This window comes from Dicentrarchus labrax, unplaced genomic scaffold (assembly GCF_905237075.1).
Source record: "Dicentrarchus labrax unplaced genomic scaffold, dlabrax2021, whole genome shotgun sequence".
NCBI classification, from domain to species: domain Eukaryota; kingdom Metazoa; phylum Chordata; class Actinopteri; family Moronidae; genus Dicentrarchus; species Dicentrarchus labrax.
Window position 1 is genome coordinate 576,154 of NW_026136719.1, and position 72,089 is coordinate 648,242.

Consider the following 72,089-nt stretch of genomic DNA (forward strand, 5'->3'; position numbering starts at 1 on the left):
GCTACCCCTGTGTGTTCTCCTGCAGTGTTTGTGGAGGTTAGGTGAAGTTAGATGAATTTCCCTTTAATAGAAAATAGTTCTGTTAAAGGATCATTCTAGGTCTTTTTTGAGACTATTGTTCATCATTTCTATCAGTTATAAGTGATGAGCATTTAGCATCAAATAACTTAATGAGTAAAATGTTTATTACTCCAGGTTCACTGTATCTGCTCGACTGTTTGTTTGTGCTCATTTATTTGAATTTGGATGTATGCTTCACTGAAGCACAGGCAGTTCACAGAGATAGACTACACTGTCTACTTCCACAACAACATTCATATTGTATGTGTTCTGCTAATAACAGTTAATCTTTCATTCTGTATTAAATATGATCTATTTTCATTTAACTGTAGCTGCTCAGCTTCAGCAACTCTCAGGCTGAAGGTCTCCTTTCTGCTGAAAACTGGTGTATGCAGATACACTAGATGGCCAAAATGATTTCTTTCATTTCTTTATGGAGCTGCTTTGTGCACAGGGAGCACTGTAAAATATCACTGCATGCTGCCTCATTAGGATTTAAAGAATAAACCTACAGGGGACAAGGCTGTCCATATACTTTTGGCTATGTAGTGTATTGAGGATGGTTCAGCAGCTTTGGGAATTTTTACTTTTCACATATAATGTTATTGTCTAAAGTGAGACTAAAAGGTTAGGTTGGAAGCCAGCAGCAGATCACAGATCAGATTCATTTCTGTGATGGAACAGGAAGTCGTCCGTCACGTATCGTATCTCAGGTGAAACTAATGATTATTATTGGTCTGTGGGTGGCGCCACAGCAGTCAGTACATTACAGCAATCACTCATCTGTTGCACACGAGAAGTTTACAGCTCATTTAAAGTGCATTTACTTTATTAACGACTCTAATAATGAATTCATAAATAAAATAAGAACAGTGGCTGCTGGGGATAATGGAGTAATATTCGATGCTAACCTCTGTTTTGATGAGTAAGTCAAAAATGTTGTTTGGTCATGTTTGTTCCACATAAAGATAATCTCTAACATTAGTTCATTTCTATCATTTGCTGATCTGCAAAACAGAAAGAGAAAAAGAGCTTTTATTTACAATAGTTACGCCGCTGCTTGAGATCTGCAGCCCTGCCGGTAACTCCCGGGTAAAGAGACAGGCCTTCACTATTAGAGCCCCCACAGGGCGGCTGTGGCTCAGAGGCAGAGCGGGTCGTTCCTTAATTGGAAGGTGCCACATGTCGAAGTATCCTTGAGCAAGATACTGAACCCCAAATTGCTCCCGATGCAGTGCATCGGTGTGTGAATGTGTATGAATGAGTTAGTTTCTGATCGATGGACTTTGCCATCACTGAGTGAATGTGTGTGAAAGGGTGAATGTGGCACGTAGTGTAAAAGTACAGGTCCATTTACCATTTACCATTTACTGCCTAATGAGACACACTACATCTTTTTTAAATCTTAAAAGCTTTTTGAAATATGTGTAATGTTTTCATTTCTATTTATTTGTTCTTATTTATTCTGTAGTTTTATGACCTCTGTGCTCATGTTCATATTTGAATTTTATTGGCCTTGTTTGTTTTTTATATTCCTTCTGTACAGCACTTTGTAAGATTGTTAAGGAAAGTGTGATAAATAAGGTTTATCATATCATTATTATTTTAGAAATATTAAAATGAGTGCACTCTGGGACCGTGCCAGTGGAAAACAGGTGGAGTGGAAGTGGGCTGAGATGTATTTGTGGCTCACACACACACACACACACACACACACACACACACACACACACACACACACAGCTGTGAGTTACACTCTGTGGTTTTCATCGTTTCCATTCAGTCTGTCTTTTCAACACATTCAGTGATCAGACTGATATATTTATGATTCATTTTCTCACATCTGATAATTATTGTGTTTAGAAGTTCATCACAGAATAGACATGGACACATTTTCATCAGAACATCCTCCACATCTCACAATGATCAGTGTCATCTTTATGAGTAAAATGTCAGACAGATGATTGAATTCTCTTTCATTTCCTGTTTGTTTTGATTTTGATGATATGGAGTTTCATTATTAATGTGTCCAAACTGTAACGTTTATTGTTCTCACATCGTCCTTACATTGTTTCTTGGACGACTTCAACTTGTTTTTCAGTTTATTGATGACAAAGACAAATTTCCCTGTCGAGAAATAAGCTGAGAAGTTGGTAACATAATGAAACATCAACATTGTGCAGAATACCATATCATGCAAACTAATAGGAAGGAAATTACAGTTCAAAGAATGGGGCATCCCAAACTTTTTCATGTCAACAACCCCCAGTTTAGGAGGATTTTGTCTTAAAGAACCCCCTCTGAGTCATTTTTATTTTTTATTTCTAGATTTGAAAGTAATAAAAGTCTTCATGATCAATCAGTGGTTAAACTAAGATCACTATTTATAACAATCAATCAAAACGGCCAACGCTATATCTTTCCTTGTTGTTCCAACTTCCAAAAAATGTGATAAAACTTAAACTATTGTGTTGCGGTGGACCCCCTACAACCTACTCAAGGACCTTGGGTTCTAGCATATCTGTACATGGAAGCTCTGGTTTGTAAAATATTGTGCTGGTTATAGAAAGAAGTAAACATTAACTATAACTCTGAAAGGGGACAGCTGCACCTGAGGCTGGGCTGCCTGTCCACATAATGGATCTGTTTTTGGGAAATATTAATGCTTCAGCATACAATGATATTTCTTCCAACTTTGTGTCAACATGAAGATGCCCCAGTGCAGTTCCCAGTTTGGTTTGGAACCCCATCCAACATCTGAAACACCGACTGTAAGCCAGACTTGAGTACCAACATTAATGGCCAGTAACAACACATACTTTAAAACTCAAATTGGTCCTCACACAGAGAGAAGAGTAAGAGTGCACACACACTTATCTGTGCACTGCTGGTGTGTTTCGTGCAGCAGAACAAACAGGAAACCACAGAGAGAATCGCAGCTCGATCCAGTTTGAGCTGCTCTGCTGATCACAAACACTGATTAATGTTCTGTGTGTTTTATTAACATTCACATTGAACATCTACAGCGTGTGGCAGAGTTAGGGCTCTGCTCAGGATTCAGCATGAAAACACAACATGTCAAGAACAACAAACTAAATTCATTAAAATACAGCCATCAAGCCAGAGATACACCGCCCTGAGTGGAAAGAGTTTCTATAAAGAGCTGAACTTAGACTCAATGTGAAGTTTCAGTTATAGATCTGTAAACCAGAGCAGAGACACTGACAGAAGTTACTGATAACCTGCCTACACATTGCAGGAACTTGAAACTGAACTGAAATATGGAAAGTGTTTTTTTCTTCAAATGACTAAATGAATTCCTTTAAATTAAAAGTGTTCATTACTCAACATGAGATGCTGAGAACAGTCTGGACTGTCAGATTTATAGGAAGAAGTTTTTAACGGCACACATTTGAATCAATGTTAATTATGAGTGCATTTGGATTTTACTTTATTTGACATTATGAGACGGAAGCTGGCACACAACTACAAAATGTTAACGATGACATAATAAGACTTTTTTCCCATTCAAGTCTTTTTGAAAAGAATAAAGATGCAGGAGACAAGGTTACATCATGCTACCTACAAACTGATGCCCCACCGTTAGGCCCTACGGGATGAAAAACACTGCACCACTGACCCAAAAGACCCAACTACCTTTAAAACAACCAAATCCATGGGATTTATTAAGATAAAGAAAAACAAACAACCAAAACACTAAATCAATAATAATTAAAGACAATCAAAAGACACAAAGCACATCTAAATCCCCCACTGAGAGGCCTATCCCACCAACAGGGAGCTGACTGTTCCGACTCAAGCACCTAGTTTTCCACTGTTTTCAGAGCATTTCAACAAAAAATAAATGATTAAAAAATAGCAAGTTTTCATTGAGAACCAAAATGTCATATTTTTCCGGTCATTGTGCATTGTGGTGGAAAGGGGGCCTGAGAGGCAGGAACACCAGCAGTCCCCACTCCAAAAGCCTCTCCCTTCTGATGCTGGCACAGGGCCGCAGTTAGCAATCAGCACACCTGGGCAGAGCTTGAGGGAACATAGAACAGAACAGGTAAACACATAGCCATGACACTGATCAAATAAATAAATATTATTCTATTTTGAACTGCCATGTATATTTATCTGCAGATGATACAATATTGGAGAACCTAACCTTCAAACTGCACTTATTAAATGTTTCCTCAGAGAAGGATCGCTGAAGCTATTTTTCTCACTGTTATTGATATGGTGATATGGAACAGGAAAAGCTGTCACCACAAAGTCACAAGCTATGTAAATGTAAGTGGAATATGGTGAAAACTACCATAAAGAAGAGGAAATGCAGCTACAACAAAGACTACTTATAACAACTGTCGGAAAAGACCATAATAAGAACTGTGAAACGTAGACTTTCTTTTATGCTTGCGGGAAAGTTGCATTCAAATAAGATATATTTGACCTTTACATGCTAAATGAACCTGTAAGCTGCATCGTGTATTGTGTGCTACTGAATCAACCACAAAGCTGAGAGACGCTATGAGCTAGGATAAGCAACATGTTCCACATTAAACAAACATATTCTTTGTCCCACATTCAATTTGTTGGCATCTGGTTACTGACCTGTGTTTCCCACCAACTATTGTCTCACTCCAAAGAAATCAGGACAAGAACTGGCACATGTTTAAAGTTGCAGATTCATTTTCAAGTTTGCTAATTAATGTTAATGGTGTATGTAAATGAATGAAAACAATGGCTGCTTTGTAACTAAAGAGGTAAAATGAATATATTCCTATAAACAGTTCGAGGTGTAAAAATAAACCACCTTATTGTGTTTCTGCTGCGTCTCTGTTGTTTCCTGTTCACCTCCATCAGTCGAGCTCTGCAGGCTTCAGTTTCATACAGTCAGTGTGTTTAATGACACACATTCACCTGACTCACTGTTTCAAACAGAAAGCACATCCACACCTCCACAGAAAAACACAATGACTGACAGTGTCTGGACAGTCAAACATGCTCAGTGTGTAATCCCTGTTTCTAATTTCTCTGTCAGCAGAATCTCAGTGTGTAAAGTTTCATATTTCACAGATTTAGCTTAATTAATATTTGACATATGAGCACACATACACAGGAGCACAGACCTGCTACTTCTTGCTTTGGGCTCATTAGTTCCAATAAAAAACATCTTAGGTCCAAAAAACACATTTCCTCCATCAGTTTCTTACTGTGATTGATGAGAATCTACAGTGACACGTTATTTTACTGTTCTTTTGTGCACCAATCAAGATTTAGGAACATTTGAATCTGATGCTAGTTGATAGATTGTTCAGTTACTGTCAATCCAATCTAACCCAATAACTCTAACCAACTGACTTGGATTTTGTTGGTTTAGTCCTACATATTAAATGTCATACAGTTAATAACTATGATTTGAAGCCACATTTTAGTGTTATAGCATGTAATAATATTTTAGGCAACAGTGTTGTTATCCCTTTCAATTCAGTTTAATTTATTTTTGTATAGTGCCAAATTAGAACAGAGGTTATCTCAGAGCACCTTTCATAGAGAGTGGGTCTTGGCTGCATATTTCCTGTTTCAGCGGGGCCTTCATGCACAACCCCAATGGAGGCTGTTACAGGAGATTCAGAGTCATGTGTTTCTCCCACCTCGTTTCATTGATTGTTTGTGTAGGTTGAGACTGTTAACCAGTTAAAACTCCTTGTAGTATATTTAAAAAAGGAAATGTTAGATTCAAACTTTACCCACGTCTTTATTGAGACTTTGGGCCCCTGGGACTGTTCTGTAATCCATCCATAGATTATAAAACTGCTTCTTCTGTCAGCTTTACCCAGTTTTTAATATCATGAAAAAATTCCTTATTGGTGAAATAATGTTTTTTTTATAATGTCTTATTTATGGTCATATCAGAATAATGTCCAGTTTGTGTGAACGTGAAGGTTTACAATCAAACACGCTTCTATGTGTTGTCTTTGAATAAGGTCAGAAGAAATTATATAAAAAGGGAAAATCATTGGTTGACTTTGACTTTTATCATTACAGCAAGGTAGTCTGTGTGAGGGAGCCAATGTCAACAGGAACTATGAATAAAAAAACAACAGTCGTTCAATCTGTTTCTACAGTTTTTATTATAACAGCTTCACACAGGAAATAGCAGACAATCAGATTGTTAAATGTAACTGTGATATTTACATCAGCAGGACAGAAAGAGTTGAAATTCATTCATCAAAAGCAACAAAAAAACTTCTTCAACATAGTAAAGATTTCATGTATTATGTTGTGTTGTGTATTACAGGATACCTTCATGTCTGTCAACAGTATGATAATAACAGATTAACAGGAGATATGATATTTATACATGTTACTATACATGATGCAGATGTATGAGATGCAGATGAAGGAAGAAATGAAGCTTCTGTTTCATCAAATAGATCAGAGAGTCGTTCTGTGAAGTTGGATCACAGTCTCCACAGTCTTGGAGTTGTTGTCTGGTGATGGTCAGCAGTTTCTATAAGATAAAACATGATAATAACAACAATATTAAATTAATGTGACCCAAAACAGCTTTAGTATACATGATAATTCCAGAGACACAGGGAAAGACGCAAAACACTTGATCTGTAAAATCCTGTCAATAGAGCATGAACTCCTGTCTGTAGGTTTCTAAAATAAGATGAAAACTGTACGTGAAATCACAGATAATGTGAATGAGTGAGTATTTCTATCTGTTTTATCAAGATGTACGGAGTCAAAGCAGAGCCAAAAATGTAAAATAACTTTGGTACCCTTTTGCATATTATTTTGTATGCATCTTGTGTCTTTACATTCTTAGGCTTCAGGATTCAAATGAATATTTATGTTATGTTCTAAAGAACTATGACAAGCACAAAAGGGAAATAAAAAGACACATCTCTAATGAACTTTACAACACAAAGTTTCAGGTAGTAACTTTGATGTTCACCTTGGTTTTTCCTCCACATCAGTGGTTTAGATGATCAGGATAAACTGGACTTGTTTTATGTCTCGTGGACGAAAATTCAGTCTTTATGTGTCCTTCCTCTGTACTGTAAATCACGTCCATAATGGCAACCCTATTTGTTTGTATACTCGCAGGTATGTTTTGCATGAAATCTTTTTTTGGGGGGCTTTTTTCAATATTCACATCTGTAAAGTGAAGCATGATGAACGTTTTTATGGTTCTATTGAAGCTTTTGGTTAGGAAGGATGGTAGCTTTGATTAAATGTGGAAAAAGTGACTTGAAAGAGATGGGAAAAATGTCTTTATTCAAATATTTAATCAAACCCACTATCTAATCGAGGCAAAAATTACATTTCCATCACAAGATATTTGGCAAAGGAAATCAGTAAGATTTTGTAATCAACACAGGATGATTTTGTAGAGTACAGAAGCTGTGGAGGTCGGAGTGATGGTTGGATGTATAAGTGTTTGTCTGTCTCATCTTTCCCTAAACTTCACCAGAAATCAACCACTGAACAGTAAGGCCCTGACCAGTCGGAGGTTTGAGCAATCATCCAAAAGCAACACTTTGATGAGCAGATCATCATAACGGATGGAAATGATGGACAAAGCAAAACTAAATATTCTACTTTGCTTTTTTATTGCTGTGAAGCTACTGTCAGTGAAGTTTTTAAATGTGAAACACTTGGGATATGTTTCACATTAAAAGCCTAAAAATGAATGTCTCGTTTTGTGTGACAGGTCTCGTGGTGAAACCGAAGAAAAATTTTCAGATTGCGTTCAATAAAGTTTTCATATAAGAAGAGAACAGGTTTATTTGTAGTTGGTTTGCGAATAACAAAGATGATATAAAGTGATAATATAGAAATATATAGAAACTGCTATTGTATGATGTTAGTAATGGAAATATTTTCAGATATCAAGCTTTCTTTCTTATAGTACTTGCAGTTTGAGTACAATATTGACCACTGTTTTTTTTTTTTGGTGAGTTAAATATGTCATATTGATGAACCTGAATTTATCAATGTAAATGGGGAGGAGGTGTTGAGTTTGTATCAACAGCAAAGTAAAGCAGGAGCTGATCAGACAACAGAGAACAACACAATCCTGTCTGTTTTATAAAAGGTTGTCTGAGAAATGACGGTATTTGTGAGAGGCATGTAGTTTGGTACTCACATTGACTGATCCACAGTCGAAAAGTCATTAGGACGTTGAAGACGATGGTCTTGAGAAAGAGCAGTCTGAGGCCCAAGATAATAAGAGCCATGAGGTTCACCATTGGATCTGAAGACAAGAACATCACGAAGATTAAACTAAAACACTAACAAAGTGGTTGAAACCAAAAACCAACTGTTAGTCAGATTTAATACAAACCTGGTTCCAGCGTATCTTCACAGTTCTCAGCTTGAGTACCCTCTGAAAGGGAGTTAAAAGATAGAAGTTTGTTAGTTTTGACAGTGATAATTAATAATACTTCAGCAGCCAAACACTTTCCTTCCCTGCTGAATTTATCTATGATAATATCATTTACCACTTGAATATCCTATCCTATATGTCATTTTACTATTTAATTCACACTTACCTGGTTCACATTTTCCTTCGTCTGATAACAAAACCACCTGGTTGTACAGCGAGTCTCCTGATATCAGAGTAGCATTCATCGTCTTATCAGAAAAGAGATTGTCTGGATGGCTTTTTGTTGCATTGTATCTGCTGAAACCAGTGGCCAGGCAAGCGGTTTTGTTTCCCACTTCGTAGTAGGACGGCGCATACTCATTCTCTGAAATACACAAAAGGACAACTCATAAACACAAAGGAATAATGTTCAAACATCGCCAACATAATCGTGTATCTAGGTCCGATGAAGTTTTGGGGCCGCTCTGTTTGATTACTGAACAGATGAAGAAAACATTTCATCCCAAAGTACATCAAAGAAAACTCCAACAATTGAGATGTCACTTACAGACACACAGTGATTGAAACTCAGTCTGAAACATCCATTTCAGCTGAAAGTTTCTTCAAAAAGGAAGATTAATAATTACAAACCCAAAGCAGACTACTTCTGGAAAGTCCTTTTAATTGGTTTTATTATAGTTTTGGAAGATCAACTGAAGTGCACATTATTATCTATTAGAACATTTTACTGTCTTAACTTACACTGTCTGTGTTTTCCAAGTTTGTATGTTCTTTACAATTGTTTTTAAATACATTTTTTTCCATTTTGTGCAAATACATGAAGTTCGATATTTTTCTCTGTTTGGGTGTAATACATTAACAAAAAATATTCTTACCTGTCTGTATTGTATTGTGTAGTATTTAGTATTTTTATATCAAAAAGCCAATGTGGGTACAGACATACTGTCTAACCATATGTAATCTATTTGTGTTCGCTCACATTGTATTTGTAGTACAATAAACTTTTACCAGTTGTATAGTAGTAGTATATAGTTGACTAAATGTAAGTATTGATAAAAATAGAAGTATATCTGGTTATTTACTTGAAGGAAAATATTTGGTTTTAACTTTAAACATTTGAGATACAACTTTAATAAATGGTGAGAGAAAAACATTTGATGCTCTTATAGAAACATTTAAAGCATTACAGATGCTAACACTAATACAAATGTCAACATTTACGTGCATATTTTATTGATAACTTACTCAACTCAATGACCAACTTTGACCCTGATCCAAACAGGAATTTGTTGTTGTTGTAATTCACACAGTAGATTGTCTGACTACAAAAACGACTCAGCGTTTTCTGAATGAAGCTACATGACTTATATTTTTGAAAAAGTAAAGTAGATAAAGAATTTTTAGTCCATGTCATAGTTAGTTTGACATTATTACGCAAAATAAGAGACAATCATGTTATCTCAACACGAATGTCACTGTGGTATTAAAATATGTTAAAACTTTTTTCAACAGTAAGTTTGGTTCCAGCACCAAATATGAATTTGACTCCAAGTTGTGTCACACGTTGTTGTGTTGAATGATTCAGTTCTTAGTCTCTTAGGGAGACGTTTTCAAACTAAGCTTTGGTTTAAAAACAAGAAATGTTGAAACTGTTAAATTGTTTTTGATCGGATAAAACTGCAATAAGTTGAAAATATAGACTTTAGGTCTTTTGTGCTGTAATCTAACAAAGGGATTTAGATTTGTGGCATCATGTTGTTATTATTAGTTTTCAGTAGATGACTAATAAGCTCACTTACTTGTCAGAATAACAAGTTTAATTCCAGATCCAAATATAGTCCTGATGTTGTCATTCACACAAAGATTTGTCTGGCAGCAAAAACATGTCAACAGCATTGATGTGACTGCACAGATATTTAAAAAGAAACTTTCAACAAACTGAATGGGATTTTCATTTATAGAAAATGTTTTGGATTTCTTTTTGATGTACAAAGTGAAATATTGTCATTTCTGTATGTATTGCTTTTCATTGGTGCAGGTGAAGTCCTTGTCCATTACTCTTAATTATTAATATGTTTCCAGGTTATGTTTAAGTTTATTGTGAGTTGTATATTCTAATACAAATAACTCATATGTGTTAAATATACAGAAATCATGGAGAAAGATAATTATAAAAGCTATTAAAGTTTGTGTTTGTATTTTAGTAATACAAAAATGTTGTTATTAGATTGAAACAACAGAGTTCTCTAATGCAGGGGGTCTCTTTTCATTAATGTACCGTCTTATAAGCAAAGTACCCTCTGATCAGTGCAAAACATTTTTGGTCAATAAAGCAATTCCTGTATAAAGAGGGATAATATAGCACAACCTTGTAACTAAAATAATCTGAAATGCTACATTTCAAATGTTTAGAATCCATCACTAAGGTCATGCCAAACAATTGTTTTGTCATCATGCAATAACACTAATATGGCATTAAAGTTGAGCTACATCTTTTTTGTATAATTTGCACTTTTGCACATCTGTTGCACAATTGAATTTCATGTGGGATGTGAATACACTTACGTGACAATACTAACACTCTGATTCCAGATCCAAATATGATTTTGAAGTTGTTGTTATTCACACAGGAACTCAACCAGTTACAAAAACCAGTGCAGTACTTTAATATAAAGTATCCATTAAACTGATTGTCTAATGATTTCATCGATATGAAACTGGTTTGTTTGTTTTAACCAGTTTGTATTATTTTACAAATAATGAATTTTTTATTAGTTTTCTAAATGTTTGCTGTCTTGCTATGATCTTGTGTGTTAGTACTGTATAGTACAACCGTATATATTGAAGAGAATATCACCGACCTGACTGGCATTTCAGTTAATTTGATGCTAAATTATATTTTATATATGCTGGATAGAGTTACTGACTTTATTTCACAAATTTGATGGTTTCAAAGTTGCTGTGAAAATGAGACATGATGGAAAACTCTACAATTATCTACATATCTTAATGTGAGATGTGTACTGAATTTTGTTAACTCACTTTTTCTACCCAAAGTTTTGTTCCAGCACCGAATATGAGTTTTACCGGCTGCAAGTTGTGTCACGTGAATGAAATAATTCTATTCTAATAATGTTTTCTTTAGTTGCACTTACTTGTCACAATAAAAAGTTTAATTCCGTCTCCAAAAACAATCCTGATGTCATTCACACACAGATTGTTCTGGCAGCAAAAACACCTCAGAGAGTGAGAGATGTTTGACACAGCTGGTTTTCATTTTATAAAGTTTTTATGAATTTAAATGTTTTATTTGATCTCCGTTAATTCTAAAAAAGTTTAATATCAGGGTCTGAAGTTAAACTGTAAAGCAAATTTGAATGACTTATTCAGACATAATTAGAAGTGGCAATAAGTCATTTGATGTAAAACTTTACCATCGACCAAATCTAAACTCTGTTGTATTACACGTGTAATATAAACACTAACTATGTTCTGCTTCTGTTTAACATATATTAGAAAGATGTTATGAATAAAATGTGTGATAAAAAACAATAATGTAACTTGAGAACGGTAAAAGTCTAAAATGTTTAATTACTAAAGGAACGTGTACACAAAAACCCTTAATGATTTTTAGTAGTAATTATTAAGTTATTAGGTTTTTATCATAAATGTTATAAAATGCACTTACGTGACAATACAGTAAGTTTGATTCCAGATCCAAAAATGAGTTTTTGTTGTTTCTATTCACACAGTCAGTTAGCAGTATCCAAAAACTATACTTAATTATGCTGATGACACATCTGTTCATGTTTCACAATAAACTTAAAATGTTTTACCTTTTCTGATTTATACTAAGATTCATATCTATTATTACGATTTACAACACATTTAGTGTATATTATCAACAGTGTACTTTCAGTGTATTTTAAATAAATGTTGCGTATCTGTGATCACATTAACAGTCTTATGGCTTTATAGTTTAGTAAAAGCAACAAATTGATAGAATAAACACAACTCACTCAGCCACACGGTTAATTTCATCCCATGGCCGAACATTATTTTCCATCCACTTGTCACACAGACTCCCCAACAAAAACACACGTCACACTCAACACTTGGATTGTTGCTGGTTTGGAAGAATTACTACAGATTATTATCTGATAATAGATAATTATTGCAAAGCAGTAACTGGTTTGGGTTCATCAAAAAAGATTAAAACTTGCAGACACTCAAAGTGATTGGATCTAGAATTGTATTAGCAGTATGTATATTGTCAGTCACTCTGGTTGTTAATTGTTGGTAGGAAATAATGATTTCTTTGTCAGACTATGTAGCCAAGTACATTTAGTAAAAGCTGCTTAATGAATTAAAAGCGGACTCACTTGTTTCCACTGAGATGTGAATCCCTGATCCAAACAAGATCTTTTGGGCTCCAGTCTGAGTCACACATCAGAGAGAGCTTTAACAAGAACTGATCAACACATGCTGCTGATGCTGCTGTGTTACTTGCTGTTAATATGTGTATTGTTTATCTAATATTATAGCCATGAGTGTGATCATTTAACATTATGATTTAAACTCTATACATATATTGATGTCATAATCATATTCAGAGCTGGAGATACAGCATAATTGATCATTGGTAACTTACCAATAATCAAAATTGTCAATATGTCAATAATGAAGCTCTGAAGCAATATTCAACACAGATATATACAGTAAAATATGTATGGTAGCTGTTGTAAGCTGTAACTCCACTGTCTTAAAAGTCATCTACCATATTAATAATGTATTTTTTGACCTTTTTATACTGTTCATTAGCGAGTTTTTACTGATTCAATTATTTTCTGTTTAACTAACATAAAACCTTACGGATTTGTATTTTCAGCTCAGTGCCTTGTCCAAAGATCAGCCTTCGCGTCCCGTCATTCACACACTGAGACACTTGATAACATGAACTCACTGTGTGACTTAGTGGAAATGTTCAATTCAGGAACAACTTATAACTTTTAATAGTGACTATAGATTTTTATGGAGATATTTAGTGTTGAATGTTGCTGGAGATTGTAAAAAAGTACGACAAAAAAAATGCCATTCTTACTGGATTGTACGAAGAGTTTAGTTCCTTTTACAAAGATGAGCTTGCGTGTAGCGTCATTCCCACTGTACACGCTATCAGCTCAAAAACCCCCAAGCTTCTAAGCTCTTAATATGTTCTCTCTATAGAATATAATGACCAATAATTTCATAGAGACTAAACTAAATGAAACAACTTCAACATATACATCGCAGAGTCTGACATTCATGGGATATGTTCTGCGTCAATTTACTTTTCAAATTCCTACTGGATTAATAGAAACTGGGGTCTTATACATTTGTGAGCATTTCAATCTGTAAAACTGGAATATTTGTGTTGATTAACCTATTAACCTCAAATTAATATGGTGACCACTTGGGAAATTAAAAAAGAAAAAAACTTATGTAATAAGTAATTGTTAGTGTAATTATTATCATATCAAGTACTGTTATTGGGGTTTGTTTTCACTATACTTAACTGAATATATTCTATTATACTCATATTTGTCTTTGTTCTCTTTTCAGATGGCATTTGTTTTTATTTGCTACAAGTTTCTTTATCTTCACGATCTGTTTTCATGAACATTTTTTACTCACTGTCATGGATGACGACTTTAATTCCTGATCCAAACAGGAGTTTTTGGTAACTAGCTCCAGTCACACAGTTCAGGAGGGCTGAGCAATAACTCAAAAACTCCTTATTGTTATTTGAATGGACATTTCTTTTTTCAATTAATCACCTTATTGTTGTTTTTTTTTATTGAAGTTCTGTCAAATTTTGTAACAAACAACCTACCAAGTTCTTAGAGACTGAAGGAATAACTTTATTTGGTGTGATCAACAATCCCAAAAGCCAAAGGTGTTCAGTTGATGGTGATATATTCCAGTAAATAATTTGCATTTGTACAAGATTAATAAAATAAATCATTGATCACAATTTTTAGAAATTAATTTCTTGTCAATCAAGTACATTCATATATTTATAATGTTTGTAATGCAGCTGTGACTATTGACTAAAATACCAAACAATAATGATTACCCACTGATTCAGTTATTTTTTGATTAATGAACATAAGTCTTACTGTTTTCTATTTCCAGCAGAGTTCCTCTTCCAAACTTCAGCCTTCCAGTCCCATCATTCACACACTGAGATACTTCACAACATAAACTCACTGAGCCACTGAATATGATTGAGATTTGATTTTTAGCATTTTCAAAGAAAATAAATATATTTCTTTAGTGAATCTCCCAAATTAAATTATTAAGATTACAAATTTGAAATGTTTGTGTTGAATCAGTTCTGTATGAGCAAATTTAAAAGTTTTGTGTATATTTGTTAATATACACACATTTGCTAATATTTTAATGTTCACATGAGCTCTGATGAACACATTTTATATTCATAATATTTGTATGGTATCACTGTCATAAAAAACTCCATAAACGGTTTGTCTCACAATAAAACATATTTCTCATTTAAAACACTAAAAAGCTGAAATGTGTGTATTTTTGTCTTCATGAATCAGTTGAATTAGAGTTTTTACTCACTGTCATGAACGATGAGTTTAATTCCAGATCCAAACAAGAGTTTTTCATAACCACTTGTAGTCACACAGTTCGGGAAGGCTGATCAATAACTCAGACCCTCTTTCACAAACTCCAATGCTTTCAGATACTAACAACATGTTTTTTTTGTTTGTTTGTTTTAAGTATTATTTGATAAAATTGGAGTCACAATAGTTCCATGTATGGTATTTCCAACAATATAACCTTTTGTTCTCTTAGGATTTGAAAGGTTTTGGTGGTCAGTTTAAAGGTGAAATATGTGGATTTTTACATTTACTTTAGAAGTAATAAAAACATTATAATATTTAGTGTTCCGGTCTGATTAAAAACTTTTAGTTGAGTTTATTCACAGTTTTAGTTAAACTTTACAGGGGTTTAGCATATTACCTCAACAATATGTTTTGGAGGAACTAAAATAATGATTAAGATTGAGATTACCATGAGATTAGTTTATTTGTCAGTATGTACTTGTTTTATGGTTATTTAATGAAGAAAAATTGTACAAAAACAAAGCTTATGAACTGCAAAATCAAGCACTGGTAAATTGGAGTTGAAATAATAATGATAGAAGTTTAGTACTGACTAAATTAAAATATTCAAATCTATTATAGCACAGAAATTGTGAAACTGTAGTGAGGATGTCATTTTGTTGAATGTGTCCAAGGTGAAACAGTTTACAAGAAACATTTTTTGGAACAGATAAAAGAGATTTGACTCACTGCTTTCAATTACTTAGTTAATTGTTTGGTTCTGCTTCCAAAGGCAGTTTTCTGAGTCCAGAGTCAGTCACAAAGCACTCGGCGACAAACCAAAAACTGGAGCTCGAGCTTCATATTTTGTTTATAGTTTTGTTTGAAAAGCTTTTTCTTCCTACGAGTTACCAATGATAAGATATGAAAAGTGCATTTTCTTCGATAGTATATTAATTATAATTACATATAGTCATTTAAATCTGAAAATGTAATTTTTTTCTCTTTTGTGCTATGATCGTATTTTCTATGGATTATTTTAAAGAAGTTAATTTTCTTACTGCTTTGGACAAAGAGAGTCGTTCCACTGCCAAAGTGAAGTTTTGTTCCCCCGAGATTCACACAACGACAACAGGATGAACAAAAACCAGTTGGTTTTAAGGCTTATATCTGATCAAACTTTTAATTTACTTCTGATAAAAATGCCTTTATTAACCAGTTTACAACTGGTATACAGTTGATAATGTATAATAATACAGGGTATTTTATGTCTGTGGCAATTTTGCTTTCTCTCTGTTTTACATCGATAAAGAACAAATTAATATTATTATTTTCTTTTGCCCTACACCAACCCAACTAACAATGCTGGTGGGTAAAAATATTAATTTGACATGTTTCAAGATTAACAATCTGTTAAGTAGTGACTGCTTACTTTCTGAACGAATGAAATATCGGCTATTAAAACTATTAAGTTAGAATAAAGTAAGTGCAGAATTAGATATTAGATAAACCGCCAGGTGGTTAGGTGATAACATGAATAAAACAAACTTACTGGATTCTACTGTGAGTTTAGTGCCAGAACCAAAGAAGATCTTATAAACTCCAGAACCAGTCACACCATGACAGCAACAACTACAGAAACACTGATCTCGGCTCAGTACTGACACTGACAGCTACTGGACTGAAATTAGTTTGAAATTAGTTATAAAGCAAGGCTTTCATTATAACAAAGAATAGTATGAGATAGTATCTAATGAGAGATACGAATGCAACAAAATTTTATGTTTTTGAAAAAATACTAAAAGTTGGAGGAAAATGTTGAAAAACCTTTCCTTCTTTCCAATCTTTCCTTCTAATCAAACAGAAAACTTGAAAGCTACATAAAATTCAACATTTACAATTTATTTGTTTCCTTTCCCACAATGTAATTTCCTTAAATCCCTAAAAAACAAAAATGTAATTCTTCTGAGCGTTTAAACTCATGAATCAAACCAAACTAATGAACTACTTAATATATCTTATGCATAACTGTTGCCGTCATTAGTCACGCACTGCAAACTTTAGTTTGGAAAAATCAAAGTTATATTTAAGTTGTTGTGTTCTTCCTACATACACTTCCAACCTGCCTTAAGACTTTTTCAATAACTATAATTTTAAAGATGTGTTTTTCCTTACTTGTTTCAACACGAAGAGTTGTTCCAGTGCTGAAGAGGAGCTTCACTCCAGTATTCACACACTGAAAACAGACTCAACAAAAACAACTGGAACTTCCCTAGGACTTTCTTAAAGCACAAATAAAAAACTACCACAAATAAATAAATTGTTAGGTTGGAACTGAAACTAATTTAAAGCTTGACAGGTTGTAGCTTATAAAACAGTACATGTATTGTGAAATTGTAAAAGGCTAGAGTAAGATAAAGCATTACAAAGTTATTAGTCATTAATGTGAGAATGAACTCAGTAAAACAAGAAAGAATCAAGTCTCTTTACTGTAATATACCACAGATTATTAAATGACGCCTTTGGTTAAGCATGAAAATGGTCTTACTTGAGACAACTATCAGTTTTGTGCTGCCACCAAAGATGATTTTGGAGAGCCCAGAGTCAGTCACACACTCAGAAACTGACATACAAAAAATACTGACAAATCTGCTGAAATGATGTGAATATGAAGTGAAGTGAATTTAGACATTTTAAAACACAAACAATAAGTTACATGTGCAGTAAGAAATGCAAATATAGTGTATAAAATCTATACTTGCTGTGTTTCTTTAACTACGTGTTCACAGACAGAAGAGTTTAAAAACATGTTTCAAACTAATCAATTTACTATAGTTTGGCTTCAGTAGAGCTACTGGATTTATTTTTTTTTCATTACTAGATTATCAAATTCTCATCTATAATTATTTTACTTTTCTCAGTAACATGAACACTGCACAACCCATTGTACCAGATATAATTTGAGATAAAAGTATTTGATATATTGATACATGAAACTCAGAGTTTCTGAGGCTTTTCTAATGAGCTCAAAGACTAATGAATGTGTATTTATTTTATTTTTCTTCGCTTTTAAGGAGCCAGCACTGCTGGTTTTGTATGTTGCATTTAATATTTGTGGGGCATGAATTACAATTTAAGAATGGCAGTGCATTACAGGTTGAAAGTGTAAAATGTGTTTGTATTTGGGTAACATGTATAGAGGCAACTCTGAATGGATTGTACTGAAATTCTTAAATATCTAAAATTATAATTATGTATCAGCAACAAACAACAACTGTAATTTACTCATTTATTAGTTGAATTCTACTCACTGCTCTCTATGATCAGTTTGGTTCCTTTTCCAAAAACAAGTCTCCAGTTTGATCCTGAAGCAGTCACACAGTGGATCTGATCTGAACAATAACTACAAACTGTCCTTGTGTAGCTTCAAAACTCAAACAACCATAAACACTTAAAATGAACATTGATAGTTTCTGACCCTCAACAATCAGTTTGATTCCTTCCCCAGGAGGTACTGTCTATCAGCAAACAAGCTACAAATCTAAAGTATAACAGTGACAAGCTAAATTACATCATCGACAAACAACTGTACGTGAAAACTGGAAGTAGCATTCCTATTGGAAAAATCATATGGTGATTTCCACTAAGACTTACCATTTTCTCATAAATTAACCAAAGACTGTATAAAAGAAGAGAAAAAAACAGCCTTGTTTTAAGTTGAAGAAAGATTCTTTTTTTAAAAAATACAAGTTTTAAAATGTTTTTCAGAGCTGTAGATAGCACACAACCTCATGATTCACAATTTTATCTTCATCAAAATATGTCATTAGACTAGTTATGAATGTAAATGTCATTAGTCATTTTCCTCTCAATTTTTTTAATTGTTGATACACACTGCTCTCTACAATAAGGAACTATTTCCTGATGAAGATCTCTATTTACTTGATTAAAAAAAATATATAGATAATAGATTCGTATTAAGATTCCTTGATAAAATATTTGATATCTACTGTGAAGAGAAAATGCAGAAGCTGCTAGTAGACATTTCAGAAACTTCAGAATTCTGTGTGTAACATTCGATCAACCATAATTTCTTACAAACTAATAAAATAACTTACTTGATTCAATTTTAAGTTTTGTGCCAGAACCAAAGGTGACCTTGTTACTTGAATAGCCAGACACACTATAAGAAACCCAATTACATAAACCCTGAAGTCAAAGACCATTTCTCCTGAAGCTTCTCTACTGATATTAAAACAAGTAACAAAATATATTCATAGTCATTCTTATGTGTCTTAAAAGTAACTAGGTTTAAGCACAAGGATCAACGCGTAAAATGTTTGAGTTCTACCAGAAAGGTCTGTGAAAATAATTTAATGATTACAGGAGTGTTATGGGTGTTTTGAAAGCTATGTCTCTGTCTGGACTTTTTTTATTTATATGTGAGCCGCTGTTGGACATTTCAGCCCCTCTAGAACTAGTAGGGTTTTTTATTTGCAGAAGCTGCTAGTGGACCTTTCAGCATTAAATGTGTTAAGTGGACCTGATTCAACATTATCAGGTAAAAAATGCGGGGTTCAGTTCTATCATATCAACCATCATTCCTTAACTATTAAGAAAACATCTTACCTGATCCAACTATAAGTTTGGTGCCAGAACCAAAGATGAGTTTTGTATATGAATTGTCAGTCACACTATAGGAAATGCAACTACATAAACACTGAGATCAATTATATGACAGTTTTAAAATTTACTTAGACCATATGTAACAATAGATTGTGTATTTAAACATATATACGCATAGTCTTTGTCTTAAGTGGAATTTGATTTAAGCAGTAGAATCACTACTCTATTCTCAATGAACGTGTGAACAGTAACGTAGCTTTTAAGAACTTCATTGGTGGTTGAAAAGCTTCTGTATCCAGGTGAAAATGTTATCCGGCAAGTTGCATTAGGTCAACCATCATTTCATCATTGCAAATTAATGAAGTAACTTACTTGATTCAACTGTCAGCTGTGTGCCAGAACCAAAGACAAGCTTTGAGTTTCCATAATCAGTCACACAATGAGACACCCAACTGCATAAAGTCAGAGATCAATGGACTGGACTATTTCCTCACAAAGCTAATCTATTTATATTTTAAAGTTAATAGATAAATTATATATTCCCAATTATTCTTATTTGGCTTAAAGGGAATTGAATTTTGTTGTACTTGTGTTGCTTAATGATGATGAATCATCAATCATTTCTTTGATCATTAATAAGTAGCTGTTCTAGAAATGGCTGGCTGAATTCTGATAGTATTAGAGATCAGATCTTAATGAATAAACAAATGGATTAAGTAACTTACTCAATTCAACTGTCAGTTTTGTGCCAGAACCAAAGATGATCTTGTTCCCGTAACCATTCACACAATAGGAAATCCAATGACATAAATCCTGAGATCAACTGTAAGGGGAGTTTCTGAACTAAACAAGTCATGAATTTGGAAGCATAAATACTGAATACATAATAATATTATTTTGCAACTACTTTTTTTGATGTATTTTATAAAATAATTTGCTCAGAGTGGGTCGGGGAAAAGTGATAGAGGGATACTGTGAAACCAACTTCTCTTTTCACAAATAACTAACAAAAGATCCACTGTTTAACATTTTACTTTGCTAATTTTCTGGTTGACTCTAGTTAAAATTTGGAAACCAGTGTGTTCTGCTGACACGCACGGTAATTTTCTTCTGTTCTTTACTAAAGAGTAAATAAATATGTCATCACAAATAATGTTGAATTTGCTGCACAATTCAAATGAATGAATAGTACTTTTCTACATGGGCTGATTGGGAATGGACAAGTCAAACCAGATATATGTCTCATCATTAGTTTTTATTTTATTTATCTATCGGCTATGGATCTATTCCATAAACTGGAGATAATGTACAACAAAAATAACTGGACTTACTGTTCTCCACAATCAGTTTGATGCCCTCCCCAAAAATGAACTTCCAGTTTCCCGTCCCAGTCACACAATGTTTGTTCTCTCAACAAAAACTTCAGCATAAAGAATCTGACAGGAACAAAATGAATCCCATCTTCTGCATAGAGCTGCACTTTTAATGAGTGACTATTGATAACTGTCTAGTTACAGGATTATATTAGATTAAACATATGAATTAATCATGAAAAATGTTGTTGAATTTCAACGAACTGCAGACTTAGTTTTATAAATGTATGAATAAATAAATAATGAATAAATGTTTGCTATTATATTTGTAGTTATAAAGAAAAGGTAAGAAATGGTAACAGTTAAGGTTACGTTAAAGGTAAGAATGGTAAAAAGGAAATGGCATGAACATCCTCAAAGTAAGATCAGTCACTTAAAAATTCTAGTTATTAATACTTACTGCTTTCTACTGTTACTTTTGTCCCTTTTCCAAAAATCTGCCTTCTGTTTCCTCCAGTAGTCACACAGTGTATATAATCTGAACAATAACTACATGGACTATTTCATTACCAAACTACACTAATTACAAGTATTACAAATGGTAAAAAATTTAAATAAAAAACTGTTGCTTTTTAACTGCAAATTATCATATAAGATTAAATAATCATACATTCAATAATATTGTTCGCTGTGTTCTTGCAGGATTTTTTATAAAAATGATTTATGGATAAATAAATGTCCAGATGCAACTACAGATATATGGTGTTGACTGAAATCAATTGATATGTTTTAAATAAATATATCGTTTATATATACATTATATGTTTTCTGACTGTCTTCATGCATTTTTTATCTAGTTTCCAGTGGAAACTATAAAATTAAATTATAATTTATCATAATATTTTTAATTATACTTACTGGAGCCAACTGTCGGTTTAATGCCAGATCCAAAGATTTCACACTCTGAGAAATCCAATTATTTAAACCCAGATATGGACAACTAAATCTAAAAGGGGACTTAATGTATTAAGAATGTTAATACTTAATATTTCTATTAATTCTGAGTATTAAGGAGGTTTAATGCAGTGAATTCTGAAAAGCAGTTATGGGAAGTTGTGGTTTTTAGGCTTCTTGGATAATATGAAATTGAACTTTTAGCTGTCATGATGGTTTAAACCATACATTGTTTTACTTTAATTGTGTCAGTATCAGATAATACAAACAGTTTATCCTTTGAAATATAATTTTTTTATACTCACTGGTTTCTACAGTTAGTTTGGTTCCTTCTCCAAAAATGAGTTTAAAGTTTCCTCCTCCCACTGTCACACAGTGAATCTGATCTGAACTATTACTGCACCAACTATTGGTCATGGACTATACAAATAAATTCTTTTTAACTACAATAATTTATAATATGTTACATGGCTCTTGTCAGGTGAAGGCCTCGTATCTGCAAACATTCTTGTTTGAGCTGGATGTCAGTACATGTTTGATATTATTATCCAAAGGCTTTTACAGTCTCAATTCACAGGTTATCACATTACAATTCAATGTATTTCAATGTATGAATAGCACCAAATATTATATACTGCCTTATGTAATTTTTAAATTTTTTTAATATTTGTATATTCACTTCCAGGGGACATTTTAGTGACAGAAAATGCAAGAATAAAAAAGATAATCTGTACAAAATGTACTTACTGGAGCTAACTGTCAGTTTTGTGCCGGAGCCAAAGATGAGTTTGGCAACTCCAGAGCCAGTCACACTCTGAGGAAACCAACCACATAAACCCAGAGATGGACCAGTGAAGGGGGAAAGAGACTGAATCTATTCAGTAGCTTTATTTCTATGAACTCAAAGAACTTCAGGGAGTCTGAATAAGTTGATTGGGGCAAAAACCTTTAAGAATAAAACTAAACGATTTAGTTTTGGCTCGACTTAGGACTGCCATTGTTTTCTGTTTCTCCAACAAAGTACCTCTGAGCAGGTAGCAGAAGTATGTTTAGTGACTTTGCATTTGTTGAGTTGCTGAACACAATTTATATTTATAGGTTTGTCGGAAGAATATGTCCTCAAAAATATTTCCTGTCACTGATATTAATAAAACTATTCTATTAGTATGTACTGAGATCTGTACGCTCAGTTTTTTTTTTTTTTTTTCAAAGAATCTGAATTTTATCACATAGGTGATGATTAAAGCTGGTATACAATAATAATTAAATCTTAAATTTTTACAATACTCACTGGCCTCGACATTTAGTTGGACTCCTTCCCCAAAAAATATTTTCCAGCTTGCTGCCCCAGAACCAGTCACACATTGGTTCCACTCAGAACAAATACTGATGTGTTATGAAATAGCAACAGACATAAGCACATCAACTGCAAACAGTTGTATTATATTTGTGTTTTAGACATAATTGGCTATTTCATAGGCGTATATATGGGCCAATGTGAAAGAAGACCAATGCAAAAATGCCTTTGTACAGCAACAGTAGATAAAACTGAAAATTAACAGTTTTCTAAAAAATGACTAATAAACACTGTAATCACACCTCAAAAATGATTAACACATTTACATTTGTGTTCTAGGGAGCCATATCAGATCAAGGACTACTCGATCCGAACTGTTTTAGTTTGTCAATGTGTCATTACATTTGGCTGTTATTTGGTATACTTCTATCCAGAACTGGTTTTATTGAACTTGTGTCAATACCAAATAATACCTAAACATTAACAGCCAACAAACATATAAGTTGTTTTTTTCTAAAGAGTATGTGAATTTTTGATACTCACTGGTTTCTATAGTTAGTTTGGTTCCTTCTCCAAAAATTAGTTTCAAGTTTCCTCCTCCAGTAGTCACACAGTGGATCGGATTTGAACAATAACTACATACACTACTTCAGCTACAATCAACACCAATTACAGCAGTTAATAACAACCTATGGAGTTAATTAACAGTTACGATATAACAGTAGTAAAACTATTTTTCAATTGAAAATTTTTAGAGCTCAGGATTGAATTGGTGTTTGAGTATGATGAAGGCCTAAAATGTCAAAATGTCTATCTTAAATAAAACTTACATTCTAACATACTTTTACAATGATACAGTAATATTTGTAAAATCTGTTGTCTGATTTAGCCGTCATGAGATTTAAAGCCATACATTTGTTTTGTTTTGAGTTGTGGACTAACTCTAAATCCTATCCTCCATTTTATGTCTTGAATACATAAATTATTGATACTTACTGGTTTCTACAGCTAGTTTGATTCCTTCTCCAAATGTAAGTTTAAAGTTTCCAGATCCAAAAGTCACACAGTGGATCTGAGTGCAACAATAACCATATGAACTGCCACTGCTGAAACCTGGTTGAATGACAACCTAAACTACACTAAAAAATAATAAATTATTAAATAATTATTAAAAAATCAGATGACAGATAAAAAGGGTTTCTGGCACTAAACATTTCATTTATCTCCATACAGATCTCTAAATTATTCAAAAATAAAAGAAACTATTTCATCTTTGTTTTTGCGTACATTATGCTGCATAGTTTGCCTGCTTTGAGTGTTTGTGTTGTATTGTAAGTTCTTATTAACATTACAGCAATTACAAGAATTAAGTTTAGTTTGCACAGGACACATTTAGATGCTCTAACAAGAGCCAACAGTCAGTTTTGTGCCCGAACCAAACTTGAGTTAAGCCACTCACACCAAGACCAACACTTAACAACCAGCAGTTTGAATTAAATTGGATGTAAGTAGCTGTTGTACGTACATAACAGTATTTAACTGATTTGACATTTTTGTTTAATTGGGTGAGTGCATTTGCTGGTCTTTGGTCTTTATTTAGTTACAGATGTACTGGAGACCTAAACTTTGTGATGGCTTTCAGAAAGGTCCAAATATTCAATGAAAAAGCTTAACAATATAATTAATAAAGGCGACTGTTAGTGGTGCCATTTTAACTCCTGACAAACAGTAGGATGCCACATAATGATTGTTATGAATATTTGTGTTTTGATAATACTCACTGCTCTCTACAATTAGTTTGATTCCTTTTCCAAAAATGATTTTCCAGCTTCCAGAAGTAGTCACACAGTCACTCTGATCCAAACAATAACTACATCAACTATTTCCTCCTGCAGATATGGGAATTACATTTATTTATTTATTTTTATTTTATTAAAATACTATACTAGACTTTGTTTATGAGCTACCATTTTAAGAATGAACACATTTCTAAATAACAAAATAATAATTAGAGCAACTAGAAAAGCTAATTGTTAGTGGATAGACTGCCCCAAGAAGCAGGTGGTCATGCAGTAAGAATCCCATCAAAAATAAACTCAAAGCTAAGGTACATTAATCATCATGGAGACTCTTTAACATTCAATACATATAGACATAGAAATCAAATATTACCAATGTATTCTACTGTGTTCCCGCGTCTCTTTACACCGTTTAATATCTAAATACAGCAGAGATACTTTAAAAGTTTCAGGTATACTCACTGGATTCAACAGTCAACTGTATTCCTTCACCAAAAAGTAATTTTCTGTCTCCTGTCGCAGTCTCACAGTGTCTCTGCCCTTAGCAATAACTACAAAGCTTACACTAATGAATATAATCACATTGTCTGTAACCAGCTGGATTTTTTTAAATTAAATTTGCTATTTGCTCATTCCTTGGGATTATTTTCTAATAATGACAAAATATTATTCTTAAATCTTTCAAATTGAAATATTTCAGATGTCCCCACATCGGACATATTCGGCTTATTAAGAAATGTCAAAATCTTCACTAAAATTTTAAATTAAGTAATGTAAAACTAATAAAGGCTGGACTAGCTAGCGGTAAATGTCCTGAAATTCGAACCATTGTAACATATCATTGCTGTCTGGTAAAACCTTTGGCTTGATTTTAAACTTTTGTTAAATAATTTAAATGTTTCTGAAAGTAAGCTCAATAGATGAAGGATAGAGGACATTTCTATGGCCACTAAAAATAATACCTATCAATGATAACTAACTAATTAACTGTCATTTTAATTTTTAGGAAGCAAATCATGTTCAGTTACATAATGGAAACAACTAATTGGGCAGAAGGCAGGAAGATTAATTAAAAGTGTTAATACTTACTGCTCTGTACAGTTAGTTTGGTTCCTTCTCCAAAAATGATTTTGTAATTTCCACTAACAGTCACACAGTGAATTTGATCTGAACAGTAACTTATTTCCTCCTGAACATAGACAAATTAGGCTACACTACAATTATGAAATGTTGACATGTTTTATCATTTTTCATTACCACATATGCATTCAAATATAACCACACTATTTCTAGTTTTGCATAATTTACCAATGGCATTTAAATGGAATGAATTTAAGTTTTGCTACCAAACTGGCAGCTGATGTGTTTAAATTCAAAATCAGGTTTCCACCATTTTAAAGATTTGAAATGAATAAATATCAACAAGCAACAGATTTAGCTCTTTTGTGACAAAAACAGATTAAATTCTGAACTCTGAAGGAGATGTCATTACACCCTCAGTTTAGAGTGATATTTTAAAATAAAACAGATCTTACTGGACTTACTGTTTTCAACATTCAGTCTGATCCCTGACCCAAAGATCAGCTTGTAGTTTCCAGTATTCACACAACACAACACACCATTACATAAACTGTGCAGGGCTCCAACAGCTTCACATTAACACAGAAAGCAGCTCAGTGTGTCCTAATCCAGTGAACAGAATAACTCATTCCAAAAAGTCAAATCTGAATTAATTACCTGTATATGTTAAGAGTCTGTACATGAATTAAACTGCAATTTTAGTTCAGACTCATTGACATCATTACCTCATTGACATACAGTTATTCAAAAGGAGTCAAAAGGATCTCTGTGTTTTTTTCAATATAATAGTAACTTCACGTTTTTTAATATCTTTTTTCATATGTCAACATATAAGTCATATGTTACATGTGCAAGATTGGTATCTGATTTCGGTAACTGTTAAATGTTTGATGGTTTGTATTTGATATATTTAATGGCCATGAAGACTGCAGTATTTAAACATATAATGTATTTTATTTTTATTACAATAAATAATTTTTAACACAATAAAATAAACATTTTCAGCATTTTGATTTTACTGATTTGATTTATGAAGTCTCCTTTTAATGTAATTGCCGCTTCGGTCTGAAGGAACTGTAATTGGCAAACCACAATAACTGATGTGCAAAGAAGCATTGTTGGATTTAAGTTGATACATTTACATAAAAGAAAGCGTCTTTTGGACAAGAGAAGTGTGCATGTAATTTGTTGTTTCGGAATGAATTCCCAGTAGTTTTTACTTGGAGATTTGGAAGCAAATGTTTTAGTTTGTAACTGAAACCTCAGTTAAAATTGCTAAAAAAAACTAATGGAATAGAAGAAATCTGTAGTCATCTGTGCATGACTGATTTCATACAGTATAGACGAGTGGACTCACGTGTTTCCACAGTCAGCTTTATTCCAACTCCAAGCGTCATTTTGGCGGTGTTTGTCCCACAGTACGAACTGACAGGACAAAAACTGCCAGAGGTCTCAAACTTCTCACCAAATGCAGAAAAATAGAACAAGGTGGAAAAATGACAAAAACCTCTTTTGTTTAATAGACATTTAACATTTAACTATGAAATATCTCCTAAAATAAATATGTAAAATATTATATGCATATAGAAATGATGGCTATTTCTTAACAATGTTTTAGAGAATTCCAGAGAATTTTGTGATTTACAGTTTTGGAAAAATCCTTTAATTGATAGTTTTGGTTATATAATTAGATTAGCTTGTGATTTTGAAGGTTTGATTTCCAAACATTAGTTTGTATTTTTCTTGCCTTTTTTGGGGGCGTTGTTGTTTACTAGTAGAAACATTCAACCTATATGTTGCATCAGTATCTTGAATCTGTATCCTCTTTCTGTATCTTGTTGGAGAATCTGCGTTCAGTATTCTGAAACCAAGCCTGTTAAGTTTAACTTGGAGCTTTAACAGAATGAAAAGAATTCAACTTACTGGCATAGATGTTAAGTTTAGTGCCGCGCCCAAAGATAATCTTGTTAGCAGTCACACAGTCTGAAGCCTCAGGACACAAACCTTACTGACTCAACTCTTCAACAAACTGCTTCGACAAAATCTCACAAAGTTATTGACACGAGTAAAAACTCTGGAAACAGATGATGAGCTGATGGGTAGCTTCATGTTGTGGTTCAGCTAATGAGAAATAAGAATTTTGGGTCCATCATTTCAAATTTTGCACACATTTGTGAACAGCATTTTCAACACCTTGACGAAAGAGTCAAACCAAAGATCAAAAGTTTACTGTCAAGAGTATCAGTGTATTCTATTTAAAACAACTTCAACTTTTAAGATGCTCAATAATATTTGCAATATCAGTACTTACTGGGCTCAATGGTTAATCTGGTTCCGCTTCCAAAGATGATCCTTAACTGATTCCCAGCATTCACACAACATGAAGCCCCATTACACAATCTCAAAGTGACAAACTGAACCAAACTCCATTTCGAAAAATGACTCCTGAAAAATATTTTAAACTTAATTCTACAGATTTAAATTTAAAACATCTAATGACCTAATTCTGACTTTTATACTATTTAAGATTAAAATTAAGCTAATTTTTACAGCTGGTTGGAAAAGCATCTTTAAATGTCTTTTTATGAGCCTCATATTAATAATATTTATCATCAGTATCAGTACTTACTGGTTTCAATGGTTAATCTAGTTCCATTTCCAAATAGGATTTTATATCCACCTCCAGCATTCACACAACATGAAGCACCATCACACAAACTCAACTGCACCAAACTTCACTCAGAAAACATCTCTTTTACATTTTAAGCCTTTATGTCTTCTGTCCAGTCATAAAATAGGTTTCCAGCACTTAATACATGTATATCATGAATAATACGTAGCTTCTAAAATTCACTGTACAGTAAAATTACTGAACAAACAGTGATTAGACTCAGAAAAGCATCTTCAAATATTTGGAAATCAACAAAACTGCAGCATCATCCAGATAACAGAATTCCTATTTTTGGTTTGTTTCTGAAATACTGACATTTAGAGATTAAAGTATTTGTAGGTAAAATTCAACTTTATCTTTTTTATCTTCTATTCTAGTTTTCTATGAATAATTCAAAGTTTGTTTTTAACGATATATACCATATACATGCTATTTAATATTTCAGTACTTACTGGGTTCAATGGTTAATCTGGTTCCAGTGCCAAAGAAAATCTTATATCCAGTATTCACACTACATGAAGCACCATAACACAAACTCAGAGTGACTGGCTGAACCAGACTTCACTTAAAAAAACATCACATTTACATTATAAATAAAACATGTATTTTAATATTAACTGAACAGTAGAGATATTGAGGTCTTTTACTATTTATGCTTGGAATTAACACATTGTCGAGTTGATTATCATGATCAATTTATCAAAGTAAAACACTGAAGTTGGCTTTTTTATAGATCAATATCAGCACTTACTGGGTGCAATGGTTAATCTGGTTCCACTTCCAAAGATCATCTTTCCATATCCAGCATCCACACAGTATGAAGCACCATAACACAAACTCAACAGCGTGCCCAACTGAACTAAATTCCATTTAGAAAAACATAATTTTCACATTAAGACTCCTGTCCAGTTAAAACTCAACTTAATTTAAAGTTTTTACATTTGAGATTTTTTTCTGAATGATTATAGTCCTGTCACAACAATAAGCTACTATTACTATTACTGTTACATTAATGTTGTGTTTTATTGTTAGTTCTATATTATAAATGGATATTTTTTGTATTAACATACAGTAGAGATACTGAATGAACTGTTTTAACAATGATACTCTTAATCAGCAAATGTATGTTTGATTAATACATGCTCAGTTGATGTATTGATCTTTGGATAGCTCTTAATCAATATCAGCACTTACTGGGTTCAATGGTTAATCTGGTTCCACTTCCAAAGATGATCTTTTGATATCCAGCATTCACACAACAAGAAGCACCAGTACACAAACTCAACAAAGTGACGAACTGAACCAAACTCCATTTTAAAAAATATTTTTTTTTACATTATAGACTTCCATCCAGTTAAAAAGTAAATATTTTCATGAATTAATTGATTATTAATATATATTACAAATAAATTGTTATATTTACTGCACAATAATATTACTGAATACAAACGACACCAAACCTCATTTAAGAAATTCTTGTTTTTACATTTGAGAATTTTATCTGAATGATTACATTAGATGTATATTTTATGTGAAATTAATAGTTATATATTATTATTTTTTTGTAGATACTGTTTTAATGACAATGCTCTTAATCAGTAAACTTATGTTTTGATTAATACATTCTTAGACTGATGTATTGATCTTTGGATAAATCAATATCAGAACTTACTGGGTTGAATGGTTAATCTGGTTCCACTGCCAAAGATCATCTTATACTGACTTCCACCTCCAGTCACACAACATGAAGCACCATACCACAAACTGAACTAAACCAAAAAACTTCAATTTTACATTGGAGACTTGTGTGTGAATAAAATGTAAATTTTAACGTTTACTGTACAGTAGAGATACAGAGTGTTTAAGTGTCGATATTTTTTTGATTAAGTCTCAGCTGATTTATTTGATTATTATGATCAAGCTGTCCACTCATTAATATCAGTATTTTATATTCTAGTTTTGTGTGTATGACACAAGTTTGCTTTTAAAGATACTTCATATAAATAATAATGTATGACTACTTACTGGGTTCAATGGTTAATCTGGTTCCACTGCCAAAGAACAGCTTATTTTGATTTCCAGTAGTCACACAACATGAAGCACCATAACACAAACTGAACCAAACTCCATTTAGAAAACAACTGTTTTACGTTTGAGACTTGGAGCCCCGTTACAACAATGACCTGCTATTTGCATCTTAAATATATATTATAAGGTTATTTATCTATAGTAAATAAATGTATGTATGGTACAGTAGATACTTTTTTCAGTTTTCCCAGCACTGTTATCCTAGATTCTGAAAAAATGACATTTTGGGGATACAAGGTTTTCATCTCAACAGAGTCATATTGAATTATGCTGTGTATTTGTTACTCATCGATCAGTGCATGTGCATGCATGACATGAGTAAGTTTGTGTGTATGTGTTTTATTTGCTGATCTGGTTTTGTGTATATTAAAACACTGTAAAGTTTGTTTTAAAGATGCTTCATATAAATATTGTTTATGATCAATATCAGTACTCACTGGGTTCAATGGTTAATCTGGTTCCACTGCCAAAGATCAGCTTTTGAATTCCAGCATTCACACAACATAAGGCACCATAACACAAACTGAACTGAACCAAACTTCATTAATAAAACTTAATTTTTAAACTGTACAGTACTTCCGAGTGTTTAAGTGTTGATAGTTTTCATTAATACACTGATGATTGTGATGAAGTCTCAGCTGATTTATTTGGTTATTATGATCCCCTCATTAGTATTGTTATTAGTATCTTATTCTAGTTTTGCTGTTTTTGCTTTTAATGATGCTCCATATAAATTATAATATAATATATAATAATATAAATAATAATATATTACTACTTACTGGGTTCAATGGTTAATCTGGTTCCACTGCCAAAGATCATCTTATTTACATTCACACAACAGGAAGCTCCATAACGCAAACTACAGCTGAACCAAACTCCATTTGGAAGATTATTATATATATATTGATTACATTCCAGCTTTTTAAACAGGATGCCATTTCAATTAAAAACAGATACACATAATAACTTACAAATAAAATGTAACGCTTGATACTAGATTGATAATGATTGATTGATATTGAACTTTTATCTCTTCCTTTATGATCATTTCTGCTCATAAAAACACTTTGTTTTATCTGGATGCGGCTGTATTTGCGATTATATCCCAAAACACTACGTTTATTATCATGGTTTTGTTTGTATTCCTGTACATTTTGCTGGTATAAATATTGATTATGATCAATATCAGTACTTACTGGGTTCAATAGTTAATCTGGTTCCTCTGCCAAAGATGATCTTTTGAGCATTCACACAACATGAAGCACCATAACACAAACTGAGCCGTCACAAACTGAACCAAACCTCATTCATACAACTTTTATATTTTTGAATGAAATGTACATTTTGAAGTTTATGGTTCAGTAGAGATACTGTTTTTAAGTGTTGATACTTTTGATTAATGATTGTGATTGAGTCTCAGCTGATGTATTTGATTTTCATGATTAACCTGTTCACTCATCAATCAGTTCAGATTAATATATGTATTTTGTATCTATTATGGTTTTGTTTGTATTCTGGTATGTATTATGTTTGCTATAAATATTAATTTTTATAATAAAAAAATTTAAAAAATATTTGGAGTTCCAATATTCACACAACATGAAGCACCATAACACAAACTCAGCAGTCAGGAACTGAACCAAACTCCATTTAAACAAATAGAAAATATTAATTTGAAAAGATTTGATTTTAAAAAAGCTACTTTTCCATTTAAGAAAACACAAGTTAAAAGATAATTTCCTCTCATTTAATATTATTTTTACGTTTTGTTGAATGATTGTCCAGTTATAAATTATGATATTGACGATACGGTAGAAATATTAAAGTTTAGCTAATCTGTAACACGACTGCTGATGTATTTATGACTTCATGATTAATATTTGCACAGTTGTGTATCAGCACTTACTGCGTTCAATGGTTAAACTGGTTCCACTGCCAAATATGATCTTTCTTCCCCCAAATCAGTCACACAACATGAGACAACATAACACAAACTGAACCCAACTGAACCAAACTCCATTTAGAAAAACATATATTTTTTAATTTTTTACTACTGAACCAATCCAACAATAACCTGCTATCTGAACATTAAATATAGATTCTAAGGTTGTTCATATATTATGAATAAATGTATTTATGGTACAGTAGATATTAAGTGAACTGTTCTAGTATTGATACTTTTATTAATACATGTCTGTTTGATATATTATGTTACATATTGACTGTGATTAATATGGCAGAGACAATATTTTAAGTATTTAGCTTTACAACCATTTTTGAAATCTAAAATGAAAACCTTTGGTTAAATTATTCTGGTTTGATGTTTAACACTGGTAAAGTTTGTTTTGTTTTTAAAGATATTTCATATTAATACAGTTTATGATAATACAATATCACTACTTACTGGGTTCAATGGTCAATCTGGTTCCATTACCAAAGATGATCTTATTTGCAGCACCAGTAGTCACACAACATGAAGCACCATAACACAAACTGAACCAAACTCCATTTAGAAAATAACAGTTTTTATATTTGAGAGTTTGAGTCCAACAATAACCTGCTATTTTCACATCAAATATATATTATAAGGTTATTCATATATTATAAATAAAATATAATTTCTATATGTACTACAGTAGATCTAGTGAACTATTTTACACACTTACATTGACACAATACATTGATGTTTTGATTGATAAATGCTTATAGATATATATGTGTACATATATTAAATTTGATTAAAATGACAGAGACAATATTACTACTAATATTACAAATATAATTTTTTTAATTAAAGATGAAAACTGGGTTAAATTAATCTGGTTTTGTTTATATAACACAATAATAGTGTTTATGATCAATATCAGTACTTACTGGGTTCAATGGTTAAACTGGTTCCACTGCCAAAGATGAGCTTGTCTAAGCCAGTATTCACACAACATGAAGCACCATAACACAAACTGAACTGAACTCCATTTAGAAAATAACAGTTTTTACATTTGAGACTTTATATTGTATGTTACAGTAGATTCTGAATGAACTGTCTTAGCATTGATACTTTCATTAATAAATGCTTACTCACAATATATTGACTGTGATTAATAGGATGGAGACAATATTTACCGTATACTTTTTTAAATCTAAAATGAAAACCCTGGGTTCAATTATTCTGGTTTTATGTGTAACACGGGTGGAATTTATTTTTAAATATATTCCAGATTATTCATATTTATTTACTATTTTACTACTTACTGGGTTCAATGGTTAATCTGGTTCCACTGCCAAAGATCATCTTTGTGATACCTCCAGTATTCACACAACATGAAGCACCATAACACAAACTGAACCAAACTCCATTCAGAAAAGCGCTGTTTCTACATTTGAGTGATTACATTTAAGTTCCAAAAACAGGACAGTATTTTAATTCAAACCAAATTCACATAATAAATTACAAATCTTAAATCTTAAATTTGTTCTAATGTTGATGACTCAGATAAGGATTTATTTTTGGTATTATCCCAAAACCTTTTTCCTGCATTCTGAAAAGTTTACATTTTGGAGATAGAAGGTTTTCATCAGTGTTGATATTGACCTCATCAATCAGTGCAGATATAACAACTTTATTTTAATCTTTTTATGACTTATTCTGGTTTTGATGTGGGACAATGGTAAAGATTTTATGTTTTTGTATCTGCTGATCTGCATTTGTGTATATTCCTGTGAAACACTGTCAAGTTTGTTTTTAAGAAGCCTCATATATATTTATTTATGATCAATATCAGCACTTACTGGGTTCAATGGTTAATCTGGTTCCACTGCCAAAGATCATCTTAGTTCCAGCTCCAGCATTCACACAACATGAAGCACCATAACACAAACTGAGCAGTGACCAACCGAACCCATCTCCATTTAGAAAAACATAATGTTTACATTAGACACTTCTGTCCAGTTAAGAAATATCACTATATTTTAGTTACATAATTGATCATTAATATCTGTTATAAACTTATAACTTTTTATATTTTTCATCTTCTTTTATGGTTTTGTTTGTAAAACGAAGACATTTATGATCAATATCAGTACTTACTGGGTTCAATGGTTAAACTGGTTCCACTGCCAAATACGAGCCTATATCCAGCTCCAGTCCCACAACGGGAAACACAATCACACAAACTCCAACTGAACCAAACTTCATTTAGAAAATCATAGTTTTTACATTTACAATTTTTGTCCAGTCAAATTTTAGTTGCTATTTTCACAAAAAAATATGACGACATTATGATTGTATATCTATATATATATATATATATATATATATTTAGAGATACTGAACAAGTGACTAGTTTAGTATTAGTGAATTGATAATTTAATTGTAAATAGTGTTTTATGATTACAATCAACTCAACTCCAGAGTTACAAACTGAACCAAACTTATATTGAGGTGTTTTACTCAATATCTGAAGTATTAACTATGTCCTGATTTCATGAGTCTAACTGATTATGATCAATATCAGTACTTACCGGGTTCAATGATTAATCTGGTTCCACTGCCAAATATCAGCTTAAACTGACTGGCTCCAGTATTCACACAACATGAAGCATCATAACACAAACTCCAACAAACTAAACCAAACTTCCTTTAGAAAATCATCATTTTTACTTTTAAAACTTTTGTGCACTCACAAAAAGGGGTCGCTATTTTTACTAAATAACCTGACCTTAGAATTTAAATAAATAAATTAGCTTTTAGTGACTGTGCTTTTAAAAATACATATTTTTGAGTGTAATTTTAAGTCATTAAAATCATGTTATACTATTAATTCTTAAATTTTAGTGACTTAATTTAGTGTCAAATTGAATTTAGAAAAACACTGTTTTTATATTTTAGACTTCTGTCCATAAAACACATTTTTGTTTTTGAGGAAGTCATCAAATAATATTAATAAGATATTACAGAACTTACTGGGTTCAATGGTTAATCTGGTTCCACTGCCAAAGATCAGTTTATTCCCAGTATTCACACAACATGAAGCACCATAACAAAAAGCACAGTGACCAACTGAACCAAACTCCATTTAGAAAAATATTGTTTTTATATTTGAGACTTCTGCTGGAATGATTACATTCCAGTTACATAAATAAGACACTAGTTGTAATAAAAAAACAAATGTACATGATATATAATATTATATAATATATGATATAATGTGTCTCTTTTAGATTTAGTCTACAGTGGAGATAAACTAAATGTTGAGTGATCCTAGTTTAGTTATTGGCGATTCTGATTTATACATTCTTTATTTATTTGAGTATTATGATAGAGAGTTTGGATTTATTTTTTACTAGTCAGCAGCTTTTCATTCTGGTTCTGTCTGTAAAAGACTGTAAAGTTTGTTTTTAAAGACACCACATATATTTTATAATATTTATGATCAATTTCAGTACTTACTGGGTTCAATGGTTAATCTGGTTCCACCACCAAAGATCAGCTTATCTCCAGTAGTCACACAACATGAAGCACCATAACACAAACTCAGCAGTCAGGAACTGAACCAAACTCCATTTAAACAAATAGAAAATATTAATTTTAAAAGATTTGATTAAAAAAAAAGCTACTTTTCCATTTAAGAAAACATAAGTTAAAAGATAATTTCCTCTCATTTAATATTATTTTTACATTTTGTTGAATGATTGTCCAGTTATTAATTATTATTATATGATGTATTTATGACTTCATGATTAATATTTGCACAGTTGTGTATCAGCACTTACTGGGTTCAATGGTTAAACTGGTTCCACTGCCAAATATGATCTTTCTTTCCCCCAAATCAGTCACACAACATGAGACAACATAACACAAACTGAACCCAACTGAACCAAACTCCGTTTGGAAAAACATCATTTTTACTGTCTAGTCACAGAAAGTCCCTCTTTTCCTTTATGATAAATAACTATGCATTTATATTATTAATAAAAAATTAAATTTAGACTTCTACTGAACACACTTTGATTTGATATTGGTTCACTTTTGGTGTTTTTATAATGTCTGTTAATGGCATTTTGGAGATACGGTGTTATGTAAAGTCTGTCTTTTCATATAAATAATTATTAAAGTATCTGTTACTACTTACTGGGTTCAATGGTTAAACTGGTTCCACTGCCAAAGATCATCTTATTCCCAGCATTCACACAACATGAAGCACCATAACATAAACTGAGCAGTGTCGAACTCCATTTAGGAAAACGGTAAATAATCTTTTTATATTCATGTTTGATTTTAAAAGAGCAGCTTCCACATTTCAAACACACATTTAATATCTGATTAATATATGATTAATAAAGAATTAAAAGATCAGGTGCTCTCATATAATCATTCATTTACGTTAGATTTTCAGAGAATGTGATATTGATGAAATATTAACTGTTTTAGCAATGAAGCAATGAAGATGTATTTATGACTTTAACAGTTGTATATCAGTACTTACTGGGTTCAATGGTTAAACTGGTTCCACTGCCAAATATCAGCTTATTTACAGCTCCAGTATTCACACAACATGAAGCACAATAACACAAACTGAGCTGTGTCCAAATGAACCAAACTCCATTTATAAAAACATGATTTTTACTGTCCAGTCACAGAAAGTCCTTTATGATGAATAACTATAAATATATATTATTAATAAAATGTAAAGTTGGACTTTGTGACTTGATGTTGGTTCATTTTTGGTGTTTTCTAAAGACTGCTCCTGACAGTTTGGAGACACAAGTTTTCCACCTGGCAATAATGTCATATTGAATTATATTTTATATTTTATGAGTCTGAAGAGTCGAAGGAATCATTTCCATCAGCAGACGTTCACTCGTCAGTCAGTCAGACAACTACAGGTTTTTATTTTACTTCAACTCATATGGTGAAATGTAAAGTTTGTTTTTCAAAGATGCCTCGTATAAATTATTATTATCAAGATATCTGTCAGTACTCACTGGGTTCAATGGTTAATCTGGTTCCACTGCCAAAGATTGTCTTAGTTCCCCCTCCAACATTCACACAACATGAAGCACCATAACACAAACTGAAGCAACTAAACCAAACTCCACTAGAAAAATGGGAAATAATAGTTTTAAATGTAAATATCCCAATTTTAAAATAGCTACTTTTCCATTTCAGAACACGTAATTTATTAAATAAAAGATTGCGTCTGTTCATATAATCTAGGAATCGGTGATCAGTAATCAATAGGCTCTTGTTATTAACATGCCTACATGAGGTTTATGATTAATATGATTTTATTTTTGTTTTGAAAGACACTCCATGTGTAACATTAATTATTAATATTAGAACTTACTGGGTTCAATGGTTAATCTGGTTCCACTGCCAAAGATCATCTTATATTGATTTCCAGTCACACAACATGAAGCACCATAACACAAACTGAACCAACTGAACCAAACTCCATTTAAAAAAACATAATTTTCTCTCTTTCTTTACGATAAATAACTATAAATATAAATATGTATTATCAATGAAATGCAAACGTTGAAGTTAACTGCACACACTGTGACTTATTGTTGGTTAATTTTTGGTGTTTTAGAAATACAAGTTGTCCACCTAACAGTGTCATATTGAATTATATTACATATTATACAAGAGTGGACTCTATTAGCAGCTGTTAACTACAGGTTTTCATCTTTTTGATCTATTAAGCTGGTTTTGTAAATGTTTAATAAAATATTCATGTTTTTAAAGACGCGTCATATAAATAATTATTATTATATCTGTTACTTACTGGGTTCAATGGTTAATCTGGTTCCACTGCCAAAGAAGATCTTATTTACACCTACACCAGTAGTCACACAGCATAAAGCACCATAACACAAACTGAGACCAACTGAACCAAACTCCATTTAGAAAACTTACAAATTAATTTCACCCAACTTTCTAGTTTCAAAAAGTCCATTTGAGAGTTTTGCCTGAAATATTTTGTTCTGATCAATAAAAAGCTTCTTCTTTCATTAAAAATAAATGTACATTATGATGTTAATTACAAATCAAATGTAAATGTTTACAGTGCGCAGCAGAGACACTAAAGGCATTTTGATCAATTTTATATATTCTTATTAAACATGTGAATTTTTGTTAAGATTCTCCATATAAATATTGATTATGATCGATATCAGTACTTACTGGGTTCAATGTTTAATCTGGTTCCACTGCCAAAGAACAGCTTATTTTGATTCGTTGTAGTCACACAACATGAAGCACCATAACACAAACTGAGCACTGACTGGACTCTCCTTAAATGAAGTTTGGTTCAGTTCATTCCTATTTTCCCTAATGATAAATAACTATAAATGTATATTATTAATAAAATATGAAACACCTAAACAGAAACACTGAACCAAACTCCATTTAGAAAAACATCATTATTGCATTTGAGACTTTTATACGCTTAAAAATGCCACAGTTCTCTCTAAAAATAATCATTTTAAACATTGGAAATAAAATGTAAATGCTGATATTTACTGTATGATAAATTTACTGAACAGACAGTTTTATGCTCAATGCTCTTCAAAAATACATCGATTAGTTGATTTATTACGATGAAGGAAATCTTTTAACAATTTCTTTTTATAAAAACGTTATTTAAATCTTTGTTATTTTTATGATTCTGAACATTCAAGTTAATAATTTTAACTCATCAGTCGATTAATACAACAACTGGGCTTTCTCTTTTTAAGAATTTCTGGTGTTTATGCGCGACACTAAACATGGTCTTCTTTAATAATATTTCTGATCAATATCAGTACTTACTGGGTTCAATGGTTAATCTGGTTCCACTGCCAAAGATGATCTTATATACACCTCCAGTATTCACACAACAGGAAGCACCATAACACAAACTGAGACCAACTGAACCAAACTCCATTTAGAAAACTGATGATTTGATTTAAACTTAAATATGATTTAAATGATTAGCTCCTGTTATATAATTGTTTTTTGGTTGAATTATTAGTTTTCAGCTACAAAAATAGGTCACAATATAAATGTAAAGGTCATACATTTTGCAGTCTTGATATTGACTGTACAGTAGAGATATCGATCAAACTGTTTAAGCAGTGCTCTTCTTTGTAATTGTTTGTATTTATTCTGAGTTGATTCATCAAAGTTCTTTAAATCTTTGAATTAACCAAAATCATCCAGATTAAATCAATATGTCTGAAGAGTAAATTATTTTGTACTTTGTGCTGATTTTATGAGTATGAAGGGTCAAATGAATCATTTTTAAAAACTGTCTCTTCTTGTATTTGTTGTACTTTACTGGTTTCCTATATTCCTTTAAAACAATGTAAAATTAGTATTTAAAGACGTCTCATATTAATAATATTAATGATCAATATCAGTACTTACTGGGTTCAATGGTTAATCTGGTTCCACTGCCAAAGGTGATCTTTTGAGTTCCAGTATTCACACAACAAGAAGCACCATAACACAAACTGAGCAGTGACCAACTGAACCAAACTCCATTTAGAAAACTGATAAATTTATTTCACACTTCAATATTTAGATTTGATTGTAAAGTTGAATCAAATGTGGTCAGTTTGTTTCTCTCATATAATCATCCTTTTTACATTCCAGGCTTTTACCTGAAAGATTACGTTCTGATCAACAACAATAAGCTGCTTCTTTCCCTAAAAATACATTTACATTAAAATATTTATATAAAATGTCAGTACTTACTGGCTTCAATGGTTAATCTGGTTCCACTGCTAAAGATCAGCTTATATTGACTCGTTGTAGTCACACAACATGAAGCACCATAACACAAACTGAGCACTGACTGGACAGAACTCTCCATAGTAAAAAATCATGTTTTCTTAAATGAAGTTTGGTTCAGTTCATTCCTATTTTCCCTAATGATAAATACCTATAAATGTATATTATAAATAAATATGAAACACCAATACACAAACACTGACAAACTGAACCAAACTCCATTTAGTAAAACATCATTATTGCATTTGAGACTTTTATATGTTTAAAATTGGAAATAAAATGTTAATGCTGATATTTACTGTATGATAAAGATACTGAGCAGACAGATTCATGGTCAATGCTTTGGATTTATACATGATGATGGAAATCCTTTAACAGTTTCTGCTCATAAAACGTAAATCTTTGTTTTAGCTGAATGTTCATTTTTGTTATTTTTATGATCCTGAACATTCAAGTTAATAATTTCCATCGCTTCGCTCATCAATCAATTAATACAACAACTCGGCTTCATCTTCATATTAACTTCTGCTTTTTATGTGTGACACCAAAGATGGTGTTTATTAATAATATTTATGATCAATATCAGTACTTACTGGGTTCAATGGTTAATCTGGTTCCACTGCCAAAGATCAGCTTATCAGTTCCACCAGTCACACAACACGAATCAGCCCAACACAAACTGAACCAACTGAACCAAACTCCATTAGGAAAAACAGCTATTTAAAAATTCACTTTGCACATAATAATCCAGATTCAATTAAACAGTTTGAGATTTATTTTTGATTATCACATTGATTATTTTGATTAACACGTTATCAATCAGCAATTATTTGAGTGTTTTTAAAGACTGTTTTCTTAGTTCCTTACATTTTGGAGGTACAAGTATTTCTCCTGACAACATCATACATTATTTTCACTAATTGGGATTTTATGAGTCTGAAAAGTCAAATGAATTATTACCATCAGCAGCTGTTCACTCGTGAATCAGTCCGATAACTACAGGTCCTCATCTTTTTATCTATGAATCTGGTTTTGTAAATATTAAACAAAATATTCATGTTTTTAAAGAAGTGTCATATAAATTATTATTATTATTATTATTATTATTATTATTATTATTATTATTATTATTATTATTATATGAGTACTTACTGGGTTCAATGGTTAATCTGGTTCCACTGCCAAAGAAGATCTTATTTTGATTTGCACCAGTAGACACACAACATGAAGCACCATAACACAAACTGAACCAACTGAACCAAACTCCATTTAAAAATGTAATTCATTTCCGTCTAAAATATTCAGATTAGATTCTTTTTTACTTTCAAAAAGTTAATTTGAGACTTTTATATAATATTATGTTCAATCAATAATAAAGATAAATAGGATTCTCCATATAAATATTGATTCTGATCAATATCAGTACTTACTGGGTTCAATGGTTAATCTGGTTCCACTGCCAAAGATCATCTTATTATTCCCAATATTCACACAACATGAAGCCCCATAACACAAACTGAGCAGAACTGAACCAAACTCCGTTAAGGAAAATACGATTTCTACATGAGAGACTTCTGTCCAGTTAAACATGACTATTAATATCTGTTATAAATAAAATGTAAATGCTGATATTTACTGTGCCATAGAGATACTGAACAAACGATCAGTGCTTTTGATTGATACATTGATGAGTTGATTATTATGATCAGGACGATCTTTCAGCAATTTTTTTTTTTTATATAAACTTAATTTCAATCTTTGTTTTAGTTGATTTTTAGTTCAGTTTTCTTTGTTTCTGACAAGTTTTCCACCTGACAACAGGGTCATACTGAATTATTTTATACGTCTTCCGTTTTTATTTCATGTTATCTACTGATCTGCTTTTGTTAATGTTAATGTCAAACACAGTAAACTGTGCGTTTATTTAGTTAAAGTTTATGATCAATATCAGTACTTACTGGGTTCAATGGTTAATCTGGTTCCACTGCCAAAGGTGATCTTTTGAGTTCCAGTATACACACAACATGAAGCACCATAACACAAACTGAGCAGTGACCAACTGAACCAAACTCCATTAGGAAACTGATACATTTATTTCACACTTCAATATTTAGATTTGATTGTAAAGTTGAATCAAATGTGGTCAGTTTGTTTCTCTCATATAATCATCCTTTTTACATTCCAGACTTCACCTGAAAGATTACGTTCTGATCAACAACAATAAGCTGCTTCTTTCCCTAAAAATACATTTACGTTATAATATTTCTATAAAATGTCAGTACTTACTGGCTTCAATGGTTAACCTGGTTCCACTGCCAAAGATCAGCTTATATTGATTTGCACCAGTAGTCACACAACATGAAGCACCATAACACAAACTGAGCACTGACCAACTGAACCAAACTCCATTTAAAAAAACATTTGGTTTTACATTAGAGATTTATGTCAGTTAAAAAATGTCACTATTTTTATTTAAATATTTTTTCAGCTGATGATTCTTTAGTTGGATTTTTTCTTTTTTCTTTTCAACCTGACAACAGGGTCATACTACTTGATTTATACATTTTGGGTCTTTTATTTTATGTTATCTACTGATCTGCTTTTGTAAATGTTAATGTCAAACACTGTAAACTGTGTGTTTAAAGATGTTTCATTTAGTTAAAGTTTATGATCAATATCAGTACTTACTGGCTTCAATGGTTAATCTGGTTCCACTGCCAAAGATCATCTTTTGATTTGCACCAGTCACACAGCATGAAGCACCATAACACAAACTCACTGACAAACTGAACCAAACTCCATTTAGAAAAACATTATTTTTACATTTGGGACTTAAAATATAAGTTTTGATGTTTTTACAGAAAAGATATTGAATGAACTTTTAGAGATGAAACTTGTGATTAATCCTCTCAGTCGATGTTTATCATGATTATGATCTCGTATTCAAGTTGATGTTGAATAAAGGTGACATAATTCATATTTTCACCACAGCATGAGAAGAATTCAACTTACTGTCATTAACGAGCAGTTTAGTCCCGCTTCCAAAGATAATCTTGTTAGCACCAGAGCCGTATGTCACACAGTCTGAAGCTGCAGCACACAAACCTCACGGACTCAACTAAACCTCATTTACTGTCTTAGAAGTTTGTTTTCTTCCTGACGACAGTAATACAGCAGATTATTTTCTACCTTATGAGCCCGAAGAGTCAGAGTCAGACTCTGGATTAGTTTAGTTTGATTAAATAAACCTGCTTTAAATCTGAGGGATCAAATGTTTCCATCACACTAACAAGTTTCCTTCAAAATAAAAGCAAAAAAACATCTTAACACAAAATGCATTTAGTCGCCAAAACTCAACATTTTCACATAAACGCAGCTAATTTTATGATTTTAAAGACGTCTCATATTAATAATATTTATGCTCAATATCAGTACTCACTGGGTTCAATGGTTAATCTGGTTCCACTGCCAAAGATCAGCTTTTGATTCCCAGTATACACACAGCATGAAGCACCATAACACAAACTGAGCACTGACTGGACAGAACTGTCCATAGTAAAAATCATGTTTTCTTAAATGAAGTTTGGTTCAGTTCGTTCCTATTTTCCCTAATGATGAATAACTATAAATGTATACTATTAATAAATATGAAACACCAAAACACAAACACTGACAAACTGAACCAAACTCCATTTAGAAAAACATAATTTTTATATTTGGGACTTTTGTCTGATTAAAAACATTACAAGTTTCTTTAAAATTATAATTTAGGAAATTGTAAATAAAGTGTAAATACTGATATCGGAACAAAAAGTTTAACGATCAATGCTTTTGATTGATACATTGATGAGTTGATTGTTACGATTAGGACGATCTTTGAGCAATTTTTACTCATAAAAACTTTATTTAAATCTGATCGCTTTGATGTTTTCTTTGGTCCTGACAAGTTTTCCACCTGACAAGTGTTATATCGAATTATTTTAAACGTCTTAGGTCTTTATTTTATGTTATCTACTGATCTGCTTTTGTTAATGTTAATGTCAAACACTGTGTGTTTAAAGATGCTTCATTCAGTAAAGTTTATGATCAATATCAGTACTTACTGGCTTCAATGGTTAATCTGGTTCCACTGCCAAAGATCATCTTAGTTCCCCCAAAATCAGTCACACAACATGAAGCATCATAACACAAACTGAGCAGTGACAAACTGAACCAAACTCCATTTAGAAAAACATTATTTTTAAATTTTTACAAAAATAAATGTTTTTACATAAAAGATATTGAATAAACTTTTAGAGATGAAACTTGTGATTAATCCTCTCAGTCGATGTTTATTATGATTATTACCTCATATTTTTGGCTGTTTAACTTTATTAACTGCACACTTTAAAAAGAGCCTCTTGTTTCTCTCTGTGCTATTGTTGAATAAAGGTGAGATCTGCACTTTGTTTGGGTTTGATGTCTGTTTAAAAACTGAGAAGAATTCAACTTACTGTCATTAACGAGCAGTTTAGTGCCGCTTCCAAAGATAATCTTGTTAGCACTGTATGTCACACAGTCTGAAGCTGCAGCACACAAACCTCACTGACTCAACTAAACCTCATTTACTGTCTTAGAAGTTTGTTTTCTCCCTGACGACAGTAATACAGCAGATTATCTTCTACTTTATGAGCCCTAAGAGACAAATGAATCATTTCAACCAGTGTGAGCAGCAGTGAGCGCTCACTGAACACTTTCATGTCCGAAAGATAAAGCAGAAGACGAGACTTACTGGACAGAACCACCAACAGAGAACCAGAACCAAAGAGGAGTTTCTCCCATGCACCAGCAGTCACACAACAGGAGAGCGCCAAACAAAAACCCACAGATTCACTGAGTCTGAAGCACACCAAACTCCACTTTAAAAATGACCAAAATAACAGACAACTGAGACAATCTGACAGACTGGCGGAGTTTAAACTCTGGATTAGTTTAGTTTGATTAAATAAACCTGCTTTAAATCTGAGGGATCAAATGTTTCCATCACACTAACAAGTTTCCTTCAAAATAAAAGCAAAAACATTTAGTGGCCAAAACTCAACATTTTCAATTTTCACACACAAACGCAGCTAATTTTATGATTTTAAAGACGTCTCATATTAATAATATTTATGCTCAATATCAGTACTCACTGGGTTCAATGGTTAAACTGGTTCCACTGCCAAAGATCAGCTTTCTTCCACCAGAATCAGTCACACAACATGAAGCCCCATAACACAAACTGAGCAGTGGTGGATTTAACCAAACTCAATTTAGAAAAACATCAGTTTTGCATCTGAAACTTTTCAGTTATAAAAAAATAATTTTTCTTTAAAAATAATAATTTTCTTAATTTTTTCTAAAGACATTTTATTTTGTTCTGATCAGTTTTCCACCTGACAACATTGTTACACACTATTTTCTACTTTGTGCTGATTTACTGAGTCTGAAGAGACCAGTAACTCTTTTATCTTTTATTAACTACTGATCTGCTTTTGAAAATATTAATGTCAAACAATGTAAAATGTGCATTTAAAGATGTTTCACATAGATAACATTTATGATCAATATCAGTACTTACTGGGTTCAATGGTTAAACTGGTTCCACTGCCAAATATAATCTTATTTCCAACATTCACACAACATGAAGCACCATAACATTAACTGAGCAGTGACCAAATGAACCAAACTCCATTTATAAAAACATGATTTTTACTGTCCAGTCACAGAAAGTCCATATTTTCCTTTATGATGAATAACTATAAATATATATTATTAATAAAATGTAAAGTTGGACTTTGTGACTTGATGTTGGTTCATTTTTGGTGTTTTCTAAAGACTGCTCCTGACAGTTTGGAGACACAAGTTTTCCACCTGGCAATTATGTCATATGGAATTATATTTTCATATTTTATGAGTCTGAAGAGTCGAAGGAATCATTTCCATCAGCAGACGTTCACTCGTCAGTCAGTCAGACAACTACAGGTTTTTATTTTACTTCAACTCATATGGTGAAATGTAAAGTTTGTTTTTCAAAGATGCCTCGTATAAATTATTATTATCAAGATATCTGTCAGTACTCACTGGGTTCAATGGTTAATCTGGTTCCACTGCCAAAGATTGTCTTAGTTCCCCCTCCAGCATTCACACAACATGAAGCACCATAACACAAACTGAGCAGTGACTCGATAGAATTCTCAATAATAAAAATCACGTTTTTTTAAGTGAAGTTTGGTCCAGTTCATCAAAGAAAGTTTCTATTTTCCTTTATAATAACTATAAATATATATTATTTATAAAATATGAAGAATCTCAATACAAACTAAACCAAACTCCATTTAGAAAAACACAGACTTTTGTCTGATTAAGTCAGTTTTCTTTAAAAATAATAATCTTCTTCATTGTTGATATTTTCTACAGAATTTTCTTTTTGTTCCTGAAGAGTTTTCCACCTGACAACAGTGTTATACTGAATTATTTTATACTTTGTGCTGATTTAATGATTCTGAAGAGTCCAGTAATTGTTTATCTATTGATCTGCTTTTGTAAACGTTAATGTCAAACACTCAAATGTGGGTTTAAAGATGCTTCACATAAATAATATATATGATCAATATCAGTACTTACTAGGTTCAATGGTTAATCTGGTTCCACTTCCAAATATGATCTTTCTTCCCCCATCATTCACACAACATGAAGCACCATAACACAAACTGAGCAGTGACGAACTAAACCAAACTCCATTTAGAAAAACAACTACAAAATGAAACTATTTTTATTTAAATCTTCGTTTAAGCTGATGATTCTTCACTTTGATGTTTTCTTTGCTCCTGACAAGTCTTTCACCTGACAGCAGTGTTAAACTGAATTATTTTATACTTTTGTAAATGTTTATGTCAAACACTGCAAGATCTGCATTTAAAGAAGCTTCATGTAAGTAACGTTTATGATCAGTATCAGAACTTACTGGGTTCAATGGTTAAACTGGTTCCACTGCCAAAGATGATCTTTTCAAAACCGGTATTCACACAACATGAAGCACCATAACACAAACTGAACCAAACCTCATTTAGAAAAACAGCATTTTTAGACTGAAGGGTTTCTCTTTGTATTTTACAACTTTATATCACTAGTTCCCAACCTTTCTTTAAGTATAGATTAATATTAAGGGCCCTGAACACAGTGTATATTATTATTATTATATTATTATTGATCACAGCATACAGTGACAGAGTTTCAGTCTCTGATCAACAGCCTCATCCTGCATCAGAAAGCAATCAGCTGATCAATGAGAATAAACAGTGAATCTGTCAGAAAGAAGAATATTAAGTCTGATTGTTAAAATGATAAAAATACAGAATACAGACAGAGAATTCATTGTTCAGTTTATCGGCTGTTCTCTGCTGTTATTGATCAATAGAATATGAAATATCTATTAAATACAAACAACAGGTTGGGAACCAGAGCAATATTTTGATATTTTGTGTTGATGCTGTTGATGTCTTTATGAGGATTTATTCTTCTGTTTTTAGCGGTTTAGTTTTTATAGCTGCTCACTAAAAGTTTGTTTCTGAGTGAAACAACTTTTTATACAATCGAAAAATCAAATATTATATTTGAATTTTGTACATTTTGCATGTGAAAACAGTTTGAAAATACAGTTAACGTCTTTTTAAAACGTATATTTGTTATTAAATTACATTACGAACGTTATTCAGCTGTAAAATAATCAGTTACTCACTGCTGTCAATAATCACTTTGGTTCCTTCTCCAAATAAAATCTTCCATCCTGCAGATGAAGACGTCACACAGTGTTTCTGTTCTCACACAAAATCTGACTGCAGATCAGCTCCACAGAACCCAGTGCGAAGGATTATTTTAAATTATTCGTGAACCTTTTTACGTTTAAAACAACTATAATCAATAATCAATAATCAATCTTTTACATTTAGAGCACCTTTACTTTTTGTGGATATTTATTCTGTTATATCATTTTTATTGATATTACTTTTGCTTTCTAAAGTCTTATTGTTATTTTATTTTGTCTTTCGACCCCGTTGGGAAGAACTTTAACGATTTTACCTTAAAGTGCAAAAACAGATCAAACTCACTCGACCCGACGCTCACTTTAGTTCCGGCTCCAAACAGGATTTTATCGACACCAGAGCTCCTCACACAGTAACACGACACGTTACAAAAACACAGAGTGACTCAGTGCTCCAAAGACTAAGTGAAATAATTCAGATTTCAGAATAACACTGGACATATATCTAGTTTTTATCTCTTAAACCTTCGATTATCCAAACAGAATTCTGTTATTGAAACATTGACACGCAAAACAACTCAACGTAAGATCAAATGTCAAGATGAGTTTTTGATTAATCAATAAATCTGTTAAACTTCATATTTTTAAGTTTTCATAATCTAAAGTGAGTCTTTAACCCACTGATTCAATCTGAAGAGTTTAAAAAACACAAAACAAACTGCAACCAGATCAGTTGAAATCCGATAAATGATCTCTGCCTCTTTAAACTGTAACAATATATTCATCTTAAATACCTTACATTTAGTTTTATTCTGTGTTTTCTGGATCAATCAGACACAATTTTTCTTACTTGATTCGACAGTCAGTTGAGTTCCTCGACCAAATATAATTTTCTGTCCTCCTCCAGTTTTCACACAACAGGAAATGCTTCAACAAAAACCCCTCAAAGTCCAAACACAGACTTAACTATTTAAAAAGTCCTGCTTTATAGAAGTCACTGTATACTTATACTTTCACAGTAAACAACAAAAGCTGAATATTCTGATAGTTATCACATTATCTGAATATTTAATAGTTATGATATTTATTAAACGATCCAGACACATCTTTTAGTCTTTTCACGAAACAAAATCCTATGAAAAGGAAAAACCTACTGAAATGATGAAAATAAAAATACTGATAAAATACCGAATCATAATTTGACTTCATATTTCATCATTTAGTAGATTACGTAAGTTGAGATATTGTCGTATGTTTTAATTTTGTTTTTGTAAATGTATATATATATATATGTAGTTTTCCATGAAAAAGTTGTTGAATATCTCAGATCTTTACCAGGTTTTGGTCAAATTGAACAAACAGATTTACTGCTTTTAAGATGCAGATTTTTGTACATTAAAAATGTCAGACACAAATATTTCATTAAGGGTTTTCCTTAAGGAGTTTCAATAGTAAATACATTTTTTCTCTCACCAGAGCCGACAATCAGCTGAGTTCCTTCTCCAAAAATAATCTTGTCTGTTCCTCTCGTCACACAGTGACTGACAGCTGACTGAAAACCTCACAGAGCTGACACAGCGAACATTATTATTATTATTATTATTATTATTATTATTATTTCTACAAAAGTATCTGAAGGACCTGATTATTGAAAAAAATTCTCACTGCACCGGAGGATTATTTCAGAAAACAAGACTTTTAGGACCCAATCGCAGTCAGAAATTACATCACAAGATGTCCCTTTTTTTGCAGCACTGCTTTTTAAATATTCTCAAACATTTTCTTCCTGAAAACAACAGAAGTTTATCGTCTCACCTGAGTCGACATTGAGCCGAGTTCCTCTCCCAAAAATAATCTTTTGTGTACCAAATGTCACACAGTGACTGACAGCTGACTGAAAACCTCACAGAACCTCCGATTTAACACAAAGTTACACTTTAATGAACTCGTCATAAACATTACACCTTTTTTAAATCTAAGTTTAGTTACTCAAAGTGGTTGAATATTTTATGTGTATATGGTTATTTGGAGTTTATTAAACTGTTAATGTAACAAACATCTGCATCAAATCATCAAAAATCCGGAAATTAAGATTTCTCACGCTTTCTGTTAATTTGATAATTTTTCAGATAAAGATATTAAAATCATTCAGGCAAAATAACTAGTTTTACAAGATATTAGTGTGTCCTTTCAGTGTAAAAGCCTCTGCTGTCACTTAAATCAATTTCAAATCTTCTTCAACAGGTACAGTCGGGGAGGTTTCAGAAGTCTTGTTGAAAGTTTTGGATTGAACAGAATTTTGTGATTCGTTTTTCTTTTCAAAGTAAAAGTAAAACAGACGGTTAAAAAAGACTTACGGCTCTGAACAGTCAGTCTGCTGCCGGATCCAAACACCAGTTTACCGTAACTGGACCCAGTATTCACACCATGAGACACGACGTGACAAAAACTGAACCAAGGTCAGAGGTTTCCACCAGCTGCTGTAAAACTGCCTTTTCTCACTAATCTGTTCGACGTTTGCACGAAGCTCTTGAATTTTATACATTTATTGAACTTTTCTCTCATTTTCACACAATTTGGTAAAGTATCAGAAGGTTTGCACTCCATTATAGTCTCTACGTCACATTTTTAACATTTCAGTGTTACACTTACGGCTGTGGACGTTCAGTCTGCTGCCGGATCCAAACACCAGTTTACCGTAACTCCCAGTATTCACACCGTCAGACACAACGTGACAAAAACTGAACTGAGCTCAGCTCCACATTCACTCACGTCGCCATCATTTACAACCTCTAATTTTCCGCTTTTTAACTGATCTCACTGGATTTTTATCTTGAAAAGAGTTTCAGGGTTTTTCTGTGATGATATTCTCTAAAAAGGCAAAAATTTGCCTCAATATTCTCCTTAACTGAATATAATCACCTAATTAATTTATAATTAGACTTTTTTTAGTTTTTTGTGGATACATTGTATTTCAATGTTTATCTTCACTAATAAAGCTGGAATATTCTCACTATAATGACAGATTTAACATTTGAACATTTAGGACTCAATTACAGACAAACATCACTCAACAAGATGGAGATTTTTTTGCAGTGTTGGTTTAGAACTTCTTTAAATAATATCTAAAAACATATTTGTAACTTTATCGTCTTACCGGAGTCGACTGTCAGCTGAGTTCCTCTCCCGAAAATCAGTTTCTGTGCATTTGTTTTCACACAGTGACTGACAGCTGACTGAAAACTCACTGAACAATATTCACCTCAACAATAACACTTACCCAAATTAAACTGTACTTTACTGTAGATTTACTTAAAAAGACAAAAATGTGACTTTGTGTCTCATAATGTGGACTTAAAACTATGACACTAAATCAAAATTATGACATTAATTGAATCAAAAATAACTAATAACTCTAAAAATTACTTTTTTGATTGATCCAGAGAATATTTGTTTGTTATAATTCTTAACTTTTCCCTTTTTGGTGGAAATGGGCTTCCATACATATTTTTAATCATCCTCTGGTTTCTATTTTGCTACGTTTCATTAGGTTTTTGTCATTTTTATTTGATTCCCTTCTTTAAAAAAACATTTTTTTAAATATTTGTAACTTCATTGTCTTACCGGGTTCGACTGTCAGTCGAGTTCCTTTCCCAAAAATCAGTTTCTCTGCATTTGTTCTCACACAGTGACTGACAGCTGACTCAAAACCTCAACTCACTAAACAATTAATTTTCCTAAAAACTTATTTAAATACAGTTTGTTTTGAAATAAGAACTTTTCATTTGTATTTGATTTTGTTTCTTTGTTCTGTCTGCATTGATGAAAAAATACAATCATTATAGTTTGACTCTTACAGCAGTTTAACATTTAAACCTGGATTAAATAATCTGGGTTGACGTAGTTCTCCAGTGTGTTTGTGCTTTTATTTTATATTTTAATGATGTAATAACGACACTTTTTAATAATTTAAGTTTAAAGTAGTTTATCCTCTTTTATGTTTTTTTAAATTTTTAAATGTGTCATCCACTCTTTAAGAACTGAATAATGCAAATAAAAAAATATTAAAGAGAAAAACCATAAAATAATAATAAATCTCACCGGTTTCAACCGTCAGTTTGGTTCCACTGCTGAAATACAGTTTGGTTCCCTGATTCTTCACACTGTAACTCGCTCTGGGACAAATACTGCTGCACTCAGTGATCTCCATTGATTTTAATATCGGTGTTTGTTGGAATAATTTCACTATGAAGACTCCATTAACCCTTTATGTATCAGCCAGTCTCAAACTAAAGGTTGTGCAAATAAAAACTTTCTAACTGGTTTACTTACTGGTCTGAACAGTCAGTTTTGTTCCTCTTCCAAACACAGTCCTGTATCCTCCCTGACCAGTCACACTGCAATTCACAGCTCAACAAAAACCAGTACGACCCACAGACCAGACTGGGACCAGTTTAACTTCTGATTAACACTTAAATATCTTCAATTAAAACTTTATTTTACTTTAATCACCAACCTGTCGATACGACTAGCTTTGTGCCATCACTGAAGATCAGTTTGCCTCCAGTTCCATACACACCACCACACACACTCATACACATACCTCATACAAACATACAACCTCTACAACAACAATTGTATCTATTGTACGTGATATTCAGTACTGAAATTGTTAACTTTTACTCAAACTTAAAATATACTTCAATATATTGTCATTACATTAAAAGGTTGAGCTTTTCTTTTATATAATTTTGACTCTCATAGGTTTGACTGACCCAGAGTATATTTATTTTTTATCATTCTTAACTTTATTTTATACGTTTTTGGTTGTTTTTCTTTGATTTAACTTTTAATTCTGTTACTTATTCATTTGTTTAATCTTTAGTGTAATCTTTTTTGTGTGTTTAATCAGTTTAAATATTTTTTTATGAATTCTTGAATTTTCTTTTCTTTTGCATTAGAGTCAAACATTTCTCTTCTCTTCATGAATAATAATTCATCTTACCGGTTTCAACAGTCAGTTTGGTTCCACTGCCGAAATAAAGTTTGTTTCCTGCCTGATTCTTCACACTGTAACTCACACCGTGACAAATACTGCTCCATCACATTTTCATCTACTTTCATGACATTTAAACTCAAATCTGCATTTTAATAATAAATTATTTGTTGTTATGTGTCATGTTGTGCTGTGTATTTGTGCAGCTTCAACGAGTTTGATCCTGTTTCATGTTTGTTTTTAACATTTAATTTCATTATAACTCATCAGTCTACATGTGTCCAGGTCAGTTTATAGCAAACCAACTAAAAAAATGTAATAAAAGACAATTAAAATGACAAATAAATAACTTCTATCATCACATTTTAAAGTGTGAAACCATAAAAATATGAATCTTACCAGATTCAATGGTCAGTTTGGTTCCACTGCCGAAATAAAGTTTAAATCCCTGATCCTTCACACTGTAACTTACACTGTGACAAATACTGCTGCACTCACAGGGACAGGACGTTTTATTTATATTTATTTTATTTATTGTCATTGTCTAATTTTGTGTCTACTTTCATGTTTGTTCTTGAAACTGTGTTTTAATATCAACTGGTTTATTGTAATACCGACGTTTATTTTTTTTTTACTTTTTCAGTTATTATTACTCATCAGGATCAGGACAGAATAGCTGCTGTACAGTCTGCAGGTCAGTTTGTACTGTAATAAAATTCTAGCGACACATTTTAAAGTTAAGTTTAAATGTTCATCTTACCGGATTCAACAGTCAGTTTGGTTCCACTGCCGAAGTAAATTTTGTTTCTCTGATCATTCACACTGCAATAAACTCTGGAACAAATACTGCTGCACTCACACTGCTGCTGATTATTATTTATTTGTTCTCTCATTGTTGACTTTTTTAATGTTTTTTTTTCTCGGTTTATATTTTCATCCACTTTTATGAGCATTTTGTCAGTTTTCTCTGCTTCTGTTGGCTTTTAGAGTTTGATCCTGTTGTTTGTTTGTTTTTTTGATCTGTTCTGTTCACTGTCAATATACATGACTTTGTCAGATTCGTCTTTATGCAGACAATATTGTCTTATATCCTGATAATCAAACTAATCATTTCATTTATCTTTACAAAATAATCTGTATTTAATGTGTTTCTTTCTTGTACAGTCTGCCAGGTAGGTTTGTATCAGTTAAACTCTTTATGAATGGAATAAAACAATGAACTGGCCCCTTCTAAGTGTAAAACCATAAAAATATGAATCTTACCCATTTCAACTGTCAGTTTGGTTCCACTGCCGAAGTAAAGCTTGTTTATTCCCTGATCCTTCACACTGTAAGACTCACTGTGACAAATACTGCTGCACTCACACAGATGTGAGATTTTATGTATATTTATAGTTGTGTCATCTCAATTTGTATTTTAATCCATGTATATGCTATAATTATAACTTTTTTTGTCATAATTTCGACATTGTATCTCATACTTTTGACTTAACATGAACATTTTTAATTATCAAGGCTAAGTTTTCATATTTTTTATTTTACTGGCAGAAATGGGTTTACATATATTCACTAATCATTACACATTAAGATTCTTTTTCTGTACTGTCCACAATTTGCATGTATCCAGGTATGTTTGGATTACACTCTTTCATAATGTAAATAAAACCATGACGGTTCCTTATCGACACCTTTGAAGGTGTAAAACCATAAAAATATGAATCTTACCAGTTTCAACAGTCAGTTTGGTTCCACTGCCGAAGTAAATTTTGTTTCCTCCCTGATTATTCACACTGTAACTCACACTGTGACAAATACTGCTGCACTCAAACTTCTATTGTTGTTTTTTTAATTTTAACCAGTTTCATCTTTTTTTGTTTGTTTTTAACTTTGAAAATCGTCCCATTTCAAATTTCTGTTGACTTTTTTTATGTTAAGTCAAAATTATGAGACAAAGAGATAACATATTTAGCATAATTATAACTTTTTATCTCATTATTTCAACTTTTTGACTTAACATGAACATTTTTAATTATCATGGATAAGTTTAAGTTTAATCACCAATCATTACACATCAAGATTTTATTGTTCCGTGTTTGTTCTCTCTGCTGTCTGTGTCCAGGTAAGTTTCTTTAAGGATTCAATAATGAAAATAAAACCACGAAGGTTCCTCTATCGACTAATTTTAAAGTGTAAAACCATAAAAACATTAATCTTACCAGATTCAACCGTCAGTTTGGTTCCACTGCCAAAGTACATTTTGTTTCCTCCCTGCTGCTTCACACTGTAACTCACACTGTGACAAAAACTGCTACACTCATACTTCTGTTATTTTTCACAATTTAAACCAGTTTGATAATTGTTTTGTGTTCTTAACTTAAAAAAAATCATCCTATTTCCAATTTCTGCCAGATACTAAAAAAATTAATATTAAGTTATAACTGTGCGATAAAAATCTCATTATTTCAACTTTTTGTGTAAGTGTGTTTGTGTAAAACTATTAAAGTATGAATCTTACCATATTCAACAGTCAGTTTTGTTCCACTGCTGAAATAAAGTTTAAATCCTCCCTGATCCTTCACACTGAGACACACACTGTGACAAATACTGTGGACTCATACTGATGTAATTTTTTTTTTTTATTGTTAGTTACTCATTGGGATTTGAATTGTTCGTTCACTTTTGTGATTCAAAATCTGCAGCCTGCATGTTATTAGGTCAGTTTGCATCAGGTCAACTTTACAAAAGTGGAATAAACTGAACTTAAAGTGTGAAAAATGTTCATCTTACCAGATTCAACAGTCAGTTTGGTTCCACTGCCGAAATAAAGTTTATATCCTCCCTGATCCTTCACACTGTAACTCACACTGTGACAAATACTGTTGCACTCACACTGATGGGACTTTTTAACTTACAGTGTGTGTTACTTTAGTCGTATTGCTTCAGTTTTTATCCCCTTTCATGCTGTTTGTTCCTTAATCTGTATTTTGATATCAGTTTGTAATATTTATCATAGTGCTGTGCAGCTGATGTTTTCTTTGCTGCTGTTGATTTTTGCTGTACAGTCTGCAGGTCAGTTTGTATCAATAAAAAAGTGAATGACAAATATAGAGTTCTATAGGCACATTTTTAAAGTGAAAAATGTTCATCTTACCAGATTCAACAGTCAGTTTGGTTCCACTGCTGAAGTAAAGTTTGTTTGCTCCCTGAGTATTCACACTGTAACTCACACTGTGACAAATACTGCTGCACTCACACTGACGCAATAATTCCTGATTATCTGTTCATTTTGTCTGTTTTTTTATCTCTGCTGTGAAGTTTTTTTTTATCCACACATTGATTTATAAAAACTGAGATTTTTGGCCTTCTATAGCAGGGTATTTTTCCACAAAGCACATTTTCACTCAGGGTTTCTCATGCAGTTTCTTCAAATCAACAGGTTTGTTTTTATCTTTAGAAACTCACCCAGTAGCTCGTCCACACTGACTTCAGGGAGTCCATTGTGTTTGTTTCAGGCTCCGCTTCCTTTAAAGTCAGCATTCCAAGACCAAAAATGTCATATCGAGTCGATGAGGCAGCTCTCCAGTCCAAAGACTGATAAAACCAGTCTGAGTGACATAACCGGCGTATTTGTTGGCCCTTAGTATCCCACAATCCATTTCGGGACTGTGTCCCAACTCAAGCTTTGCCTCCCTTAAACTGGTGTTTAATGTCACACTTAAGAGTGAAGATAAATTAAATGACAAATTAGTCTGATTATCAGGAGATAAAACAGTATTGCATAAAGATGAATCTTTCAATCACACATGGAAGAGACAAAATCATGTATTTGAACAGTAAATAGAAGAGGTCCCCAATTCAATCCCTGTGGCATAACTTTAAGGTGTCCCAATGCTTGAAACAAAGTGCTTGTTGGGTATAAATAGCATCTGAAACTTATTTTTTGATAGTGGAATTGTCTCCAACAATTTTTAACTTCTTACATAAACAGATAATCAGACATCTGACACATGCCCTAAAGCATTCCCTCCTTTATCATCTATTTTACTCTAAATTGGACCATACTTTACTTCTTTGGGAACTGAAGTGATTCACTGGATCCAGGCCAGAGCTAATTTGGAAGGAAACTTAAGGGCGTTACTTTGGGTCGAGCAGTCATACCTGATGGTTCGTAGAAATCCTTGTGGATCCCTGCTGGTGATGATCAGGTTCATGATTCATCTTCAGCTTCTTCTCGTCTGAGACAAAAACTCCCCCAGGGGTAAATGTATAGTTTCTGCAACAGGCAGGAAGGAAAGAGCAAAAGTGATGTGACCTGTTTCTGAACCGAACTCCACCTGTGGCCTATAAATAGATCAGTCTGAGAGGAAACTCCAGTAAGTATTTTTATATTCCAGCTCATTGTAACAGTAAAACATTTCAACCCCATTGCTGTCACATTAGTTAAATCTATACCTCCATTTTGAAAGTACAGATATCTTACCATAAAAGGACTTTGGTAGAAGTTAAGGTCACGTAGAATATTAGAATATTACTTAAGTAAAGCTGAAGGCCTCCACCAACCAATCAGGTTACAATTTACATCCATGGCTCTCCAGTCATCAAATAATGAAATGAATAAGTGTGTTTTTGGGCTGAATGGAAGTTATCACTATATTGATGACACATGTCTGATTCCAGTGAATATACATTACACATGTACTTGATTACTATGTAAAGATGGATTTTTATAAAGTCTATATACTAAACGTGGCAGTTTTAGCTGTGCAGCTTCTCTATGAGCTGGAGGTGAAAATCACTCACAGGATCCACATTAGCTCAGCGCTTTCATACGTTGTCTGCAGTCAGAATGAGGCAGGCGGTGAAAGGCAGAATGGATGAGAGTTCATTCTTAAATTATGGCTAAAAACCTATTTTGAGGTCACCTCTGAGTCACAAGTGTCACCAATTCAGTGTCAGACCATCTGTGAAATATCATCATATAAGTATATCTCAGATTCAATCTCCAAAGCAAGAAATTGCAAATATAACCATCCCCTGAGTTTATTACTGAATCCTAAATCCTCTAAAACAAGTTTTTAACAATGTTAATGAGGTTAGATTTCCAAAACAAGTTATTATTTTTTATTTTCAGTCTGAGACACATAAGTTTAATGACATTTATTACTGAACCCTCAATGCATCAACAGGACTTACATGCTGTCGTCCACTAGATGGCAGCGTCTCTCAGGCTGAACCCAAATCAGTTTTCACCGTTAGTTCCTGTTTTATGACCTTTAGACCTTATAGATCTGCCTGTATTGTAATATAAGTGTGGGAATATGAAATATGTGTTTTGTGTCGGTCTGCACGCCAGCCAGTTCACACCAATGCAAGCAGATGAGACAGAGTTCATCTCCATGGCGACGACTCAGTACTCTGTACCCTGTATTCTAACTGTGGATGTTCGGGGTTTTTTGTAGCTGGATATCGACTGCAGCATCCTAAAATATAAAATGAGGAGAGTGAGTTACTGTGTACAGCTGCATTTAAAGGGTTGAGAATTATTATTCTTCCTTTTTCTAGTTTCAGTATCAATTTAAACTACACCTTCATACAAAATGAACACAAAAACACAATTCTCTTTAAAAATAGAAGTATTTTGTTGGGTGCAAAAATTGTTGGCAAAGGTCAAAGGTTTCTTGTAGCACTTGAACATTGAAGTGGCCCTAAGACAATTAGAGTTTGAGACCAGTTTTAAGGCTTTTATCAAACAAATTGATGAGCTGATCATCTCTTTCCTGCGTTCCAAAAATAGATACATTTGTGGAATCATTAATCAGTAATTTGCCAACGTTACCACTTTAACACATGAACAAACAAAAACATGAATAAATAACTGCTAATGTACTGAAGTTCACAAATATCTACAGTAAGACACTCAAACATAGACTGTGTAGTGAATCCTGTGTGGGTCATTCATTATATCCGCCCTGACTGTTCACCTGCAGCTCCTCACTGCTGCTGATGCTTCACTAATGTTGGCTCCTGATACCATTCAGCACAGAAATACAACCCAGTATGTGCTGTGGTTCCCAACATTGGGGTTTAAAGCGAGCTAGAAAACTTCAGAAATATACACAGTAGGCCTATATCTGAGCATCTGGTTCACCTCTGTGAAGAAAACTAAATGGAATATAAATTGTTTAATAGAACAAAAGTCAAGCGACAGGGATGAAAACACTGAATCTGTTAAAAAAGAAGACTATATAAAAAGTTCAATAAACAGGAAATAATCTAAATAAAATAAAAATAAATAAATAAAATAATCCAACTCTCTGGTTTTACACAAACTTCCTGTAGTTACTGAGTTCACTGTTGGGGTCATTGTTTAGTTGTAATATAATATGAAATATCTATATATATGTCACTGAGTCAGTTTAATAAATTATAGAAAATGGTTTCTTAAGGAAAAAGGTTGGAACAACTGCTGGAGGTCACTGCAAACATCCACTGTTAAAAAGTTGTAAAGCCAAATGAAAGTGAGTCTCTGCAGTAGAATCTGCTCATGCACATTTTTGATTTTATTTTTTATTTGCAGAATAAAACAGAATCACAAATAAGAGAAAAGAAGCAAAGTGTGCATGTGAGATTTTAAAAACCTCTAATGGCTGTATAGAAGATGATAAGAAGATAATCATAGTTCAATAAAGGCAGATACAATAAATCGTGTTATACACAACAAAGTAAAATATGCAATATATGTCAAAAAACAACTAAATAAATGCAATAATGTAGAGAGAGAAATGCACTTTGGATACTGTTCCACAGCTGAGCTCCCATACATTTTCCTTAAACAAACCAGTAGTGAGTCTTTCTGTGGAACAACTGAACTTTAGGTGGATTATAAATGAACAAACTACTAAATCACATGTTTAGGTATGTTCTCCATTGTGCTTATTATGGTTACAGTTGAATTAAAGTTGAAAAGAATATATATTCTTAAATGTGTTTTCTCACACTGCAACCCGAGCTGACGGTTTGTGTTGATGTGAAACTGAGCTGCTGTTTGCTTCCTGTCTGATCTGTATCTGCAGTTTCAGGTTTGACTGTTGCGATGGTTTCTGTTGAAATGTGGTTTCAGCTGCTGCACTGAAAACCAACACACACTGCATCTGATTACGTCTTTTTTTAACCTTTTTTTTCTATCCTGATAACTCAGTTACATGGAATTTGTCACTCTCCCAGGCCTGGTATTAAAGCTGCAGCAGGTAACTTTTTGTATGTGATGTAACTTTAATTATATCCTGACAGTAGTTCATGAGACAGACAATCTGTGAGAAAATCTGGTTCCTCTGACTCCTCCTAGTGCTCCTGATGACATTTACAAGAATCCACCAGGCCTGAGTGAAAACAACCAATGATTGTTCATTCCCAGGTCTTTGTTCATGTGTCTTTATACAAACTGGTGTGTGTGAATGTGTAAGTGTTAAACAGCAACATTTCAACCTGGACCTAAAGGAGTGCAGACTGTTCAGTTACAGAACGCAGTAAATATAAACACTCACGAAACAGGATCCAAACACCTAATAGAAGCATAAACCTATTGTTGTTATTGTTGAGCTCACATCAACTGATGCACAGAAAATATTTAACATATTTGAAAGTGATGCCTTTACAGTTTCTACAGTGGCCCCTGAGGACAAATCTCATGAGAGAAAATGCTCAAACACTGAGGAAATGACCACAACTTGTGAAAGAGTAAAAAAACACAACGTCAGCAACAAAACCATTTTGGTTTTCACTTTTCTATTAGTATTTATATTTCTTTCCAATTTATGTGTGTTTGGTCCTTAGAGGGCATTTGTCACTTCTACTAAAATGTAAAGAAATAAAAGATGAACAATGAATAACTTTATAAAACCCCCCACACGATTAATCCATCTTATTTCATCCTGATTTCATTCATCGGCACTTCGAAGCTTCAGCTGTTTTTCCCCAGACATGGTGGTTGAAGACTTGCCTGGAGGAAGTGAAGCTGCTGGCTCTCAGCGTTAGAAGAGCACTGCTCTGATGGTGAGGAGGGTGCTGAAGGCCAGAGCTTTGGTGAACACCACTCTCACCGAGTTCATCACCATCAGGTAGTAGTTCAGCTTGGCTTTCTCTGCAAAGGAGACAAAAAAGGTTCACACAACTGAATCCATCGAGCTGGGACTCCTTACTGCTGACTGGTTGAATCGTTGAAGTTTGGAGTCTGAAACAGTTTGTACAGTTTTATATCAGTCGGTACAATGTGCTGCAGTGTAACTGTTTGTTAGCGAGGAGCAGGGTGATCAGGTGTGTTTGGTGACTCACCTGGCTGAAGGTCAGCACACAAGTCAACTGGTTGATAAAAGGAGGGAAACACATCAGTCAGAGACGCAAGGAAACAGTCTGACTCTCAAAACATCCATACGTACAATCATTATTATTAATAATGACAAAATGCTGCACAGGAGTTAAAATTAGGCCACTTCCAGTTTGAACAGCCATTTTGTAATTTTGAAGATCTCTGTCCAATGTCTGTATTGTCCAAGTTAGCCAAGCAGTTGCTGAAATATTGTCCATGTAGCTGAATATGGTTATTAATGCTAATTATACTAATTGCCAAACATATGCAAGTTAGTATCTGGCAGTTTGTGAATGCAGGGGACCCATATTGTACATTTCTAACAGAAAACTCAACATTTCTGGGTTCACCTTGGACTCTATTGGTTGGTAAATAGACTATTTCAGTACCTGACAGGTACAAACACAATTCAAACAGAATTAGACCAGTTCAATAGTCTAATTATTATACAGATTGTTATTGCAGCACTCTACATACAGTTGTAATTGTTGGATGATGTGTTGTGCAGATCACAGGAGAAGATGGTGCGGTTGGTGAATCCAGCGTAGTAGTACGTGGAGCTGTTCTTCGCCAGAACAGCCTTGCTGACGTTCACACTGACCTTATCCCCCTTATCCACATTCATATCCATCTGACCATCCTTTGGACTGAAATTAGTCGCCACACAAACATTATCACCCAGCTCGGTCTGCGGCACCCCCTCAGGCTGCAGAGGATTCAGGACAAACAAGGTCGGTTCGACCCGGTCTACGAGGGAACAGAGAAAATGATTAACAAGATCCAAACAGGAACATCAAATAAAAAATAAAAATAAAAAATTCAGTCTGAAGCAGAACAAAACCCACTGTTTGTTATTTATTTGACGTGATTATTATTAGCAGTAGATTTGCTAAAAAACCTAATGTATTTTATTCCAGATTTGCTAATTATTTATTTTATATTTTTATCTTAACCTATTCTTGTGCAGTAGGTACCATATAAGTAACGAGTAGTAGTTGTAGATTTAAACCTAAAACCTGACAACCCAGAGGTTGGAAGCAAGAACAGGAAGCAGAGCTGCAGTCTTACACCGAAAACCTCACAGAGACTGTGTCTGTCCCATCTAAACTATTTAAAGTAAAATCAAAAGAGTTAAACATCAATAATATTAATATTACTATTAAATATCAGGTTTCTGTCCTCTAAAGCTGTTCTAGTTAATGAATTAATATCAGATTATAATATTGATTTTTTTCCTTCTATTTGTTATAGTGTACCGCGCTCCTGGACCGTACTCTGATTTTATATCTGAATTCTCAGAGTTTCTATCAAGTTTATTCCTTAAATCAGATAAAGTAATTATTGTAGGTGATTTTAATATTCATGTGGATGTTAACAATGACAGCCTTAGTAACACATTAATATCATTAATAGACTCAATTGGCTTCTGTCAGAGTGTAAATAAACCAACTCATTGTTTTAATCACACTCTTGACCTTGTTCTATCATATGGCATTGATATTGAACATTTAATAGTCTTCCCACATAATCCTTTCCTATCTGACAATCATTTAGTAACTTTTGAATTCATACTATTAGATTATAAGCCATTAGGCAAAACTTCCTACAGCAGATGTCTATCTGACAGTGCTGTAGCTAAATTTAAGGAGGAGATTCCTTCAGTGTTTAATTCAATGCCATGTCTGAATTTAACAGAGTCCTATAACGACTTTAGTCCCTCTGAAATTGATAATCTTGTCGATAGTGCTACAGGCTCACTACGATCAACATTAGACTCTATCGCTCCTATAAAAAGGAAATTATTAAAACATAGGAGACTAGCACCTTGGTATAACCACCAAACCCGCCAGTTAAAACAAATAGCTAGGAAATCTGAAAGGAAATGGCGCTCTTCCAAACTAGTAGAATCACGTTCAATCTGGCACGATAATCTCATTTTTCTGTATGTATATAAAACCACTTAAATCCTCCAAGTAGGCATTAGACAGCATTATTTCAGCATTATTGTATGTTCTACCTGTTTTTACATGCAAAGTACTTTGAGTTGCATTTCTTGAACTATTTATATTTAGCATTATTTTTCTATTACCATTGTCATTTTTATTATAATAATCAGATTTGTGCAATGCATAAAGAAATCCCATCTCTAAGAACTGAAAATATTTAAACTGATTAAAACCACTTTTATTTAAAGAATATTACTATAAGACTTTTTCATGGGAAGACATTTCAATAAATCTAAAACATGTCATTGTTTAGGGTTTTCACCTTAAGTCCTTCTAGCTCTCCACCTGTATTCTTTTTAAGTTGTTTTTCATTTTCATAAAACGCACTTTGAGTTGCATTTACTGACCAACAAATGAACATTATACTATTCAACGTAAATATTTGTCATTATTATTAGATAGTTTTTTTCTGTAAAAACAAACAGCACACACAGATTTTAACCTAAAAGAGATTATCTGAAAATGCTTAAGTCTTTACATTTAGAAAACATTTAAGGACTTTTTCAGGGTTTTGAGACACTTTGGCACAGATTTTGCTCCTGTTCTGGTTTCAATAAATCACTCTACATTTAAATATTTTGCAGTTTTAGGTTTTCAATTTAACGCATGTTAACTCTGTGATCATTTAAGTTGTTTTTCATTTTCATAAAAAACAATTGAAGTTGCATTTCTTGTACAACAAGAAGCATTCTGTTAGTTAACAGAAATATGTTTCATTTTTTATAATATAAACAGTCTGAATTTTATTCTATATATAAATAACAACAACAAGGCTGTTAAATAGGAATTTATTTCACTATAGATAAACCACAAATTACTGAAGTCCGTCAATTTAAAAAAGAGTTTCTAGGGTTTTCAGACACAGATTTTGGTTCTGTTCTGGTTTCATTGAATGACTCATTTAAATATTTTATAGTTTTAAGTTTTTACTTTAATGCATTTTAACTTTTTACACGTTTTTCATTTTCATAAGTAAAACAGTACAATTTCTGGTACAACAAATTACCACAAATTAGTTACTGTATCATTATGAAAAATGTTCATTATTTCTCATAATTATTAGTAATTCTATTTTTAATAAACAACACATCAAGAAACAACAACAAGCCTCTTAAAAAGGAATATAAGACCTAATAGATTTTATCTCACTGTAGGTATTTAAAACTACTTAAGTCCATAAATGTGCAAAACAAAACTTAATTTCAGTAATTTTTCAGTGTTTTAAGACTCGTTGGGGAACAGATTTGGCTCCTTTTCTTATTTCAATAAATACCTATTCAATTTAACACTTTTAAATATTTTTCAGTTTTCTCTTAAACGCATTTTAACTCTGTGAGCATTTTAAGTTGTTTTTCATTTCCATAAAAAACAAATGAAGTTGCCTTTCTTGTACAACAAATGAGCATTCTATTATTTAACAAAGATATTTTTCATAATTAATAATATAAACAGTCTGAATTCTATTCTATATATAAATAACACATCAAGAAACAACAACAAGGCTGTTAAAAAGGAATTTATTTCACTATAGATAAACCACAAATCACTTAAGTCTGTCAATTTAAAAAAGAGTTTCTAGGGTTTTCAGACACAGATTTTGCTCCTGTTCTGGTTTCAATGAATGCCTTTTTTAAATATTTTATAGCTTTAGGTTTTTACTTCAATGCATTTTAACTCCTTGCCCGTTTTTTATTTTCATAAAAATCACACTTTTACAATACAAGTAAAACAGTAAAATTTCTTGTATGACAAATTACAACAAATTAGTTACTGTACCATTATTAAAAATGTTCATTATTTATTTTATCTTATTGTCTGAATTCTAGTTTTTTAACACATCAAGAAACAACAACAAGGCTCTTAAAAGGGGATTTAAGATGTAATAGATTTCATCTCACTCTATTTAAAACTACTTAAGTCCATAAATTTAAACAAAACTCAATTTCAGTAATTTTTCAGTATTTTAAGACTCGTTGGGAACAGATTTGGCTCCTGTTCTCATTTTAATAAATACCTCTTTAATTTAACACTTTCACACGTTTTAACTTTTCACCTGAATTTCTTCATTTTATCTAAAACTATTTGAACTGTATTTCTGTTACAACAACCTAACTGTATTATTATTTCTCATTACTGGCAGTATAACAACAACCAGGACCTAAACTGTTGCAGTTAACTGTATTCACAGCCATTCCAGCCATTGAATTGACAGAAAACACAATTTAAGACATTTTCAGACTTTCCTGGGACATCTTGTTGGAGACCTCCCGTAATTTTTTCTGCAATCTACATTTTGTACCTCTGAATAATCTCTCTGGATGTCTGCAGCTCTGTTTCACAGCAGCTTGTTGCCTCACTTCAACTCAACTGATTCATTCAAGTTTAGGCTTTAAAACAGAAAAACTGAAATCCAAGCTAAACAGACCCTGTAAATGCAAATAATCCTGATCATGTTAACAAGTAGAAAGAGTGTTTTTCTTACCTTTTGGCTCGACTGTGAGCTCGATGGCGTTCCCAAATATTAAAGCATCACAGTGTTACAGCCCAATACAAAAACCTCAGAGCTGCAGATTGTCCTCAGGGAAGCTCAAAAATGTTAAAAATCCACTTCACATGGACACACACTGAGCTCTTAAACGCAGACGAACAAACACAGACAGTCTGAGCTGTGTGTTTATCTGCTAAATGGAAGAATATTCAACATTTTAGCTGCACAGGCGTCGGCACAGCAGAGACATGAAGTTGGGTAAAGTGAAAAAATGTAACCACTCTCAGGTAGGAAAAAAGCAGCCAAGGACTCACCGAAACACAGAGCATGTTAGGTTGCTTAAATGTTGATTCTGGATGTTTCCTGGCTGTAAAGAGACAGTTTAGAGGAGACTGGAGGTTTTAGTTCAGCTCTGTGTGGAGGTTCAATCACTGTGGAACCCACCCAAACACGGTGAAAAACCCTCGTACAAAAACCACCCACAGCTGCAGGAGGAGACAGCCAGGGATTACTGCAGCTTGACAAAAAGCTCCCCTCAGGGTTTCAGTGTAAAGACTAAATGTTCTTATAACAAAGTCTTTTCCATGTTGTCTTTTTCATATTGTGTCCAAATATTTTATTCTTATAATGACATATTAGTATAATATTTAGGGCAGCAACTGCTGCAAAGCCCTATTGCAATGCAAGGAATGAATAGCACTTTGGTGGCTGCAAAATCAATAAAAACTCATGAAACGCGAAAATAAAGCGGTCGCAATTATACGTATTTCATGGGCTCGCACATGGGTGTGGCAAAATGTCTCAACAGCGCCCCCTAAACTCCACCCCGGGGCATGTTTTACCAATATGTTGGGCGCGAACTCCCCTTTTTATTTCTTCAAATAACTGATTAAAACCAAAGTGATGATAAAAACACTTTAACATCAGCGTGATAAGACGACCTAAAATAACAGAAACCATCTTTGGGAAACTTTTATTTGACTTTGATTTATTTTGTTTTTCCCATCTGCGAACATGGAGGCAGCGGGCTTCATGAGCTATACTGGCATACTAACATGCTCACAAAGACAATGCTAACAGGTGTGTTTATCATGTTCACCATCTTAATTTAGTGTATTAGCATGTAGCAAATATTTGCTTATTAGCACCAAACACAAAGCTGATGCTTGTTTTATTTCATCCACATGTCTCTATGGATGTTAATGTCCATCTGTCCTCCACTTTGGTCTAGACTGAAATATCTCAACAACTGGTGGTGTAAGTAGTTCAGGTATCTGTGCTTTACTTGAGTATTTATTTTCCTGCTTTTTTTTATTATCTTAAATATCTGTAATTGAATTGTAATAACTTTGGGATTCCACTCCGCAGTGTATAGTCTCACAGAGCTGCAGTTGTAATAATATAGTATATTACTTTCTTGTTATAAGACTGACTGCTTTGAAAAACTTCATCTGTTGAGTAAAACAATTTATAACAAAATATCAGTATCTAGTTATAGAACAGTACAACGATATAAATGTATCTTATTGATAAGAAACATTTGCAGTTAAACTTTTGTTACACCAAACACCAAAGAGTCATTATAACAACATCTTTCACATTATATCACAATATTGTTATGTTATTATGACATTCTTAAGTATTCTAACTTTTTCATTGTAACATTATCTTGTTTTATCAAGAAACTTTCTTGTATCTTGACAAAATAAGAGAGGTTTGGACGCCTGGTTAGCTCCGTCGGTAGAGTTGGCAACCCATGTACAGAGTTGCTGCAGTGGCCCGGGTTCAAATCCTTTGCTGCGTGTCATCCCCTCTCTCTGCCCCCCTTTCCTGTCTATCTTCAGCTGTAAGTCCCTATCAAGATCCAGCGTTTGTACGTTCTGGGCGACTGTAGAAACATAGCGGTTCAACGTGACAGACTCCATAGAAGAGGACCCGCCGTTTCTTCCCTGTCCCGGGGAATTTCATTTAACAACTGCAAAGTCCTAAAGGAACTGCCTCCTGTAAGGAGTTGGTTGTTTATTCCTCTCCACAAGCACACAATGGACTAAGTGCTGCCCCACCTGTAAGAGTGATCAAGCGGGGTCTGTGGAAGGCCCTAAATCTGTTAAGGATTGACTACTGTCAAGGGAGGATGGTGCCAGGGACCTGTTAAGTGGGGTCTAACCCCATATGTGTGTTTAGGACCAGGGAAGACTGAACAAGAGTTGTGTTAAGCTGGGCCTGGTGTGGCCTGGACCAGACAGGGGCCACAGTATTCTGCTGAAGAGTATGCAACAGTGCTGAGGTACGCAGTGTGGGAGGCTGCTGCCCCATTCTGAGCCTGCAAGGTTGCAAAGCAGGTTGTTTCTGGACTAACCCCATCCGGTTGGGGGTTGGCTAGAGCCGGGATCTGTCTGAGGTTTCTGCCTCTTAAGAGGAAGTTTTTCCTTGACGCCGTGGTTAAGTGCTTGCTCATGGTGGGACCTGTTATAAATCATTTTACAGTCCTGCTCACCATTATTGGCACCCCTTCATTTATTGCATAACCTCTACAATATCTTCAGAAATAAATAGAAATGTACCAAATTTATATCATCAGGATCTTTTAATTGGAGGTCCAAAGTAATTTAACAAAGAAAATTTTATTTTCGACTTAAATATTGTAATTTCAAAGAAGAAACAGAAAAAACAGCATGTGCAGCAGTAATGGCACCCCTCTTTAATATTTGGTTGCACACCCACTGGCAGTGATGACAGCCTCCAAACGTTTCTTGTAGCCATCTATAACTTCTTGCACTTCTCAGCTGGTATTTTCTCCCACGCTTTCTTTGCAAATTGTTAAAGCTCAATGGCAGATTTCAGCTCATACCAAAGATTTTCAATTGGATTGAGATCAGGACTCATTGCTGGCCATTTTAAAACAGTCCATTTTTTCCTTTTCAACCATTCCTGCATGCTTTTGGATGTGTGCTCTGGGTCTTTGTCTTTTTGGAGGACCGATGATCTTTGACTCAAACCAAGTTTTCTTGGGTAGGACATTTCGCTATAAAATCTCTTGATAATTCTCTGATTTCATGATTCCTGTGATACGGTCAAGGCCTCCAGTACCAGATGCAGCAAAGCAGCCCCACAGCATGCTTAACTGTTGGTAGGGTGTTCTTTTCCTTGTAGACTTCATTGCACCGTCTGTAAACAAACTGTTGGTGTGCATTGCCAAAAAGCTCTATTTGTGTTTCATCTGTCCACAGAACATTTTCCCAGAAGGATTGTGGTTTGTCCAGGTACTCTTTGGCAAAGATTAGTCGTTCCTTTTTTTATGTCTTTTCCTCAGCAATGGTGTCTTCCTTGGCCTTCGCCCATAAAGCCCTGTTTGGTTTAGTGTGCGGCGTATGGTACTTGTTGAAACCATGACCCCAGACTGTTCCAGGTTGGCCTTCCATACTGATTTACAGCAAAGGGTGCCAATACCAGTGACACCGCAAGCTTTAAGTTTTTCTATTTTTTCCTCCCATTGTTTGTTGTTTTAAATTGCTGTTTATCATTTGCTCTTTTGTATCAAACACGAGTTCTCTATAGAACAGAAATGTTTCACTTGATTAATTTTTTTCAGATGATATTCCACATTACAGTACTTAAACTTCATGGGTGCCAATAATGGGGGGCAGGACTGTATAAGGACAACGTTCTAGACCTGCTCTATCTGAAAAGTGTCCTGACTTCTGTTATGATTGAGCGGTATACTTCACCATTCAAAGGGTTCTGTCAAGAGTCACTCCCAGGTAAGTTGGGTTGGTGGCATCTTTCAGCTCCAAGCTCCAGTGTGTAACATTGAGGAGGATCCATTGTAAGGAATGTAATATGATATTCATAGGTATGTTTTCATTAGTGTATAATCAGCTAAAAATAAGAATGCTCTCCATAGAAGAGGATTCTTCTCCACTTCCGCCATGTTTCTACAGTAAAACTTTAAGGTGAAGTCAGGGAGTTGCAATCTTTAACTACCCCACAAGATGCCACTAAATCCTAGACACTGGAGCTTTAAGTTGGATATTTAGTTCAGCTCTTGCTCTTTGGAGGTGGAATACACTGGAGATTATTTTTGACCAATTTTGCAAGGTCTTCAGTGAGCACCAGCTCCAGTGAATCAGGTGCCGGGCAGATGTCATCAGCATAGATGAATCCCTCAGGAGAATCTTCTGTGGTGGAGACGAGGTCGTACATCTCACTTACCGACGTCTGAAGTTTTTTCAATGTCCTCCTGGATCCACATTCTTCATATTTTAAAGTCATGTATCAGAAATTCTGTCATCCAAATTTGTATGTAATGTGATGTTGTTGGTTTTGTTCTGTACACTCGGAGAGGGATTCCTCCTCTGCGACTTATCCTGTGGTTTCTAGGGTTTTTTTGGAGAGTTTTTCTTTACCCACATCAAGGATCTAAGGGCAGAGGGTGCTGAGATTGTAAAGCCCCCTGAGATAAATTGTGATTTGGGGTGTACATATAAAATTTGACTTGGCTTTCCCAGAGTCAAGAGTCCTGGTCGGAGCCACTGTTAATCACCTCTGTACTGTGTTCCCTGTTGTCAAACTAGCCTCCAATGGTCTCAGAGGCTGGATTCAATTCTGGTCAGAGGGTATCAGGACAGGACTTGTAACCGGCTTGTTTCTAGCGTTGTCTTTGTTGTGTTTTGATGAAGAGGCCCAGACCAGGATATCTTTGGAGGCGATCTCTGTTTATTCTGACAAAAGGTGTAAATAACAACAAAATCCTCCGGTCAGTTGTTATCAACTTGAGCTCCTCTCCCAAGGAGTACAACAGCAAAAGGGGAGAGGCAAAAGCGTGAGACACATTTATAGGGGGGACCCACGAAAGTGAACGTCGGGGTACAGAAACTGAGTCTCAAACGTTCCACATATTGGCTCAGGAGGCCGGACATGTCAGGTTATAACTGTTAAAACAGATTTTGTGTAATTATAATACTACATATTACTGTTGTATATTTGACTCTGTTACACATATCACTGCTGTATAATTGACTCTGTTACATAGCATTAGTCATGACACACTCTGTTCAGTAAACAGAGAACGTCACACCGAGTTCCTTGCTTCTCAGCACACATTCTACTCTCAGAGTCTTGGTCGGAGCCACTGTCAACTTACTCTGTACTATATTCCCAGTCGTCAAACTGCCCTCTGTCTGCCACACAAGCTGTGTTCGATCCAAGTCCGACTGTGTTCACTGAGGCCCCATTTCAACCAAATCAGTTCTGGTTTGTGAACCAAGGTCATTGAAGATTTGTTGAACCTTAATGCAAATGAACCAGCCGGTGGTTCCACTAATTTTGAGTGGAACCACTGTAATTGGACGCGTCATCAACAGAGGGCGCTGCACAATGCACAATGAATTGTAGAATATGACACACTCCAAACCAATTAATTTTTGGTCGAAAAACACTTGGTTGATCTGGAACAGAGCCAGTTCTGTGTTGGTGGAAAAGGCCTATGAGAGGCTGCTGAGCCCGGTTCAGTTGCCCAAATGAGTCCAACAGTCAACAATCTTGCATTTCGTTGCAGCCATACAACACTTTTTTCGTCTTCAGAAAGACCACGCCCCCTTTTGGGTGAAACCAGCTGTAAAAGTTCATGCTGCCGTGTCACATTTTACTTATCAAACAATAAAAAAATTGAATGTGAGCAGATTGTGTCTGTAGATTGAAGAGAATCAGTCTCACTGATGGTGGAAATAAAGGTTTTACTTCCTTAAAACAGACGTTTTTTGAATGG

General features: G+C 33.3%; 1 protein-coding gene across 1 annotated transcript; it reads right to left on the reverse strand.

Annotated features, from left to right (window-relative positions):
- Window positions 1-6,181: 6,181 nt before the first annotated feature.
- LOC127352168 (M1-specific T cell receptor alpha chain) lies at window positions 6,182-27,559 on the reverse strand. Its single transcript, XM_051380352.1, has 5 exons — window positions 27,505-27,559; window positions 8,634-8,831; window positions 8,426-8,467; window positions 8,228-8,335; window positions 6,182-6,580 (listed from the first exon to the last, which is right to left on the reverse strand). Coding segments are annotated over exons 1-5 (390 nt in total). The 5' UTR covers window positions 27,545-27,559; the 3' UTR covers window positions 6,182-6,578.
- Between the last annotated feature and the right edge of the window lie 44,530 nt (window positions 27,560-72,089).

Bases quoted from the DNA above. Each gene is read 5' to 3' on its own strand.
- LOC127352168 (XM_051380352.1), bottom strand. From the start codon at position 27,544: ATGACGCTTGGAGTTGGAATAAAGCTGACTGTGGAAACAC. The intron at 8,832-27,504 runs GTGAGTCCACTC...TGTGTATTTCAG, and splicing joins AAAGCTGACTGTGGAAACAC to AGAATGAGTATGCGCCGTCC. The intron at 8,336-8,425 runs GTTTGTATTAAA...TCTTGTCTTCAG, and splicing joins TGAAGATACGCTGGAACCAG to ATCCAATGGTGAACCTCATG.